The sequence below is a fragment of the Macrobrachium nipponense genome, chromosome 39, assembly GCF_015104395.2.
Source record: "Macrobrachium nipponense isolate FS-2020 chromosome 39, ASM1510439v2, whole genome shotgun sequence".
Classification (NCBI taxonomy): Eukaryota; Metazoa; Arthropoda; class Malacostraca; order Decapoda; family Palaemonidae; genus Macrobrachium; species Macrobrachium nipponense.
Window position 1 is genome coordinate 8,685,456 of NC_061099.1, and position 72,089 is coordinate 8,757,544.

Below are 72,089 nucleotides of genomic sequence, written 5' to 3' on the forward strand. Positions count from 1 at the left end.
ATTCGAAATTGTCATTCAAATAAGGCTTGAGTGATATAACCTCGTAACAGACGCGTAGTTTAAGAGCACAAGCCTAGCCTAAGCTACCAAACTACAGTTTCTTGCTATGACTAACCTACAAGACATATCGTTTGTGAAAACCCACATTAATGAAGCAAGGATTTTTACTCAAAAAAACAAACATTATTCACCTCGTATAGAGTAATAGAAGCCGTTTCTACGGCTTTGGTCAAGTCGTCCTGATTGGTCTCATGTCCACGTTTATTAATCAAGACAACCAGTAACCTTTAAATAGACCTACTTACTACTAACATCACCATAATGGCATCACTGCACTTGTAGACCACATCGTACAGCACAATTGGAATTTCCAAAACTATGGCACTAGGCCCAGGGAACCAGTTTAATTGGCCCCGACATTAGTGTGGACCAACAAAGCAAATGGTCAGCACCAAACGAGCACCACAATGTACGGGAGCCCTGTCTAAAGACCTCACAGAAGAGTTTGGGATGGTCGTCCTCTGCTGAGAAATCTTTGTATACAAAGGGAAATGAGCAAATAGTTGACTGCACTGTCAAACTATCACACGGAGCCCAGTTCACTTGCTTGTGAATGGGGTCCACTTGCATTCCTTTTACTGTAGCTGTTTCCATGTTCTCTTCTTCCATACGACTTTCCGCCCTCTCTAACAATTGATTCAGAGAGCAACTGTGAGGTTCTCCTCCTGTTACACCTTTCAAACCTTCTTACTGTCAATTTCACCATAGGACCCAGCGCTTGGCCTAAATTCTATATATTCACTTCAAACCCACATAGGAAGGGCAAAAGGGGGAAGAGGAGCAGGAATGACCAAACTTGGAGTTCCCAGAAAGAGGGGGAGGAGGTAGAAGGGCACACTTATACCTTTCCTTGCTCCTGACCATTTTCCAATTGCATAGGGCATTGTCGAGAAAAGTATACACAACAATCCTGGGGACCTGGAGCAAGGTGAAGCAGCATGCATTTCGATACAACAATAGCAACTGAGGGGTCTCCTACAGACAGCCCCAAGCGTGATGTCACATGAGCAGCAGGATTGTCTAAAACTAAGCACTTTGCTAATGCTGTGTACTCCGCAAAGGCAACCCAAAAGATTGTCACAACACCTTCCAGAATTGAGTTGACGTTTATAATTCCTTTCATCTCACACATGCCTTAAGGCATTATCATCTCATATTTGTCAATTTTATGGGTCTTGGCTGCATCGAGTTCTCTCAACTCCCATAAAATTTCCACCATTAGTAGGTCTTGATCTCCATCTAAGCCTATTTTCCCATCCCCAGCCATTCTTACGTCTTTGTCAAGTTATATCATTATTTTTCTGTTATGACTAATTCATCTTTATCCCTTTGCATTCTATGTCCGAACCAATCTTAATCTGTTTTCTAGCTGCTTGGCAGCCCATATCTCCCCCTGTTCCTCATTCATATGATCTTCCCACTACAATCTGGCCATAAATCTTGACATTCTGCAATGGCCATGACACCTTAGTCTACATTCTCTGTTAGTGCCCATGTTTCTGATGCCAATACAAAATATAAGTCTCGGGAAAACAATGCAAAATAAAGCTAATTCTGACCGAGGGTTGTAAACTCGAATATACAACAGCAGCAACGGCAGCCCTCAACAGGTGGCACAGTTGTTCCCAATGACTAGGTGTCAGAGCTGTAGGCCAAAATAAAATTTGGGACGTTAAAGCCGCCACCCTATAATAATAATAAATAATAATAATAAATACTAATAAATAATAATAAATGCTAATAAATAATATTAAATAATAAATACTAATAAAAATAATTAATAATAATAAAAAGACAGATTATCATATAAAAACATCAGAATGATGAAGTAAAACAGAACGAGGAAATTGGACCCGTTTCAGTGAATAGGGATGATACCATGAATTAGGATAAAAGTGATGTTTACATGTATACAATCATTATTTACTGGGATCCTGTTTCACAATTCGAATTCTAAATTTGAGACCTGTTGTACCATGTAATATACTCAATCTCAAGACTTTGCTGTGTCAGATATCTAATATTTCCGAACCACGAGTTTTCTGAACTGGTGGTGGTATATATAGTTCAATTCTGAGATGTGCAGCCTTTACAACAGCGATTTCCGAGTGACTTTCTTTTTTTTATGGTTTTTATGTTACATAAAACCAATGGTTATTCAGCAACGGGACCAACGGCTTTACGTGACCTCCGAACAACGTCGAAGGTGAGCTTCTATCAGAAATACACATCTCTAACCCCTCAATGGAATGGCCGAGAATTGAACTAGAGACCAACGAGGTGGCAGGCCAAGACCAAACCGAGCTAGTCACTGAGGCACTTCCGAGTCACATGAGTTTTATTTTCCTTCCGTTTCAAATTCTATAAAACCTCTTCTATTCTAAATACATTTACTTATACAATTTTTATCAACAACATACTAGTTTGCAATGTTTGAATTATTTAAACACACAATTCGTGGCTAGTTATTTACATCCACCGCCTTCATAGGAAGGCTAATGGATTTCTTGTTAATCTAGCATTTTGAGATCTAAATTGGGTCTTCTCCAGTTTAAGCAATGGAGTCTTTATGGCCCTGCTCTACTCTTCCGGAATGCACTGTTGTTGTTTGTTTGTATGGTGCTTTTATGTTGCATGGAACCAGTGGTTATTCAGCAACGGGACTAACGGAGGAATGCACTTGGCAAAGATAGTTAAATTTCTATTTAAGATTTTGCTTATATGCATTGTTATAGCAGATCCGTTTCAAAATTTAACATGTCCCATTTTGTGTCTGGCTTTGGTGCTACTAATGGTTTCATAACGTCCTCCACCTATTTAATCATTTTACACCCATCGTGTATCTTTCAATTTTTAAGTAAGAGTTTATCTTGGTGGCCAATCAACACTTGACTTTAAATTAACTGCCACATTTTCTTATGGGGTATACCTGTATGCAACTACGTAAAATACACTACCTCCAAGATAATCCTTCCTTATCACTTTTCTAAATTTAGCAGAGATCTTATCATTATGCACTGGTTTGTCTTTTTCTATAACATGGTGACTATTTTTCTCGACTCGCACAGGTTGTTAATTTGAAGTTTCTTTCATCTTCAAATTAGTGTATTTATTTGTTTGTATTGTGTTTTTTTGCATGGAACCAGTGGTTATTCTGCAACGGGGAAATTAGTGTATTTAGTCACCTTACTACTTGTATAGTTCTCATTAATTCTGCCCATATGCTCATATTAAACCACCAAGGGGATTTCGGGTTTAGAACAACAAGTGTGTAACCAATAAAGTCAGTCAGCTGTACAGAGCCTGTGGGAAGTACCTACAGTCAGCCTCCTTTGCAGTGGATGAGTATCAGAGTGATGACTGCTTTACAGATCATTACATGCATGCCATTCAAACTTGTCTACAATAAGGGACGGACATACATAGGTCAACTAACAAAAATATTCCATGTGTTTTACAAAAATATGTTTTGCTGGTATTCAGACAACCCAGCACACACACATCTATTACTTCACCAGTATGCAACCCTCCATTATCTGCTTCCAAACAGGATTATGGAATGATAGCAGCAGTACTTTGAAAACATGGATAAGGCAAACGGACGTGAACTGGACAGTAGAGGAAACCAAGCACACGTACCTAACAGCCGAGGTCAATACAGCCTTACGAAGATGAAAAATTAAAAAGCCCCAGTATCATTCTGAATAAAAAGTGACTTAATCAAAGCAGCAGGAAAGCCTGTCAATCATGAACTTGCTTACTAGAATATTAAATATAAGACCAGAAGAGTGGGAAAAACAAATAGTACATAATGGTAGTATATACTGCAAAGTAAAATGGGATGCAATGCAACATGAATACGTACTGGAAGGATACATATATGACTGTACTTCAGAATACTAAAAATATTAAAATGGATGCTGGAGGAAAGGCCGAGAAAAAGGACTGAAATTAATACTTGTCAATAGGCTTCATACCATAGAGGCCAAAGACAGTGGCAATCTTTACAGTGAAGCAACTACAATAAAAGTACCATGCAAGGAGATTCTACTGGAATCTTGCAAGGACACAAATTAAACAAGAATTACTACGTCAATGAAGTACCATGCAAGGAGATTCTACTGGAATCTTGCAAGGACACAAATTAAACAAGAATTACGACGTCAATGATTTAACATATCAGAAGAGAGTAATACAATTTGGTGTTCACCAAGGACAGCCTTTCGGGGTGTAGAATGGGTGGGTCCTTGGAGCCGCCATGTACAGAAGACGTAGTGGTAAGAGCAGATTTTGAGTTAGAAGTGATGGAAATATTCCCATGCTATGGCATATTTAATAAAAAAAAAAAAAAAAAAAACTTGTCTTCCAATAGGAAAATGAATGACCAAGAGACACTAAAAAAATTCAAGAGGGCAATGGAAGCAAACCCAAATTTATGAAAACTTTAATTTTGGGGAAATGGCGCAGAATCTGCAGTACCACGGAGAACTTAACTACACAGAGCAAGCCAGAGGTACTGGTTGTGTGCACTACATCACACAAAGCCTACAACAAACAATTTATTAAACGAAAAACTATAACCCATATTTTCTTCACTTACCAGTATAGCTATCATAGCTGCTAGGCCAAAAGGCTAGTAGATTTGTGATTTTTATGACATTTGCAAAGAAACTTTCCTGATGTCATTATCTGGATAAGCCAGGCCCAATTTTATTTGGAGAGGTTCAAATTTGGATTCAGTTCTCAAAATCAGTAAATACTTGTCCACCAAGTTTATTATAGCCTGGGCTTATTGTACTGTACACAAATATATATATACTGTAAAGATCTATGTCAATACAACCTTATCAAACTAGTTCACCTGATTTTGCTTTGCAAACCTTGAGTAAGGTCCAATCTTTTTGTTTCAATCTTCCCATCCTGCAGAAGCAGAACAGTGCCAAAATTCCTTTGGTTTCTACAGAGCAAGTTTTAGTAATTCAATTTCAGACTGCTTTTGTCTCAAACAAACAAAACAAAGTGGACTACATTTAAAAAAGTTATCTGTAAGGCCATTGTTATGGTAAAGGAACACCTCAACCGATTCCAAAAAACTGAGTTTACTGGTTCTATAAGTTCACAGAATAGTGAGCTATGATTTTCTCATATGTATCTACATATATTTATACAAAACACAAACCCGAAGATTACAATCATAAAACCATCAGACAACCACCCTAAATAAACAGCCTGAAGAGATACAAACAAACATATGCACATATATATATATATTTGTGATAAATAACCAATGTTAACTAAATAATTAATGGTCTTATAAAATCATGGTCAGTGTACACATCCTAAATAATTAGGATTTACTTCCAGGGACACAGTAAAACTCTCAGATTCCATGTCAAATTCAAAAATACTACACCAAAACAATACAGTACCGCATACAAATCAATACTACTGAATTACTGTACATATTACCCCAACATGGGAGACCAGTCACCATAATAAAACAATGTGTACTAGCTTAAATATATTTGTGAGTGTGAGTTTGTGTGCAAGTTTGTCACATGTAAGTGTTTGTGTGCATATGTTAAGTGTATATATGTTTGTATGTCAATTACAAAAACAACAACATACTCTATATAGTCCATTTGGATAAAGAGCTGATCCATTCATGAGTAATGCAGTTTGTCACAGAAATATTAAAAGAAAGGTGTCCTTGCAAAAATCGCATCAATATGAGAGTTACAGTTTAAGAGAATGCTATAACAAAAATATTTTGAACTGTATTAAAAGTAATTCCTATGAAATGTATATTCAATACTTATGCTCTCTTAAACACTATTCCACATCAAATTCTGATTGAGTAAATTGTGCACCTTACACAGACAACCACTCCTCAGCGACTGAGAACAAATAGCTCCCAATTGCTATATGGTGCAGTTTTATAAATGAACTCACAAATAGAAAATATGCTACTTTTGTAAGTACATTTTGCATGGTTTTCGACATCCAGCGAGTGTCCTTGAACACCTCAAGAACTGCCTACGTCCCTTCAGTTTTCTGGCCCTATCTTGACCCCCTGACAGATCTTCCTGAAATATAAGACGATTTGAGAATGACTGCCTGACATTAGGTTACTGGTGTTCTATTACAAAATAAAAGTTTATTTTTACCACTGTATACTTCCTAACTGTTTCACTTGAGGAACAAAGTTAAAAAAAATGTTATTGTTATAATACAATTAAGTTTGTTCATACTTACCTGGCAGATATATATATAGCTGTATTTTCTGAAGTCCGACAGAATTTAAAAATTCGCGGCACACGCAGTGGGCGGCCAGGTGGTAGTACCCATTCCCGCCGTGGGAGGCGGATATCAGGAACTATTCCCATTTTCTATTCATATTTCATCAGTGCCACTGTCTCCTGAGGGGAGGTGGGTGGGCACTTTAATTATATATATCTGCCAGGTAAGTATGAACAAACTTAATTGTATTATAACAATAACATTTTGTTCATGAAACTTACCTGACAGATATATATATAGCTGAATCCCACCTTCGGATGGTGGGAAGAGACAGAATAGGATTTTTTGGGAAACTAAATTAAGTAGATGATATACATCTTGGTTCCTCACCTGTTAGCATAGCCGACTTCGTGATTACTGTCACCAAAGTCTGCTTCTGCGTTACTAGAGTTGCCAGCGAGGTAGAGACCTGTAATGCTGGTGCGCTCTAGATGATCTGTCAACGGGGGCGTGACCACAATGTGACTAGACCATATGACCATACTTCTGAGGGCACCGAAGCTAAAACCACCACCTGACCTAACCTATCAAAGTTAGTTCCATAACTTCTAGGCTAAAGAAAAGGAACGCGCCTCAAGCGACCAACCCTTCAAAGTTAAAAGCACACCTATCCCTTTTCTATAGGATAGGATTCGTGTTGCTTCCTGCCCCCAATAATATATCTACGGAAATGTATGGTCCTAGCGACTTACAGATCTCAAATGTCGTCTTCACATCCCGTCGGGAGTGTAGCCGAGCGAAACACGGAGAGTTGCTTCGCTAAAGCGTGGCACTCAGGATGTTACTGAGGGTGTCATGCTCTGTTGAAATGCTTCGCGCTGACGCACCATCACCCTCTTGAGCCTTCATCTATTAAGAAAATCTCAAATTTTATGCAAACATAATGAATGAGACCTCTTAAATTAGAACTCCTTGCTATAAAATGCAGGGTTTTCTTGGACATGAACCAGTCTGGTCTTTTACGGAACACGCAGATTGTCGGGAGTGTGAAGCGAACACGAGTTGCTTCGTTAAGCGTGGCACTCAGGATGTTACTGCGTGTCATGTTCTGTTTGAATGCTTCCGAGGCCCGCGCCATCAAATTCTGAGACATTCATAATAAGAAAAAAAAGCTCAAATCCTTTATGCCAACAATGAATGAAAGAACCTCTTAAAGAACGCCTTGGCTATAATGCCAGGGTGTTCTTGGACATGAACCAGTCTGGTCTTTTTACGGAGCACCGCAGATTGTCGTTGACTTGACGTTTCTATAGTTTTATCAAGATAAAACTTGAGAGACCCTACAGGGCACAGGACTCTAATGCCCTTGCCCAATAATTTGTGCCATACCCTTGGTCTCCAAGCCTTCGGGTCAAGGGTTAGACAGGTTTTCGTTCTTATCAAGAACGGAAGGCTTAGAGGACAGACCGCATTATGTCCTTAAAAGCCAAAACCTCTGATGATGGCTAAAACCTCACTAACCCTCCTTGCCGTGGCTAGAGCGGTTAGAATATTAGCCTTTCTGGTCACGTGTATTAAGTTCGCAGAAAGGATAGGTTCGAAATGCTTTTGGCATCAGAAACTCAGACTACGTCTAAGTTCCATGCCGGAACCTTTGATCCAGAGAATTTCAAGATCTCCACAGACCTCAAAGATCGTGAAGCTTTGTTGTTTGACAGAACCGAATCTCTGAGCCTAGAGGCCGTCAACAACATATTTGCATATTCTACAATAGTTAGGACTTCTATCTTATCTCATACTTCATACGGAAAGATAGAACCATAACGAAATTCACATAGGTCGAGGTGGAGGAACAGTCATTTCCCTTCACTATCTCCAGAAACGGCCCCCTCCGATTGAAAACTGAAAATAGGCAGCACTGCTTTGCCTTGGCCAAGAGACTGCCATTAATCTTGAAGATCTTATCGCTTCTCGATAGTCTGAACGCCTTCAGACTCAGAGAGGAGAGATATTAGATACTTCACTAAGTGACGATGTTAGATTACACCGATTCTCTCGGGAAGGGTCTTTGGACAATTCTCTGAATTACCTGACCTCTGTGAATCCAACCTCTTAGAGGCCAACATGTGGCGACTAAAGCTAATCCTCTAGGATCATGAATAAGGGAACAACTTAAGAGGAAGCTCCTTCGTCTTCAATATTACGAAAAACTTAACGAAAGGACGCCCTCAGTCTCTCCTCACTTTCGACATACTTCTAAGTGAGGATTACTCAGACGTCAGTAGTTGTTGCCTTCGATCGAGAAGACCCGCACGGACGTGCACTAGTTTAACGAACCTCTTGAGGATCGTTACGTTCCGTGCCCAAGCCCATAACCAATTCTCTCTTCTCGAGCTATGAGAGAGCTGAGAAATTATCCGAGATGATTTGGGCCACTCGATCCAGACTCACTCTTCGAGGAACTGGAGAGCCGACCAATTTGGCTTCCAATTCTTTCAGACAATGTGCCAGAACATCTGTTCTCTGTTCGGATGTCTGGCACCCTCTCGCTATCACCCGAGGTGATCCTCAAGCCGTTGAGAGAAAATTAGAATTACAAGATCTTTGATGTTATTCCAATTTCTTCGTGAGGAAAATTTGTAGAGGTCTGAATTGCTGTTTATTCAGGGAAACAAGCTTCTCCAGCGAGGAAATGGTCCCCAGCAAACTCATCCATTCCCTCACTCAGCCTGCTTCCTTCCCTAAATAAGGCTGCGCTTTGCATAAGCAGGAGAGCATTATTATAGTGCTATGCCGCGGTAGATTCGTACAGAATGTTCCCGTGCGGTAAACCCGCACCTAACAAGTATAAGAGATATCTTGTTGAAATTTTCTAAGTAAACGGCAGGTATGATCATTCAAGATTACTAGAAATTTCCTCAACCCGATGCTAAAATCCATGATTGTAGGGCAGAGAGACGGTTTATTCAGCCATTCCCGCAAGGGAGAGAGACGTAACCAACCGCGCATGACACCGAGCTGGCCGGTACTGCGTAGATCACAGTAACAGCAGCCTTGATCATCGTCTCGCACTATGTGCCTGAGTTGCCAGCTACTCCTTTTACGAAGGGATAGGTATGAAATTATCGAGCAAAAGGAAACTCTCAAGCAGGCATATTTAAACGAAACAAAATTCGCTAAATACAGAAGCTGAGTTGGTGTTGCCGTTCAATTAGAATACTTCTCGTCTAAGTCGCAATCCGTAGAATAACTAGGATATGCGCCTACCCCTCGGACAATTCAACTGCTTAGTAGAATCATGTCGCGAGGTTAATATACGTAGTATATTTATAGTATTCTGAACAACGATCTCCATCCTAAATTCTTTCCTTCAAGAAAACAAAATAAGGATTGGAGATCGACCACCTTCGATCTCTATCAAAAAGAGTGAAGGAGAAGTCTTCCTCGAAGGAAAGCTTCAATGGTGAACAGAATACTATCTGCCTGAGTTGCCAGCTACTCCCTTTACGAAGGAATAGGTATGATATTATCGAGCAAAAGGAAACTCTCAAGCAGGCCTATTTAAACGAAACAGAATTCGCTAAATACAGAAGCTGAGTTGGTGTTGTCGTAACAATACCTGAAGAGTTGTTCTTACTCCGAAAACTCTTGGAAGGTTGAAGGGAGTGTCAAATAAATACATTAGAACAACAGTTCTTTCGGCTTCTATCCGCAGAGGTAAATACGATATGCGTATATGACTTGACCCATGCGTTAGCAAAATGACGCAAAGATAAACTACGTAAGTATTGTAGTAATTTGAACATCGAATTCTCTACTACATCTTTCCTCGACGAGGAAGAGAGAAAGAAAGGAAAACGACTGTCCACGTTCTAATGAACGAGACTTTTAAAAGAACTCCTTGACTCTTTGCCAAGACTCTTTTCCAATAAAAGGGAGTAATATTCGAATAGAGATCATCAAGAGAGAACCGAGGATCGAAAAAAGACCGTTCAATGTTCTTATGATATTGGACAAAAGACTTCCTGGATAGTCTACAAGTCTTTCTCTTAACCCCGGATGAGCCTCTGAAAATGAATGATTGCTCTTCCGAAATTTATTAATGAGTTTATCCGCTTAAACGATAAAAACGTTAAAATCTATGTCAATGAGAACTACCCCATTTATGAGGGGTCCCCCACTTAAATGACAATGGGGAAAACGTCCTGACTTGACAAAACTATTAGCACTTTGCTAATAGGGGAAAACCCTTTAACATGACCGAAAGTCACCCAGGAATCCGAGTATATAATCTTCCCGATTCTCAAAGAAATCGATATGAAGAGGAAAGAGGGATCGAAGAAAAAATTCGGGTATGTCTCTCCGCTAACTCCGAATCCTTTTAAAAATTTCTGTAAAGAAATGTCCTCAACAGCAAATAAGACGCCTTCAACAAGTCTTTTCTCTCGCAAAGCGTCCTGCCGAGCTTCCACCGAAGCGTCCTGGCGAATGTCCACAAAAGCGTCCTGCTGAGCGTCCTCAAAAGCGTGCTGGAAAGCGTCCTGCTGAGCGTCCTCAAAAAGCGTCCTGCCGAGCGTCCTGCTTAGCGTCCTCAAAAAACGTCCTGCTTAGCTACGAGCGTGTCTGAGCAGAGAACACCAAGTCTTCTGAACGACGTTTCAGAGAGGAACTCGTTGAGCGCCTTGATGCATGCAAGGCCCGCCAAGAGGCGTCCTGGCGAGCGACCTTGCCAACATCTCAATGTTATGACGAACCGCGTTTTGCGTATGACATTGAATATTTTTAAGGGACGTCCTCATGCGAGTCTCCATGGAGAGCCGCACGCTGCTTCTGAAGAGTGTGAACACTAAAGGAAGACGTATGGCTTTCGTCTTCCGCAAGGTGCTTGCCGAGCGTCCTGGAGAATGTCTCTACTTATAGGACGTCGAGCACCTCCAAAAGCTTCCTCACGTCTAAATTGCCCTTCTTATGCCGACCAGAGACATAAGTTGTTTGACTGTGCAAAGCAGCTTGCCGGCCGTCAAACTTATCAGCTTGCTTTTTCGAATTAAAGCGAACGTTACATAACGTATACGGAGCGCCATGAGGAGAGGAGACGAATACTGAGTTGCTCCTCCAAAAGGTGGAATCAAGAATGTCCTTGATTACCAAATTCTTTTGGAATGCTAGCGAGGTTGAAACAGCTCTAACTTCATGAGCGTTCACTCGCAGGAGGCTCAAATCACTCTTCTGGCAAGATGAATGAACCTCCTTAATAATGTATAAGTGATATATACATGAGCGTTCATATACATGAGTGTTCACTCGCAGGAGGCTCAAATCACTCTTCTGGCAAGATGAATGAGCCTCCTTAATAATGTATAAATGATGTATACATGAGCGGTCACTCGCAGGAGGCTCAAATCACTCTTCTGGCAAGATGAATGAGCCTCCTTAATAATGTATAAATGATGTATACATGAGCGTTCACTCGCAGGAGGCTCAAATCACTCTTCTGGCAAGATGAATGAGCCTCCTTAAATGTCCCTTAGGAAAAGAGCCAGTGCATTCTTCTAAAAGGGAAAATGTGGTCTCTTTACTCTTTCATCCTCTCGTGACGAGAGAGAGGAACGTGAAGCGTCCTCTTCTCTAAATAAGCTTCTTTAGGGGGCGCGAGTCCTTCCGAGAACTCCAACCCCTGTGTGGGGAGGACGCCTCGGAGGACGAGAAGCAATACTTCAAGATTCGTGCACGTGCACGATCTTTAGCAGCCTGGGAGGCGTCAACAGGTTCTGCCGAAGGGACGCCAGATCGGTGGGGAGCCCCCGTAACCCTCTTGCGGCTTTCGACATGCCCTCTCCCTGAGTCATGGGAGTCCGACAGAGGTCCAGGCCTAGAGGCATTATGGGGCCGATCTGACGCCCCCTCCACAACACAAGGGGCACTACACTTCACAACACTGATTGGAGAGCGAGCACTTTAGTCTAAGATTACTTGATGTAATCCTCTAGCAGACACTTCTTCTAGGCCCGTAAGCCATACCACAGGGTTAGGCAAAATAAATCTACAGGAGGTTAGAAGGTTCATTATTTCTAACTTCTGTTTACTGTGGAGGAAAACTCCTGATTCTAACACGCTCTAAAATGCGTAAATGAATCCTCCTTCTTCCGTAATCAGTCACACATTACACTAATTACCTTAGCAAAGAAAACATGTAAACGTCATATATACTAAGCGAGTGTCTACCGAAAGTTCCGGTAGCCTCACCTTACCATGCAGACAACAAAGTCTGAAACTAGGCTAACTAGCTTCAGACATCAAATGCAATGAAAAAATTTACGATAGCGTATGCCTAGCCACAAATCCAAGTTAATAATCGAAAGAATAATTAGGATACTTAAGTGGCTAATGAAGTTTTTCAAAATCCTAGGCGGAGGTCTGTAAACAGTTGTTTACCGACCGGCGACAGAAAAAAATATGAATAGAAAATGGGAATAGTTCCTGATATCCGCCTCCCACGGCGGGAATGGGTACTACCACCTGGCCGCCCACTGCGTGCCGCGAATTTTTAAATTCTGTCGGACTTCAGAAAATACAGCTATATATATATCTGTCAGGTAAGTTTCATGAACAAAACTACATATAGGATACAGTTTGATTAACATATACATACAATAATTAATAATCAATTTTAGCCTAAAGCATTTCTTAATTATAAATTCCCTGAAAATTACTCCCACTTGCAACATACACCAACTTGTAAAACTTTACAGATATCCTTAAGAAACACCTCACTGAACTTTATATCTAGTTTAATTCATTTCACTTAATTATATTAAACACAAATGTTAAATAAACTGTAGTATGTAATGTTTGACCTGAACATATCAAATATGAAATTGGAAAACAAAATAAAGTGTGGAGATACTACATACAGTACAAATTTTGGAAGCCTCTTGTAGACAGGTTTTGTTAAAAATGATTGCTGCTTCAGCACTTTTAATCTTGAAGAGTCTTCTCAATTTTTCTGATGACGGCTTTCTCGTTGTAGCTTAGACTGGTGACCAACGCACCAAAGGGCATGGTAAAATTCGGTCGAGTCATTTTGGTTTATTATTGCTTATACAATTCTCTCCCTCTCTCTCCAACGCGACGTTTCATCCTGATCCACAGGACATTATCAAGTGATGACTGCTGAGGGACTGAATTCCAGTGGCGAATCCTTCTCCTTACATCATGATGTTGTGGGCTCTCAAGTACAGTCTAGAGAACCTCTCCGGCAGGTCGAGCTTTCATTGATTGGTTCCTGGGAAGGTGACTCATGCGGCGAGCATTTACGAGTCTTGCAGACCTTCTCAGGTGGGGAATATCACTGGGAACCTCTTGATTGGCTTCTACCTGAGTGATGTCACCCCTGATATTATTCTCATAATGTGCTTCACGTCCAGTGTTGTTTGTACCAGCGCGCACGAAACAAACAACACTGGACGTGAAGCACATTATGAGAATAATACCAGGGGTGACATCACTCAGGTAGAAGCCAATCAAGAGGCTCCCAGTGATTTTCCCACCTGAGAAGGTGTGCAAGACTCGTAAACACTCACAGCATGAGTCATCTTCCTAGGAATCAATGAAAACTCGACCTGCCGGAGAGGTTGTCTAGGCCGTACTCGAGAGCCCGCAACATCATGATATAAGGAGGACTCGCCACTGGAATTCAGTCCCTCAGTAGTCATCACCTGATAATCTCCTGCGGATCAGGATGAAACGTCGTGTTGGAGAGAGAGAGAGAGAGAGAGAGAGAGAATGAGAATTGTATAAGCAATAATAAACCAAAATAACTCAACTGAATTTTACCATGCCCTTTGGTGCGTTGCTCGACAGTCTAAGTAACAACGAGAAAGCCGTCATCAGAAAAATAGAGAAGACTCTCTACAGTACAAATGTTATAAAATGTAACAAAATGTAAATAGCATTAAGAAAATAGCAGTTTCAGGGGATACAGAGGAGAAATACTATTACACTACTGATAAATATGAATTGCTCTAATTACTAAGCAGGGCAAAACTATATCGTGGATACTATACAAGTGTAGCAACAGATATGGAAGAGGTTAGAAGCTACAAGTAGAAATCCTCAGATTATGGATTTGTGTTAAGATGTAGATTCAAAATGACAATGCACAAGTCAAATACCAACAAATTCTAAACTACCTAACCATGAAAAGGGAAACTCTTATGCACAAATGTTACTAACACCCATAAGAAAAACTGTGCTAGTTAATGATTTCACAGCAGCCTATACAACATACAATCACTAGAAAATATTACTTTATACTACTATATTATATGATGGCCAAGAAACTATCTCAAACTTATGTTACATCAACATGCCAAGAACCTATCTAAACCTTTTAAATTGTCAAAACTAAATGACACAAAATAATGAAACACTCACCTTATTCTTATGCATACATATACACTGTGTATGTAATACGTCATTATTTTGAGGCTCGAGACTTGACCGTGGACTGAAAGTATTCGCCATCATTTTGGGTGGCAGCTTTATTGATTGCTCGATGTCGGTCCCTGCTGACACATTCCTCCATGACTTCTCCTGAGCCTTTGATTAGCCTGTAATATGTAACATGCAAATTAAAAACTGTACATAATTCTGCTGTGGAAACAGAATTGTTGTTTGGCAAGGAAATTATGTTTTGTTGGGTGATATGGCTGTCAATCCCATACTCGATGAAGATTTAGACCCATCATTGTACAGTATATTACACAGAGTGCACCTTTAAGTCTGACATGTTCTTTTAAATAATGTCTGTGATGTTCTAGGGTATGTATACAGTTTTTCCCCTAAACTCTGATTTTCAAACTCAAGTTTGTATATTCATCTTAAAAAAAAAAAAAAAAAAAAAAAAAAAAAAAAAAAAAAAAAAAAAAAAAAAAAAAAAAAAAAAAGTGGTGGGTGAAACAGAACTTATTATTTTTTTTAGTTTCTACCAGAAGCAGCCCACACTGTTGGGTGAAAGGTCACCTGCTACTATTCTAGTTTTACTTATCACATTGATCCTTTTAAATATATATAAATAGCATAAATGACATATTCTATAATAATTTGTATTTTTCCTAACATACAAAACCACAACATCACGTTATAGTGACACTTCAGACGTGCATGCGCAGACAGCTATAGTAGACTCACTTTAGGAGCAGCATCAGCAAAAAAAGGTGTCTACAGGACCAGAGACCCCCAATTTTGTTCTCAGTCAACATTGCATTAAGATGTGTTTATTTCACTGCATTTGACTCTCTCCACTTTTAACTCTGTGTTGTTGAGACCAATGTGATTTAGTGCCGAGTGTTTTTTTCATGGTCTTGTGTGTTCACCCTATTATGAAATCTTTAGCGAGATCTATCTCCCATAAATGACCAAGCATTACACGGAAAAGGATGAAATGTGGAAAGTTTTTGTCCGTGTTATCCAATGGCCAATCCTTGCTAGCTCTTCAAAAACAGCCAAGTGAACATGACTGTTGATACCTTTTACTGCTCCTTGAACAAGAACGAGAAAGCTGCCAACTCCTCCAAGCCGATGGGTCCCCTGAAGTTGTGCGTTCATCGTAAGCATTTCCACAGCGGTCAACTGCAGCAGTTGATCTTGACCTCGAACTTCCAGTCAAGGGGAAAACAACCTTACTGTTGTTCAGTCTATTAGAGGAATGAACTCCCTCATTCATTGGAGATACTTCCAATGCTGTATTATTTGAGCTTTTAATTGAAGCGCTGTCGTCCTTTCTCCTCATATTGAACGGCCTTACAGGAGAGATTGGGACCTGATTACCATCTTTTGTATACTGATGAATCCCCACTGTCACTGTTCCATCCACATTCCCATGCCACCCACAATGTCCATCAATTTCTTCGGCCATGATGACGCATTAGAATGATGGCTGTCATTCTTCATTTCAGCGCTAACAACTACTTCTTGAATTTTCTTTTTAATAGCGATGTGACAGTCCTGGCTCGAAGATGAAGAAGAAATTAAGCTTCTCCTCTTGGCATGAAGATCAGCCATGAAGTCAATTATCCTCCAACATTTAACTGGAGCACGCACTGACCCCATCGAAGCTTGCAGAAGAACAAGAAGAAATAGACTTGAGTCTTTTCTTCTAACATGTCTCATCAATTTTCTCTTCTAACGCTTGCAATTTCTCCATAAAAGTGCACGGTACCGAATTCGAAAGCGTAGTTGTTTTTGCCAACACCGAAGATGCGAGGGTGGGAGAAGGCTGTGACATCATGACGGTCGCCATGTTGGATTGTGACGTTACTGATAGTCCAGACTGTGACATCATTGCGCTTGATGGAAAATGCGGTGTCGATACTCAAAGTGAGATCCAAAATGCTGTGGTGTTGGAATCATGTGTGTCTCTACAGATGTTGCAGCATTCGCCCTCATAAAATGGAGACCAAGGGGTGACGGGACACCCATTACGGGAGGCCCTGGAAGGAAGTGCAACGCCATGTAGTGGGTCAACAAGGCATTTCGTCATCCAAAGATGGCGGCATCTCTTTCTCCTATACTGACCCTTCACACAAAACTTCTTTCGTTGTTCCACCGACTAAAAACAACATAGAGAATAAGGATTAGTAATGGTTCATACATTTTCTCTGCACCTACTACACGTTGAGTGTGGATCCATGGACGCCGATATTAAAAATCTTGAACAAGGGCACCCTTTAATACCCAGACATTTCCCGTTTCCAGCAAGATTCCAAAGAAACCTTGGACGGGGAAGTAAAATGATCCATGATATCCTGATACCCGTACAAACCACAGGAATCATACACTGAAACAGAAAGAAAAGAAAAAGCGGGCAAACAAAACCGGCTTTAAAAGGACAGAGCAAATGTGTCCTCTCTTTAAGGCAGTAAGGTAGTAACTGATGATCACGAGATGCTGGAGGCATTGTGGGAGATCCCACAGACCTTGTGATCAAGCACACAAGTGAATAGTTCTTTGCATACACAGTTTTTTATTAATTTTATTTACAGCTTTTCCAGGTGGCACCAGAAGATTTATGCTAATGTTAAGACCGAAGGTTTGTTTCGTATGTGAACAATTTTATTTTATTACAACTGTCCCAGATAACAAATGGAAACAAGGACTATGCAATGGTGGTGGATAATGCTAGATATGAGAGTTCACTGAACTAGTACAGGGGATATTTTATTTTAATCTATTCCTGACTGATATATACTAACCTAACCTAATCCCACTGGACTTAGCTGCTTCAAGAATATAATTCAACCGCTGATCAAGCACTACTAGGTATCATGGGATGAGTAAAATAAGAGGTACATTTGCCAGTAATGTTAATCATACTAACACACCCGAGATTTAAAAAGGGAGACTTTAAACGACAACAAACTTTTTTTTTTATATATACACATATATCAATCTATGACCTAGAATAGTACATCCAATTCCCAAGTCAACAAATTTGTGACAAAACTCATTATATTGCACTGCCAGCATGTGTAATTCAATTAGATACCATGAAGTCTAACCACTTGTAATCAATTAGCAAGTAGTAATTACAGCAACTGGTGTTGAACAACTTACTAATATCTCAAAGCAAATAAAAACCTATATTTAAGGAGCAAGTTGCTGAGTAATGAGAAATCTGAGGTGTTTAAAAAATCATATGACATATTACTGTGTAACAAAAGCTTGGCGAACTTCTAGAAAGGAAAAGGAGCATATTTATAATGCACTAAAGGAGGCATATTATTTTAAAGATTAACTATATCCTTCACCATAAAAAAAAATAGAGTGAAAGAACTACAGATTATTCAAAGGACCTTGACTAACAAACAAAATCACATTAACATTTAAAGCTACAAAACTGCATAACTCACCTGTGTCGACCGGTGTCGGTATCGTAAACACGGCGGAGGACACTTTCTTGCTTTTCCCATTCCTCTTTGGTCATGGGTACATTGGATGTTGGTTGTGTCATTAAATCAATGCTGGGGCCTACAGATGATGACCCATTTTCAACAACGTCTGTGGTTTTCTTGCTCTCTTTCTTTTTTGTATTTCTAGGTTCTTTACTTGTCTCTCTCTTCTTCTCTAACAACTCTATCTTTAGTTTCTCCTCAGGGGTTACTTTCTTTTTGACATGCTTTGTTTCCTTTTTGGTGTACTTCTTCAGTCTCTTCAATTTCTTCCTAAGCTTCTTCACCTTCTTCTTAATGGATTTCTTCTGTTTTTCTTTCTCCTGTTTCTTGAGCTTTTTAAGCTTTTTCCTTAATGCCTTTTCTCTCTTTTTTCTCTTCTTGAGAGCTTTCTTCAATGCTTTTCCCTTAAGCTTTCTCTTTGAAATATCAAGTTCCGAGATTGATGAATCTGTAGATGATGATGATGATGATGACGATGATGAGGAAGAGGATGAAGAAGAGGAAGATGATGATGAGGAAGAGGAAGATGAGGAAGAGGACGACGAAGAAGGTGAAGATGCTACAACTTTCTTTTTTTTTACAATTTTGTGATTAGGCGATGCTGATGAAGATGAGGACGACGATGACGAAGCCCTTCTCTTTTTATTCTTCGGTCGACATCGTGATCGAGTCAGAGCTTCATCTGAGCAAGTGATTGGGTCTTTTTCCATTGTGTCTGAGAAAAGAAAAAGGTCTAGAGGTAATGTATGGATCATGTTTTAATAAAATTTTAAGGTTAACCAAGTTATAAATGGTTATATAAAAATATTATCAAGCTTACTGTATAGACTGGTTCAAAAAGAAAACACAATAATCGAGATGAAACACATAGTAAGTACTTATTTAAAGAATCTTTTTAACCAATTACAACCACCCATGTACAAGTCATACAAGCAGGTGTGCCTCATCTTACACCTAATCCTTGAATCAGCACTTATACGCAGCAAATATAACTGTAACAGACAATAATGTAGATCTTCAAAAATACATCCATAAATTTGAAGAGAAATTTCACTTTCCTCTACCAAATTTGTCGCCGTGTTTTATCCATCCCTAATTAGGTGACACAGAAAGCAAAAGACATTTTAAAAGCTAGTGTGCTATGAAAAACTGCTGCACAGTATTTCATATCAAAGGCAGGTTTGTATGGTGGGAATAAAACTACCTTAAAAATTCTATGACGTGCACCTTTCAGGAGAAGCTAGCAGCTAAACCTGTCACCATACCAGAGGAGCAGGCAGCAAAGGACACCTGGAATACCAGCCAGAAGATGCTTTCCTTTTTCTCCTCCAGCCTTCCTTCGGCTCCCTCTTAAATCGACTCTCAGCTAAGACAGTAAATTCCCTTTTGACCAGGGAAAGGTGGATACCATACAGTTAAATCTTGAGGGGTGAAAAAGTGAGGCCAGTACCATCCATGAGAAACAATCAACCAAAGGAAACTACTATCCTATTCCTAGTAGCAAAGTCCTCTTGTTATCACTGTGCTGCTAGGATACTGCATTTTAGAAAATCAAGGCCTCATAGCATTTCAAAGATGAAAACATTGGAATACACTGCACAAAAAATGCATGGCAATGACACTGTACATCTTAAAGTCTTGCTGTTCATTCTAAAAACCTACATCCGTTCTCCAATTAACGCCATAATCAGATCAAATGATTAAGAGACAAAAGCTGAAGGACACACATACAGAATTGCAAGACCAATAAAATGCTGCAATCGGGGAAATTTTTAAGTCACAAGAAAACGAAAACAAAGGAATATCAGCAAACATTTACAATGAATCTATTGTCATAATACAAAGAACCACTATACATTACACATAAGTGATGATGATGCTTGATCAAAATAGAAACAATAATTTGTATTTACAAACATTTATGAAAAAAGGGCCTAGATTACATAATTACTTGAAAACGCTTAATCTCATCCTCCGAAACCTGTTAATAATGCCAGCTTATACCCTTGATAGGGTTAGAAATGCTGAGTTCCCTCCAACCCCCTTTGTCTGTACTTTCTGCTACTTCCATAGCTACTGATTTTCTGATCAATGTCCCTCACCCATTCTTTTCACTTGCCCAAGTTAGTTATCCTGTCTTTGAAGCCTCAGTCTCTCTATTAATGGGTCATTTCTATATGCAAATTATCTAGCTCTCTCTCTACTTCATGTTGCAGTAACTCTTCCTCCTTACTACTCTCTCAATTCTTGCTCCAGTCCAAGGTATCCCAACGTAACAATATAGCTCTCTTCAAAGACTTACCCATTTATCAAGTTTTGTCTTCCTTATGTTGATTTTCAGTCCTCTCCTCTTCATTCCATTTTTCAACCTTGTATACATTTTTGGCACATCTTCAATTCTGTAGTCATGTGAAACATTTGCATAAAGCAGGCCCCTGGGACACTTTCCTGCACCTCTTTGTAGCTTCTTTCAGTTCTATGACAAACAGCAAAGAGAATAGTACTGGCCCTTGATGGACACTGATATTTATCTTGAATTCCCTTAATAAAACTGTGACAGTCTTCTCTTCAGATCTAACATTATGTTTAGTAACACAGTATTCTAATAAGTCTTTTGGTAAATTAATTTTTTCATAATGCCCATATAATTATAGATCTTGGTACGATTACAATTGTGAGATATAACCTCATTTTCTTTGCACAATACTTCTGTTAAATCCCCCTCGTAACAAGCCAGAGGCTTATGCATGGTGGCGGTGGTGGGGAGGGTATGGGGAGAAATTCCCTTGTGTCAAATAGGGAGTACTTTCTCCCAACAGTAACGATGAGTGGTTTATAGCCTTCCTCAACTTGCCCCCATACCTTTTCCACTGCATAAGGAGACAAACTGCACCTACCACACAGGGAAGACCGTGACTGCAAATGCTAACCCCTACAGAAAGAATAGTCAGTTGGGATCAACAGACACTCGTTCTCATCCTTCACACTTTTCCTTAGGCACAAACATACAGAAAAAGAAAGTTTCAAAACAGCAGGAGTGGAGCAAGACATCAATACTCAACAATAGCCAAAGAAAATGTGCTTAGTGATGGAAAGAAGTGAGGGGGTTTCCCACCACTCACCCATCAACCACCTGTTCCTAACATTGTTAGTAAGTTTTATTGATCAACAGCAGATCAAGCTGAAGAACACTCCTACATAAAAGGTTCTGGTTTGTATTCCCATAGGAACAATTAAAGTTCATGAGGCTTTACTTCGTTAACTAGTAACCTGAAAATACAGGACACAAAGTACCGTTTCCTTTGAAAATAACTAGTCACAAATATCTTCACATATGTAATTCATAATTTCCTAAAAAGGAGCGGTCAATTCTCTCATTTACCACTGGTGTTTAACGGTTTAACCACTTGCTTGTGAACCAAGCTTTACTCTATAAATCTTTGGCAACTGTTAAATTGTGCTCAACAGCATATACACTGTTCTGTACTTTGTTTAGGAAGAGAGGGGGTTGCTACCAGCAGTACCAACAGAATTTATGACACTAAGAGTCCCATATATACATCTCAAGGGGAGGGAATGCCTTGAATTTTTGTGGAATATTTTAAAAATACTGAAAAATACAAAAATCACACACCATGCCAAAATGCATTTAAAATTTAATATGTCAAAACTTTATTCCATTAGAATACAGTAAGCTACACAGGCAAGACCTATGATGGCTGATATCTGACCATTGTGTTATTTTATGTAGACATAATTGTTATTTATGGCTAAATTTCAAAACCAAACACACCATAAACAAAAAAATAAACTTTTCCAGAACAGCAACTGATTTGTAATAAAACTTAAGTCAAAATATTCATTACAATGCAAATTACACGACAGAATTTTTTTTCGGAAGATGCCAGTTTCATGATTTTTACATTTAAGACTATTTTCTCCATTATTTATGGATCAATTTCAATATTAACTATACTGTTGGAAAGAGGAGAGAAAATGTGTTTATCAAAAATACAATTTTTTCTAAGCCACAGTTTCCTGTTCTAGAAATTATAAAACTAATAAAATTCCTCTCCCAAAATTAAGCATACACAAAAAAAATAAATAAATAAATTCATGAACACTGATGTGCAGTCTAATGACAGTTTGCACGAATAATGTTCAGAAAGTTACTGAAGTATTTATAAAAAAAAAAACAGGTTACAATGTTATTTTCTTTACTAAGAACCTACCAAAACAACCAACTATAAATTTTTATATGTCACAGTACAATTAAATCTTGAAACATAGCACCCTCTCCTATCTTCAATTTCTCTTACATGAAGAGTGAATATAATGGACGAAAAACCAATTGTTACAAAAACATACCATATATCAGCGCCCTTACCCATCATTTATAGTCATAATTCACATCAATATTAACTACTACTGACTGCAAAAAGCAAATAAAAAAAATACAAGCCTTCTAGAAGGCTCTTTCATAAAACAATCATATTTCCTTGGATACCAATGAAATTATGTATACCTTGCAAACGCTTGGGAAAACATTGATCACTAGCCTCTTCCAGAGTTTCTCTGGCCGGTGTTGGCATTTTTTTCCCTCCTGAAATATGAACACTACAGTTAGCTATTTCTGCAGAAATTATTCCCTCACAAAAAATGCATAAAATGTACGCAACACCTTGGAAGTTAAAATGAGACAAAAATGGTTACCCTCCCTGATTCACAGTTACATACAATAAAATAAATCTGTTACAGTATTTATGAATTTATAACGAATTTATACTTTATTAATGTAATAATTTAATTTATGAAATTCACTTCTGGCAACTTTTCTCTCATTATAACTACAATATCTGCTACCTCTTTACAAAATGCAAAAATAATTTCCATACCAAAATCTAAGAAGAGGCAAAGTTTAACATTCTGGCTGCTAGTTGTGATCTAATGTCCATGAAGTAAAAACATCAAATAAAATAATTTAAAAAGCTATATTTTCTTAAGTGCAAACCTGTAACTTTATGATAGCCTAGTTGTACTGTCAGTGGCCCCCAAAACATACACAAGTAAAGTCAATTATGACAATGACTTTTCAACTCATTGGACAAGGACATGTGGGCTTCAGAGCTTCTTCCTCTTAAAAACTCCAGTGTTAACTGCTCCTTATAAGAGATAAGAGTTTCTTGAGTAAGTAATGGCTTTGTACTAGAAATACATGTTTTCAATTGTTAAAACTATATTTGTTTTCACACAAACCAATTTCTTTATGGTAGCCTTAGTAGCTATTTGGGTAGCATGGCTTCTTACATACATACTCCCTTAACAATCAAAGCAGGAATATTTGGGAGCCATCAACCTTTGGAGTGGCGATCATGAAAACCAAACATTTTGAAACAAAGTTGTCATGAATCAGACATGAACTTTGATAGTACAGAAGTGGTTTGTGCTCACCTATAATCAAAGTCCACAGGCTACTTTCAGTACTCAACTTTTTTACTGTGTGATAAGAGGTATCACATAAGGTTTATTACTGCTTCACCCACAGCCAGAACTGGCCCAGTGGCAAATACATTTTCAGCCTAGTTAGTAAGATCCCAGAGCTAAAAGCAGAAGAGCAACATCCCCAAGACAACAGAGATTAAGAACTAAACATCCCTTTCTTTTATATCCTAAAAAGATGAATACTGCCCTGATCTCATGACACTAACCCTTAAGGTTTAAAGCTTCTAACTCCTAGATGCATATCCTTCATAAAAGTTGTCTTTTCCATCAGAAAATAAACTCCTAGATGCATATCCTTCATAAAAGTTGTCTTTTCCATCAGAAAATAGTATTCAAGACATCTGATTTATTTATCTCCTTATATAAAAACAATCTTGATCCATTTTCTGTAAAGCTGTCTTCAGACGTTAAATCCTTAAGGCTCTCACATAGCACAAAACCATGATCCTCTTAATTCCCAATCTGCAAAAGTCTGGCAGGAATGAGAAACAATGGAGTAAGTTGCCCGTATCACGGACATGAAAGAGCACACGTATAACATACCATTAATATAAAGAAATCCACGTATGCCTTAAACCCACATAAACACTTAAGACTATTAACCCTCTTACGCCGGAGCCCTAAAAATCAAAACGTCTCCCGTATGCCGGGCCTGGTTTGGAGTGAGCGCGGAAGTGGAAAAAATAATTTTTTCAAAAAATTACAGCGCGCGTACTTTTGAAGATTAAGAGTTCATTTTTGGCTCCTTTTTTTGTCATTGCCTGAAGTTTAGAATGCAACCATCAGAAATGAAAAATAATATCATTATCATATGTAAATAATGCGATATATGGTAGCGAAAAAAAAAATTCATACATAATTGTATTCAAATCATGCTGTGCAGAAAACGGTCAAAGCTAACCAGTTACTTTTTTTTGCGTTGTATTGTACACTAAATTGCGATCATTTTGATATATAATACAATGTAAAACAATAAAAGCAACACCGGAAAAATATTATCACAAAATGATGTACGAATTCGTAACGCGCGGACGCAAAAAAATATTTTTTTCAAAAATTCACCGTAAATCACAATATTGTTCTAGAGACTTCCAATTTGTTTCAAAATTAAGACAAATGATTGAATATTACGATACTGTAAGAGTTTTAGATTAGAATTGCAGATTTCGACCATTTCGGACGAGTTAAATTTGACCGAATGTCGAAATTTTAATATATATATTTTTTCATATGCACATATTTCGAAGATGGAAAAAGCTACAACCTTCAATTATTTTTTATTGTATTTTTCATGAATTTGCGCACATTTTGATATATGAAACTCTATAAAAAGGCTAATATGAAAAGGAGCAAATATTAGGATAATGCCATGTACGTATTTCGGAGACTTGCGGCCGCGAATCGGCGCGCGGAGTGAAGGTAAATATATTTTTCAAAAATTCACCATAAATCACAATATTGTTTTAGAGACTTCAAATTTGTTTCAAAATGAAGAAAAATGACGGAATATTACTAGGCCGTAAGAGTTTTAGCTTACAATGCGTTTTTCAACTATTTCGGTAGAGTCAAATTTGACCGAACGTGGTTTTTTTTCTATTTATCGTGATTTATATGCAAATATTTCGAAAAAAGAGAAAAGCTACAACCTTCAATCATTTTTAGTTGTATTCTACATGAAATGCGCACATTTTCATATATAAAACTTTATGTAACAGCTAATTTTAAATGGTGCAAACATTTCAACAATCGCACAAAAAAATTCTGATTTTTTCGGAAGAGTTACCGCGCGAACGTAATTTTTTTTTCATAAATTCACCATAAATCGAAATATTGTGCTAGAGACTTCCAAGTCGTTGCAAAATGAAGGTAAATGATTGAATATTACTAGAATATAAGAGTTTTAGCTTACAATTGCGTTTTTCGACCATTTCGGTAGAGTCAAAGTTGACCGAAAGTTGAAAATTTTGCACTTAACGTTATTTATATGAAAATATTTCAAAACTGATAAAAGCTACAACCATGGGTTGTTTTTTGTTGTATTGTGCATGAAATTGCGCACATTTCCATATATAAAACTTTATGTAACGGCAAATTTAAAAGGGTGCAAACATTAGGACAATCGCACGAAAAAATTTATCGGAAGAGTTATCGCACGAACGTAAGGAAAAAGTTTTTTCATAAATTCACCATAAATCGAAATATTGTGCTAGAGACGTCCAATTTGTTGCAAAATGAAGGCAAATGATTGAATATTACTATAATATAAGAATTTTAGCTTACAATTGCGTTTCTCGACCTTTTCTGTAGAGTCAAAGTTGACCGAAGGTTGAAATTTTTGCACTTATCGTTATTTATATGAAAATATTTCAAAATTGATAAAAGCTACAATCATGAGTATTTTTTAGTTGTATTGTGCATGAAATTGCGCACATTTTCATATATAATACTTCATGTAAAGGATAATTTAAAATGGTGCAATAATTATGTCAAAGTGACGAAATAATTTCCGAGATGTGTCACTGATACTTTTTAGTGCGATAAGAAAGAAATTCGCGCTTGCGCGCCTGCGTAGCGATTGTAAACAAAACAACGCCTTGATCCGTGAACTCCCAGCATCCCCCCAGGCGCGTGATACAAAAGTTTTCGGCTGGTAGGCCTATAAGTATTTTTCCGCGAATTTTTAAAAAAACTTTTTTGAGCCGACGTATGATACGTCCAATCGGCATACGGGAGACATTTTGACTCGACGTTTAATACGTCCAATCGGCGTAAGAGGGTTAAGTTAATGTAAAAGTGTGATTGGCGTAAGAGGGTTAAGTTAATGTAAAAGTGTAAGTAACTGCTATTCTGAATGAAAACGGCATAGAAAAAACTAATTAAGAACTGGTAACCTAACAATACCAACACCAACATCAAGAACAAAATAATGAACAGAAGGATTAACCTGAAGGTAAACAACACGACCACAATACTTACCATCCTTGAATGAATTAATATACAACAAGCACCTAAAACACTACAGAATTTCTAATAAACTCCTTCACCAGAAAAAGGGGATGAAAGAAAATTTAAAAAAAAAATGGTAAAAGATATAGGCTAAATACAATAAGAAAAGTCTGGGCACACCATATCACAGTTTTGATTTGTAAGGTAGAAGGCAGACTCATAGCATGACTGATTTTCATCAAAAGGGAATTTTGAAGCCTGGATGCACTTACCTGTCAAAGTGGACGTCATTGCAGCACTCCCTGAAGTGTATTCGGGGAGCTGTTGACAACAGGATTAGGCTACTGTAAAGTAATGGGTTTCTTTTAAAACATATCTAAGATTTTATCTATGATTTGGCTAATGACAAAGTAGAGAATTTGCTTAAAAACAGGAATTTCTATTAAACTACTAATCAATAAACCTTAACATTAAAATGACATAATTGTTATTTGTTAATACAAAAACTAAGATTTTGGAAATTTATTTAAAAAAAAATGCTGTATAATAAATCTACTCTGAGTCACTGAGGCAAAGGCTGCACTTCCGAATCATTTAAATATATTTCTTATAATACAAGCTATTGTCTGACCAGAGGTAAAGCAAGTGCCTTGTAATGACAGCAAATTATATGCCAGACAGAAAAATCTAGACCTATCAGATTTGAAAATTGACATTAAGCTTAGACCTTTACCGCATACCTTCATAAATCCAGTCAGTGCATTATGATGAATATTATTTAACATTCTTCTGCCTACAACCCAGAAGACACTGTTCAAATCCTGTTTGAGAACTGAAGTTCAGTTCTCTCATTTAATTGTCGGTTACAGAACTTATTAATGCCAAAAAAATAAAATGATAATCATGTCATATTTATATCCATACAATGCAATATTCATTTAGTTTTGTAAAACTCTTAATCTTCAAGACCTCAGAAGACAGAGAGTGATACAGGTACTATTTCGTGTTTTCTCTCTTTTGACAGGACTGTGTAGCAAGGCCTCACAATAGTGAACACTAAAATGGAGACAAAATCCTGTCTACAGAAGTTGTCGTCTACACAAATACCTCCACATCCCCAAGATAAATATGATATTGTTATTTTACAATAAAGTTTTGTACATACTTACCTGGCAGACATATACTTAGCTTACGTCTCTGACGTCACGACAGAATTCAAAACTCGCGGCTAACGCGACAGGTAGGTCAGGTGATCTACCTTACCCGCCGCTGGGAGGCGGGTGTAAGAACCATCATACCTTTCTTGCCAGATTTTTTCTCTCTTATACCTGTCTCCTGAGGGGAGGCTGGGCGGGCCATCAATCGTATATGTCTGCCAGGTAAGTATGTACAAAACTTTATTGTAAAATAACAATATCATTTTTGTACATGAACTTTCCTGTCAGACATATACTTAGCTGATTGACACCCTTGGTGGAGGGTACAAGACAGAAAATAACAAAGAAAAGGTAAACAACACCTGTTGTAGGATAAACATAACCTTGGTTTCTTAACGCCTGTTTAGGCTGAAGACTTCATAGATACTGTCTATTTAGTCTGCATAGCCATAAGAGCTACAGCGAGGGCGTGACCTACAGCTGAAAAGACTCTTTGGGTCTACTAATGGGACTTGATATCCGCTTACTTAGTAGAATCCAAGTCGGATCATGTCAATGGGGGTTCGCCCTCTTCTATGACAGAACCTGTCCACTACCAACGCAGGGAGCTTCAAACCAAATCCGATCACCTAACCAAACTAATGTTAATAGCATTACGAAACGAAAAAAGATGCCTACCTGCATCATTTTTCATACAACCATATGAACTCAATTACCAAAAAAAAACAAGGGTAAAAAACTACTAAGGATATGTTCCAGCTCCCTGCCCCAGCACCGAATCCGCCGATACGTACGGGCCTAACGCGAAGCACTCGTCATACGTAATACTGACGTCTTTTAGGTAGTGGTTGGCGAATACTGAATTACATCTCCAGAATGTAGTTTTCATCAGATTCTGAAGAGACATATTCTTCTTAAAGGCCAAGGAAGTTGCTATTGCTCTCACTTCATGAGCCTTGACTTTTAAGAGCTTGAAATGTTCTTCATCACAAGATCTAATGTGCTTCTTTCACAACACTTCTAATGAAGAAAGACAGCGCATTTTTCGACAATGGTCTGCTGGGGTCCTTTACAGAGCACCATAGTCTGGTCCTCAATGCCCTTAAGGGTTTTCTTCTTCTGAAGGTAGTATTTTAAACTCCTAACAGGGCAAAGAGTTCTTTCAGGTTCTTCCCCTACTAGGGCAGACAAACCACGAACCTCAAAGCTCCTTGGCCAAGGATTTGAGGGTTCTCATTTTTTGCTAAAAACGAAGGAAGGAAGGAACAAACCACGGAATCTCCTTTGAAACCTACCCTTCCTTCTAGGGCATGAATCTCACTAACCCTTTTAGCAGACGCTAAAGCCATGAGAAAGAGAGCTTTCCTCGTGAGATCTTTGAAGGAGGCTAAATGTGGTGGTTCAAACCTAGCGGACCTCAGGAAGCGAAGAACCACATCCAGATTCCAACTTGGAACTTCGTTCGAACGTTTTCTTGGAAGATTCAAAAGATTCTTAATAGATCATGAAGATCTTTGTCATTCGAAAGATCTAAAATTCCTATGTCTGAACACCGCAGCCAGCATGCTACGGTATCCTTTGATAGTAGATACTGCCAAACCGCATTTTTCTCTGAGGAAAACTAGGAAATCTGCTATTTGAGTCACAGAGGTACTGGAAGAGGAAAAACTTCTTGTTCCTGCACCAACGGCGAAAGACGTCCCACTTCGACTGGTAGACTTTAAGGGTCGAAGGTCTTCTAGCTGAGGCGATAGCCTTAGCAGCTTTTGTCGAAAACCCTTCGCTCTGACAAGACTTTTGACAGTCGAAAGCCAGTCAGATTGAGAGCGGGGAGGTTTCTGTGATACCTGTCGAAGTGGGGTTGTTTGAGCAAATCTTGTCTTTGTGGAAGTGCTCTTGGAAAGTCCACCAACCATTCCAGTACCTCTGTGAACCAATCTTGGGCGGGCCAGAACGGAGCTACTAGCGTCATTCTTGTCCTCTCCGAGATAGCAAATTTCTGAGGGTTTGTCCTAGTACTTTGAAGGGGGGAAAGGCGTAGACGTCTAACCCTGCCCAATCTAGGAGAAACGCATCCACTGAAACTGCTCCTGGGTCTGAGATCGGGGAGCAATAAAGTTCGATTCTTGCGTTCTTTGCTGTTGCAAAGAGATCGATGTGAGGTCTGCCCCATCTTCTCCACAGGTCTTGGCATACTTCTGAGTGGAGGGTCCACTCGGAAGGCAGGAGTTGATTCTTCCTGCTCAGGAGATCGGCCCTGACGTTCCTTTCTCCCTGTACGAATCTGGTGAGAAGACTGATTTTCCTCGTTTGAGACCACAGCAGAAGATCCCTTGCTGTTTTCGTACAGGGAGAAGGAGTGCGTCCCCCCCTGTTTCTTGATGTACGCCAAGGTGTTGTGTTGTCCGAATTGACCTGCACTACTGCATTCGGACCGTGGGGGTTCGAAGGCTTCAATGCCATCCAGACTGCCATCAACTCTTTCTTGTTGATGTGCCAGGACACCTGATCCCCCTTCCAGGTGCCTGACACTTCTCTTGTCCCGAGTGTCGCTCCCCAACCTGCCTCCGATGCGTCGGAAAAACAACACATGGCCGGGGTTCGGCATGTAGAGAGACATTCCTTCCACAAATCGAAGTGGGTCGTTCCACCACCGAAGGTCTCTCTTGATTCCTCTTGAGATCTTGAAGGAGAACTCCAGATCTAGGGAGAGACGCCTCCAGTTCTGGTATAAGAAGAACTGTAGAGGCCTGAGATGCAACCTTCCTAGAGAAACGAATTGCTCCAGTGAGGAGAGTGTCCCCAGCAGACTCATCCCACTCCCTCGCTGTGCATGCATCTTTCTCTAGGAAGGTCGTTATTTTCTCGTTAGCAACGAGCTATCCTCTCTGGCGACGGAAAAGCCCGAAAAGCCAGAGAAGCTATCCGAATCCCCAGATTAGATCCTCTCTTGACTGGGGATTTAATGAGACTTCTGGAAGTTCACCAGAAGTCCCAGCGAACTTGCCAATGTAAGGGTCTTTTGAAGGTCCTCCAGACATCTTTCTTGAGACTCTGCTCTTGATTAGCCAGTCGTCGAGATAAAGCGACACCCTCACTCCCTCCAAATGTAGCCACTGCGCCACGTTCTTCATTAACCCAGTGAAAACTTGGGGTGCAGTTGATAGGCCGAAGCACAAGGCCTTGAATTGGAAGATGTTTCCTCCCATCATGAATCGTAGATACTTCCGTGAAGAAGGATGGATCGGGTACATGAAAGTAAGCGTCCTGAAGGTCTAGAGACACCATCCAGTCCCCTGGACGAAGAGCCGCTAACACTGAGGAAGTTGTCTCCATGGCGAACTTCCTCTTTTCCACAAAGACGTTCAGGGCGCTTACATCCAACACCGGTCTCCATCCTCCTGAGTTCTTCGGAACTAGGAACAGTCTGTTGTAAAGCCCGCAGAGCGGGGATCTTTCACTAGTTCTATAGCCTCCTTCTCTAGCATGAGATCTACTGCTAGAGAAAGGGCTTGATTCATGATGGGGTCCTTGTACTTGGCTACCAACTCCCTCGGAGTTGTCGTCAATGGTGGTCTTGACGAGAAGGGAATGAGGTATCCTTTTCTGACAATCGATAGGGACCAATTGTCCGCCCCTTTGTGGGCCCAGACGTCGGCAAATTTCAGTAGTCTGGCACCCACTGATGTCTGGAGTCCTTGACCGCTATTTCTTCCCTCTGACTGACTTTCGAGAAGGTTTTACCTCTCTTAAAAGGTCTAGTCCCTCTGGTTGCAGAACCTCTGACAGCGGGTCCTCCTCGAAAGGGCTCCTGTCTCAGAGGAGTCTCTTTCTTGGTCTTGGGTTGGAAGACAGAGCGAGGTTTCCTGGCCGCCTGGGCTAACATGTCCTGAGTAGCCTTAGCTGAAAGGGCACTCGAGACATCTTGGATAATTTTCTTTTTGGGGAACAGAAGAGGAGAGAGTTGAGCATACAAGAGCGATGCCCTTTGTGCATGAGACACTGCCTTCGTGAGAAACGAACAGTAGACCGACCGTTTCTTAAGCACTCCAGCTCCAAACAGTGAGGAGACTTCACTCGATCCGTCTCTCACTGCTTTATCCATGCAAGTGAGTACACAGTTAAGATCTTCAGGAGACAGAGCATCTGGGGTCTTGGTCTTATTAGCCAGCACACCTAAAGACCAATCAAGGAAGTTGAAAACTTCCAGGACTCGGAACATTCCCTTCAGTAAGTGGTCAAGTTCGTTCATTCCCCACGTAGTCTTGGCGGACAAGAGGGCGGAACGACGAGCAGCATCCACTAATGAAGAGAAGTCCGAGTCCGCAGACGAAGGGAGAGCGAGGCCTAAAGGTTCTCCCGATTCGTACCAGAATCCCAATCTGCCGGTCAGTTTAGACGGAGGGAAAGAAAAACCGTCTTCCCTTTCTCTTCCTTCGAAAGGAGCCATTCTCCAAAACCTCTCAGCGCATTCTTCATGGAAACAGTAGGTTTCATCCTAACACAAGACGAAACCTTCGACGTCTTCGAAGTGGAGAATAACGAAAGAGGAGAAGGGGGAGCCACAGGAGAAAGGATATCTCCAAACTCTTGCAGGAGTAACTCTGTAAGTTTCTTATAGGAGGAAACTGAGGCGTCTTTTGTTCCTTCTTCTTCGAGGGGTCCTGTTTCCTCCTGAGCCGAAGAGCCTTCCTGATCCTTAGAGGCGCGACTATTCTTAAAGGAGTCTCTAGAGGCAGATAGACGTATACGTCTTGGAGACAATGCTTCGGGCAAGTGTCTACTTGCAACATCCTTCTTGTCTGGAGGAGTGCGTTTCCCAGATCCTTGAAGCCTAATAGGAGTCAGGCGGCAGTCAGGTGCAGAGCGCCTGTTTGAAGAAGAAATTCTATCAGGCTCTTGGCGCCTATCCAAAGAGAGGCGGCTACCAGGCGAACTGTGTCATACGAAAAGCGCCTACCAGGCTCTTGGCGCCTGAAACGAGGCGAGAGAATCTCTAGCGACGAGCGCCTACTAGGTGAGCGCCTACCAGGGAGAAGCGCCTGCTAGGCTCTCGGCGCCTGACTCGAGGCGAGTAAAAGTCAGGGAAGAGCGCCTGCCAGGCGAAACGCGCCTAACAAGCTCTTGACGCCTGTCCAGCGAAAAGCGCCTGTCCGATTTAGGGCGCTTGTCAGCCGAGAGTGGAGGCGAGACGAGGAGCGGCTACGAGGTGAGTAGTGCTACTAGGCTCTTGGCGCCCGTCAAGGGAGCGATCCTGTCTCGAGAAGAGCGTCTGTAGGGAGAGGATCTCCTACGCGCAGTTTGCTCCTTGTCTGAAGGAGAAACTTGTCGTCAGGCGAATGTCGCTTATACGCAGATTTGATCTTGTCCGAAGCAGAGAGCCTCCTGCGAGAATCCGAACGAACAGTTGAGCGCGCCTCTTCCGTCGAAAAGCGAGAGTCAGGAGAGGGAGCTTGGACTTCTTTACAGGAAGCGAGACGTCCTTCCTGCGCCGAGAAGACCCGTAAAGAGAGCCAGCCAGAGCCGAAATCTGCGCCTGAAGGTTAGCTAACACCCTTGCAGGAGAACTCACAAACTCGTGAACAGGAGAAGAGGCTCGATCTCCGCTCGGTGAACGATACTCCTGAGATCTCTTTCGCTTCTTCGCTTCCACCTCAGGCTCTTCCGAAAAAAACTTCAGGGCTGAAGGGCGGGCGCAGGGAGCATTCCAGGCTCTCTTCGAAGGGCGCGAGGCTTCCGAAGAGCTCCATCCTCTTTTAGGAGAAGGCGAAGGCGACGACGAGAAGCACTGGCGCAAAATTTCTCTCTTGGAGTGATCCAAGGTAGCCTGGGAACGATCAACAGGAACTACCGAGGGGACGCCTGACCGTTGGGGATGCTCCCTAACCTTCCTGCGGCTTTCGACTTTCCTCCTCCACTGGGACTGGAGTCTGGAAGAGGTCTAGGCCTGGAAGCATTAGGGCGCCGATCAGACGCACCCTCCACTGCACTGGGTTCACTGCACAAATCACTATTGGAATCACTCTTACCTTCTAGTTGCTTGATTTTCCTCTCCATACTGCGAATGGTGGCTTTCATTGAGGCCACTTCCGAAGGCGTATCTTCGGCTTCGGTGCAGGGAGCAGGAGCTGAAACTGACAAAAGGAGCTACTTCTAAATAGGATTATCTACATCCAACTCGCTAATACGAGATCTACTACTGCTCCTGGAAGAAGCTTTCCTAACTTTATCCTTTTCAAGCTTCCTCAAGTAGGAAGACAAAGACTTCCATTCATCCTCATTCAGCTTTTCACATTCATTACAAGGGTTATTAAAGGTGCATTCATTCCCTCTACACTTCAAACATACCGTGTGAGGGTCTACCGAAGCTTTCGGTAGCCTCACCTTACAATCAGTCATACAACAAACTCTAAACATAGCAGTTTTCTTAGTATCAACATCAGACATCATGAATCCAGAAAAATCCAAGAAAAGTCCAATAACTGTCCACAATCGCGAAAGCCAGGCCAAAAGATCGGGTACTTCACCAAAAGTCCGTAGAAACAATCCAGGGCGAAAACGAGAAAAGAATCCAACTGTCAAGAGGGTACCGCAACATAGTGGTCGACACCGACGACAGAAAAAATCTGACAAGAAAGGTATGATGGTTCTTACACCGCCTCCCAGCGGCGGGTAGGTAGATCACCTGACCTACCTGTCGCGTTAGCCGCGAGTTTTGAATTCTGTCGTGACGTCAGAGACGTAGCTAAGTATATGTCTGACAGGAAAGTTCATGTACAAAAAAGTTTAATTATACTCAGTTAACTGTGATATATGCATTTTACCTATAACTTCATAATTATTAACAAGATAGTTTTGTGAGGCTGCTCTCAGGATTGTGCATTGTACCTAGCCCACCTGGTATGATATTTAAACTCCCTATTGGATGCATGTTCTGAATTGACTGAACAGTACATTAAAAGGCTATAAATTACTTAGAAATTAATTTGTAGGTTTAACCTTTCATAGGAATTATGATAAGCAAAACGGGGATGGGTTTCCTAGTCCTTTGCCCACCCAGGGCAGGTTTCCTCCGGTAGATCACCTTGACGCCTACTCCTGTAGCGAGTGGCGGCGGAAAATTTTGAAATTTCTGTCGGGGACGATCGGAGTCGCTTTAACAGCTTATGGTATATATCTGGACAGGTTAAGTTTTGATTGCTATGAAAATTATGTCTTATTCACTAAGGTCTAGACTTACGGGAAATTATTGTTTAATGCCTTTTGCAGAACTGGGAGTAATTAAAAAAACTCTGTTTGGTCAGGCACAGAAAATCTATGAGACAATTATAACTGGAAGTTGATACTTACAAATAATTTAATTCCTTTTCACTATCAAAATAAAAACAATCACACCTCTGAACAGTTTTCAAAACACCTGAGTAATAAGAACTTTTAATAGTGGTACTAAACTAAAGTAATCCTAATATTAGATGTCAAGCCTCCTAACCAAGTTCTAAATACTGTATGTTGTCAGTTCATATGCCAGACAAAAAAGTATAACAACTCCTTATGAAGGGCTGTGTAGCAAAGCTTGCTAATTTCACTGATTCCATCTTCTGCAGGGTAATATGGCTTCAACTGAACCAAACAGAAACTGCCATAAAAAAAAAAAAAAAAAAAAAAAAAAAAAAAAAACCATTTCCTGGGTAACTAAATACATAGATGTATGCAGTCTTTGGGGCAATTAAGAAGAGAGGTAAGCAAATGACAGATATAAAGTAATTTACCCAGCATCAAAACTGATGAGTCACGTGCACCAACATAAGTGTTATTGGTTATTATTCCATATAAAAGATCACTTGTTCTCAGGGTTATTCTATCTTACTATAATAAAAGTAGAAATGGAGCTTTTGTTAAAAAATATTACATTTACAATTCAACTTGTTTCAGAACTACAAACCTCTCCTTTATTTATGGAATATATATGTACTCACTATTAACCAATTTGCAGGTTAACTACCAAGCACCCACACTATTATTTCTGAAAGCAACCACTGACCAAAAAAATTCTCCATAAAAAAAAAAAATCCTTCAAAATAAAAGAAAAAGCAGCTGCAGTATTGGCAATTGTGACCCCAGTGAAGAGGCTATTGCTGAAGCCATAGGTTTTGCCGAGACTGAGGCTGGATAACTCTTGGCAGTAGCTAAGTGCTCAAGGAATCTCGAAAGAAAAGTCTCCTGGAAGGCCAAATGAAGGGCGCAGTTCCTTCAACACCTCCTTCAGCTCTAGTGGATGCATTGGAGTTGGCACAGCAGAAGCTAGAGAGGCAAGGGCAGACAAAGAGATGATGGGGATTGTGGGTTCACCACTGCATCAGCCAGTGTTCCAACTGAGGAGGAGTAGTCAATAGCCATCTGGTCTGCACGTACCACCTTGGGCTGACCAAGGGGTAAACATGCAAGCACCCATTCCAGTAGCAGCAAGGGTCAGAACCAGTAAGAGTTGGGGATAAGAAGAGGCATATTCTCCTCTGAAGGCATCCACACAATCGTCCTCAACTTCAAACAATTTTGACCTGTACTCCCTTCATTTGCCACGAAACCAAGGCATTCCATATGGTTTAAGGATAGAGTGCACTCCTTACTTCTGCTTGATTTCTACTCTATTCAACCTTCTTAACCCAAGGGATGACGGGATGCCACTTAAGTATGACGGCAATATTATGCATTGGCAACTTCAGTAATGGAACTATTTTCTTGCTCATTTTAAATTATCACCTAATATTATAGTACATGGTTGTAATTGCCTTGTGTTGCAGATTAATAATAAAAATTAAAATATAAGGTACTTTAAACATACTTTAAAAGAATATGTTTTGGAATTTTTTTTTTTTTTTCAAAACCCATATTGTAGTTTTGTAATGTTCATGCAGTATTTTCTGAAACAATTTCAAATTTTTCCATAACAATATTACTCCTTAGCTATTCAAGAAACACCTATAAAAGTAAAAAAAAAAAATATACAGCAGTTATCAATTAGGTGAATGGGTGTATATGTGTGCAAGTTAACCGACATATGCACACTTGAATGGGTGTGTGTATGTTATCTAACATATGCACACTAACTTTTAAACAAATATTACTATCATCATTGTCATTATGATTATCTATCTTCATATCACTATTTGATGAAAATGAATAAGCATTACTATCAAAAGCCATTATCTACAAAATTTACAACATAAAGATTTATAAAAATCTTCAAATGTTGCAACTTCAGGATACAAAAGCCACCCTGGTCCCGCCCGCTGACAGGTTTATAATTCTGCTATCTTTATACCTATCATTAACATAAATCTGGCATCTTTTACGCTCAAGAGTGAGCTGAATGTCTGGTGAGACTGTTGACATCAATCAGACAGAGCTAAGGGGAGGTATTAAATTTATCACACAATTTGAAAATAAAGCGTCGATCGACGCCATCCTGGCACAGCACATAAAGCGTCTATTCTAGTGATGCGCCGTACCTTGTGGGTTAAAAGACGACTACTCAGAAATTCTTACCACAGCTATAAAGTCAAAGTACATGCCAAAGTTATCAGACATTCAAATCAGAAAACGCAAGGAAATGGCTTCAACTACCATCATTGCCTTACTATTCACTTTACTGCAAGTGTTGAAACTAGATGGCCAGGGAAGAATGCCACTGACAGTCATGTGAAAGGGTTGGCCCCACCCCTTCACTCCAATATCACTATTTAACTAACTGAAGCTATTATCAAGCTTCAATGACCAGACCAACATAGATGACGGAAGTTAAGAGGTAGTCCAGTAGGAAGCAGCACCACAAGTTTACTACCTATAACCAAGTTATTTACCATCGTAAGTGTAACATTCATTCCCATGGGGCTGGTAGTAAACACAGTGTTGAGAGTAGCTGTGATATCAAGTGAAAATCTAACCATTAGGTACCTAGAAAAATGAAAAATTTCCCCACGGGGGCACCCCATAGCTAGGTGTTGGATACCTCAAGGGATGTTGACTTGTGTAGAGCCTATTGGATTAACCAAACATTTCCAATGTAATTGTCTTGCTTTTGCATTTCACTGCTCCCCTTCCTGGTCCCCCAGAAACTTGACTAGGCGTGTGAATTTCCTTGGAAGTATCATGAAAAACCTGAAAACCGACATAGCCTATGCAATATGCGACAATTTTTTTAATAAATTTTCCAACAGTATGGGACCAACATTTAAATGTATAGCCTATACTATAAATACCTAGTACAGGCAGTCCCCGGTTATCAGCGGACTCGGTTAATGGTGATCCGGTTTTAAGGGGCTTGTCCATCGCCATAAAATCGGCAATTTATGGCACCATAAGTGGCCGAGTTGCAGTTACTGGTGCCATAAGGTGCTGATTACAGAGTTGTGGCACCATAGCATACCTAACAGAGGCGCCATTAACCTAACCCCGCCACCACAAGCAGCATAAATTGCTCTTTTCTTATCAGCAAACACCCCCCCCCCCCAAAATAACTGGGGACTGCCTTTATTGAAATACCTAGGTAGTACAATCCCCCCCAACATCATTCCTGCTAAATATAGATTTATGTCTGGTTTCTAATGAAATTTAACCAACAATTCATCACAATCTCGTAATCTGAGTCTTTACTATAAAAGCACAATCACATTAGTAAGCAGCACCAGCTTCGGCCTACCTAGGCCAGGTAGTCGTCCGTGAACAGAAACTGCAAGACAATAAAGGGGCACCTGGCCTTTTCCAAGTCTTTAAATCAAGCTAATAGCTATAACCTGACTTACCAATAATTTATACCCAGCCCGGGCTAGAATGGGGTACGGTCAGCGGGGGTCCAAATTAAGGTCAAGCCAGACAATGGCCATTGGCTAAGTGCGACTGCCTCGACACGCTAAGCCACCTAAGTCTCCCTTTCCCCGACTACCCTCCTTTCCCAAGGGCATTCCCGTCACATGACAGGAAAGGAAATAAAAGGGAGGAGTAAGGGCATAAAGGAAACCCGTCCAAGATATATATCCTGTCAAGATCTGACAGGAGATTTACGGGAATTCCACAGCTGGTTGTAAATGCCGCATTGAATGGTGGTCAGGATCGCACGCCTTGGAACTGTCATTGTAATATCTCATTCCAGTCACACAAAATGGGAATAAAGTCTCCACTAAGGAGATCTGGACCGGTTGTATGAATGGCAGACTCACCTGTCGTTGTTCGGATGATGTTTTTCACGTTTTACGTCGAAATCTACCCATGGACTCAGATGCCAACTTGTGACGTGCATGTGTAGCCGTGTTCTTGAAAACTGAACTCGAGGACCTGCCTATAATCTTGAAGGAAAGATCGCGTCATGGTTCTCCAATTTAAGGGGGAAAAAACGTCAAATATTGTAATTTTATGCATATTTAAATTCAGCTTTATATATAGGATGTATTTGTCACATAATAGCATCAAAAGTATATTATTCGAGGGCTTCATTGAGTATCCGATTATAATCTTCAAGGAAAATTACGCCATAGTCCCGTAAATTGATAAAAAAAACATTCAATTTGCATCTTCTTACATATATTTAATTCAGGATTTCTATAATAAAGGTATTTCTCAAATAACAGCATCAAAAGTATGTTATTCTGTTTCATGAATAAAAAGTAGGCCTACAACAAGTGCAAATCCCAATGGCAATGGTCGAGCGCTTTTTACCCACCAACTTGACTATACTATACAATATGCTGCATGTATGTGTTTAATTGGTTAGAGACACATTTATGTTAGATTGGCGTTATGTATTTATATGTACACATTGATGAAACAATATCCTAAAATCTCAGCGGCATAGGATATACGAACTTTCGTAAACCATTTATAGGCCTAGCTTTCCACTTACGGATTCAGCTGTCAAGATAATGTACGATTGAACACGTTTTTCTCTGTATTTTTCCCGGTTATGATATACAATCTCTTGTATCCACTAGATTACAGAATCAATCAGCTCTAGTCTAGTGAATAATAGCTCTTTGAAAATGTCAAAATGCTGCAAGAGATATAATTTACATATTATTGCTTCAGCGATATTGATGTTTACTTGAAACACACGAGAGAGAGAGAGAGAGAGAGAGAGAGAGAGAGAGAGAGAGAGAGAGAGAGAGAGAGAGAGAGAGTGACGTCACTAACTGTAAATTTCGGCGTCTTAAATAGCAAAGGCAATGAATATACCTAAAATTAAAACCGAGTTTGACTTTAAGGTGTTCAATAATGAATTTCCTATCGGTATGAACTTAAAACCTCTGCGAATTACAGCTTTAGTATTAATTAAACGGAATAATCAGAATACGATACAGATTTGCTTTCAAGAATTCACCGGCGTGAAGCATCATTGCCGCTGTTTATTTTGTGATGAGCGGTTTCTGGGAAAATGTCAGACGGCAATTACGGAAGACCAGTACGCGAGAATAGATTTAAGGCACTGTGAGGATTATGGAATAACATAATAAATAAACAAACTATATTATTTCAATGAGTCCCTTCAAGACTTTAGCCATGAGATCCGTTTGTCAATAATTAGCAGTGAAGCTCATCAGCTGTTAATATATGTTTTAAATTTTAAGAAATTTAATGATCCCTCACTTGTAATATTATGACATTATTATAATGATTAATGACAGTTATGCAAACTACACCACTGCTAATGGTAGGAACGGGTTCTTATATAGTAATTAAGCATAAAGCTCCCTCAGTTGACACCGTGCATGAGTCTTCGTGGTCTAGGCTGTGACTAGATGTAAACCCTTTTTCATATGATTATAACACGCATTTAAAAGACTTGTCTCTGAAAAGACAGCACTATATTAATTTTAAACCAAGTGATAATGAAATTTAACGTAACTGTGGCGTGTTTTTAATATAAAAATTAGTTTAATTAGCCTATTACAAGACTATACAAAAACACAAGAGGAGCATTAGGTGAGCGATAGTGTGGGCGCTCAGCGGGATTTGACTATTTATCTTTATTTGCCTCCATAAAAGATTTGTGCCATATGATTGCTGCAGGTTGAAGTTGCAGCAATTACTGGTGTTTGCAACAACTGGAGTAATTCAATAATGACTTGAATGAGTTGTATTTCGTCATCCACCGAGCCAAGCAATTGAAGGAATTTAAGGGGGTCCCGAGAATCAGATCTCGACGGTAGGCCTAATAAAGCCTAAACTGGTTTCCGACCTAAACTGGTAAACAAAATATTAAGGTTCTCCTGCATTTTTTTACTTACCTATCGATTCCACAAGGGTATGGCGTCGCCATGTCAAAAGGCTAGTTAAGAAATAGTGGTGAAGGTGCACCATCTTACGGATATTAGATTCGGGATTAAACAAAGGAAATCGGAGACTTAACATACTGAAAATGTAGCTAGGGCGCCTTGCTGACTCACGTGTTCGTCAAACCCAACAAAGAGGCAGATGGACAGGTGTCGTAAATGTCATATAGAAACGGGGAATAGGCACAATGAATGAAGGTGGTGATAGAAATAAGCAAAAGGAAACTTGAAGAAAATGGGGTAATACATAGTTTTCAGCCTCAGACTGTGAATGTATACTGAAGATTTACTGTTTTCCTTTTCATTTTCATCTTCAGATCTTGGATGAACTCATGTTTCTCTTTCTCTGAATGTTTAGAGTGAGAGGCATAGCAAAGGAAGGCTCTTAATTCGCATACAGTAAATTATTAAAAGAGTTTTCAGTTGCAAATGTACACCCAGATATATACGGATGCCTATGTATAGAAAGGCGTCCCGTTGGATGTTATAACCTGCGATGTTATACGCAAGTATCTGTTTGTCTACTTCCCATTCTCGTCAGAGTGACATCGATGCAGAGAGAGTTTCTAAGTTTCGTTAGTATCTTCTTTGAGTATAGAGGTGAAGACTTCAAACTCATGATTGTCAAACTTAACATATATTTGTGAAACTACATCTCTTGAGTAGAGGAAGAGTGGTTCAGAGAACTTGTCTCGATGAGTGGAAGTAGAGATCTAAGTTACAAAGTATTCACAAAAGATAGGAGAGCAAAGCTTAGCTCAGCATACATAACATACAGACAGATGAACATGTGATTAGGAAGTCACGTAGTTGTCTCTGTGGGCTATAGGTCACCATGTTCTCAGGCTAAGGCACTGTGACCTGTTTTACAAGACAATGCTTTTGATTACTACAGGCAAATGCAAACCAGGGCGCCGCTGATTCAATACATCCAGCCTAGCTTGCGTCCTGTTTATTAACTCTTATCACACTCCTTGTTCTCGCCAGTGAGCCCTTGGGTCATGGGCTTATTTACATATATGGAATATATATGTATATTAAATGTGATCATTACATTAATTGCTCGGCCATCTACAAACCAAACACTGAACATTAAAGCTTAATTTGTATATGACTCATAGGAGTATGAAAGAGAAATTAATATGAATATATAGTTAGTCCTACTATGAGATTCAGGGTCTCTGTAACACGGTTTTTTGGACTTTGCTCCTTGTCAAAGCATCGGATGTAGCTGAAAGTTGACATATGTATATTTTACAACCACACACAAATTTTGTCAGCATCATCAATAACCTAAACCCGATAGTTTTGATTTTTATAGAGTAAAAATGATCTAGCTGACGCCATGGCCAATGATTACGAGCCAAGAGTCGAAAAACATTCATTACGTAAGCAAGGTAAACACACCTTTTGACTAAATGTTGCCCCGCCCATCCACCAGACAGAAATGCCATTGGCTCTGAAACCCAAAGACTTTATGAATGGCGGAACGATACATAGATGTGGGTGGGGTATCAATGCTAGTGTAGTAATACTACTGTAGCAGTAGTGCCGCAACAGTATAGCAGTAATATACATGAATTAAACGTTTAGACCAACTGCTGGGATCCTTGAGGATCATTTAGCACTTCTTACAACTACTCGAGAAATTAGTTTTTATAGCCAGAAGTTAAATTTTCTAATCCAACAATGCCCATGGTAGCCTTCAGTGTTATCCTGAATTATAACGAGGCGAAAGTGGGTGGAGCCCCATGAAGTCACCATTCTGACGATAATTATTGGTGAAGGTTTAAAGTCAATATACGGTACCGGCTATTTTTTTTTCAGTAAATAGGTAGATAGCCAATAAACAAAAATTGCTTGACATTGGATATAGCAGTTATCAAATCAAGCTTGTCTACTATGTTTTTGGTAATTACCAACTATTCCCTACATCTTGTCAATCTGATTGTGACCTATAAAGTAGACTGTAATTTCTTTGGAAACTTATTTTGGGAGCTAGACTAATAATCGAAGTGTTTTTGTATTTATTAACATATTTTGTTGGTTTGTTCATTATGACAATTATCAGTGAGGAGGTTCCAGAGTTCATAAAGGTGTACTGCTTTGCTTGTATTTAAATTTGTATGTCATTGTTGCCAGAGGTTTAGCCTTCGTTACGTATAGCCAATCATCCATCGAGAAAGAGGGAAGAAATGATGCCATAAGTTACGTAACGAGTGCGTTCGAAACCTTTTCTCTGAGTAAGTTGGTTCGGCCCCGTTCTTCAAAAAAGGTCCACCTTTTTACATTAATTATTAAAAGTACCAAATTTATTCAACCTACGTAGTGCAGAATACACTCAAAATTTATGTGTTGATATAATATGTATTCTAAATAAGCGTTATATTTATGAAATACATAGATAAAAAGTTATTGCGAAAAAACCGTGTTACAGAGGCCCTGAATCTCATAGTAGTTACCAGCAAGTGGTTAAGGAATGATTTTCAACTGATTATATGTAAAAAAAAAATAAGATATATAGAAATACTCATAAGTAAAAGAATAATGCATGGAAAATACAGATCCATGTATAAGACAAATGCATATGATATCATACTAATATTAAAGATAACATGTCATACATAATGATAGTTATATACTGTTAGTCATGAGAATACATATTCAACAGAAAGTACTGACGTACTGCTGATGATTGCATGACATAAGAATTACATTCTAAAAAGCATATATGGTTAAATGGTACCAAAAATGTGATAAGATAAAAGGTAACTGATTAAGAATAGGTGCTACCTGATTAGCATATTCTTATAGTATAAGTTTTATAATGCAATTATAATTGTGGTAATACAATTAATTCACCTCAGAACCTGTGTATCATGTTATGAAATGTATGTTTTCTGTGTTCAGATTCCCAAATTTAAAGATAACATGTCTTAAGTGATCCACACTTTTCATTTTGAAGTACGTAAGACAGAGAGAGTGAAAGCTCATAAGCCTTTTGAAGAGGGTTGTTGTCACACTTTGAGAATGTCTTAGCTAAGCTGATTTCTTTATCGGCACAAACACGCGTAAGACCTCCCAGGCCGCACTGTTATTCAACCCCTTGAAAATAGATGAGTTAAGCTAATTTTTTATCGTCCAGATCGGGCCTGTAACGGAACAAGGGGCCTTGTTCTTTCTGCTCAATACCCCTATAGAGATGACGTAATATGTTTTCGTCTCGGACGTTTACACTGACATACACCCATTCCCTTATACGCATAGTTACGCATATAAAACATTCATTTGCTTTTGAGACGTAGCGGCGTGTGTTAGAGAGTTTAACATTGCTCTCTCTCTCTCTCGCTCGCTCGGTTGCGAGGCTGTTTCAGTAACTTAACGTAACGAGCTGGTCACTCATTTCTTAGTAAAATATGTGTTGTTTGTGGAATCTGAACATAGTATTATTTCTGTTAGTTTTGTGAAGGCGCCCACGAAAATAGTGAAGAGGTTGAAATTGTAACAGGCCTTTTGATTGGAGTTGCAACTGTGTATAAGGTATTTTTACAAATGTTTTGAAGTGCACTTCGAGGTTTTTATCATTTTTTTTTAACACATTTATCTTTTGCTTTGTTCTTTTGACATATCCAAATTTTATATGCTTAATGTTTGTACTGTCAATGCTTTAATTGTTTTCGTATTATGCATTATGTTTTTGCATTGTCTTTATTTTGTTTAATTAGTTTGAATAATATTCTATTATAAAATTGTTTGAATCTAACACTTGCAAATTAATTTTTATTTAATGAAATATCATTTCAAATTTAATTATTGCTTTATGATTTAATTTAATTAATTTTCTTGATAAACTTTGATTTAATTTTGCTTAATAACTAATTCAAGAATTAATTAAACTTTTGTTTTCAAGTAATAACAATTTCTCTGAGATTGTGAATTTCACTTATAAATTTTGAATTTAGAAATAAATTTTTTGTATTTAAAATTTATACGAGTATTTTATTACAACTCCAGTATTAAGCATTGCATTTTATTTTTGTTTAGGTAGAAACATAGAGTGATAATTGTGACGTTTCCCACAAATAAAACAGAATCAGGGAAATACTTAGATTTGAATTTGCAGGAGTGATGCCCTTTAATTAAGATTACCTCACACCTATTTTAATGAACTTAGACTGATTGTTTTCTTGACTGTTCAGTTAAGAAAAAGGGATCACTCTTACCTTTAGAATATTCAGTCGTTTAGTATTTGTGATGAAGGGTCAGGTGTCTGTCTGTAGTGAGGTAAGTAATAACCAGGTACTTGAACAAACTGTGCCCTAGGTACAAAGGGTGTCCCAGACCCAGGAATAAAAGGGTCTCTTGTACTAGCAAGTACAAATGGTAAGTGTAGTAACCAGATACTTGGCAATTTGGGTTAACAAATATTAATGGTGTCCAGACACAGATCTTTGACTACTTCGTGCACCAAGTATTAATGGTATCCAGACCCAGATACTCTAGGCCACTTCGTCACAAGTATTAATGGTGCCCAGAGACCCGGGATATTTGGCACTTTATGTACCAAGTATCAATGATCCCCAGAAACCAGGGAGGAAAACAAATCACATTATCACTCTAGCTTATACTGGTGGTGTTAGGAATATATTTTGTTAGAAGAGTGACCATATATTTGTTTTTGCATTTTATTAAAAGAATTGTATTTGAGAAAAATGGCTCCATTCGATACTCAGGAATTTTTAGCAGCCCCTTCCATCCAAGTGTTGTCTGAAACTACTCTGACTAAGGCACAGTGGAGTGCTCTAGCAGTAGTATGTGGTTGTCATGTGTTTAGTAGCATGATAAAAGCACAAATCAAATGCATTGTCATGCAAGCATTGATAGACTCTGGTAGAATAACTGATGATGATGAGTTAGAACTGGCTCAAGAGTTGTTGAATGTAGCACAGGCTGATCTTATAAATAAGCAAGTAGAAAAGAAAGAGAAAAGTGATGCAGAGTTAGAACTCAGATGCATAGAAGCAGAAGAAAGTTTGATTAAGCTGAAAATGCAGGCTGAAAGAGAGAGAATAGACAGGGAAAAACAAGAAAGAAGAGAAAGAGAAGAAGAAAAAGCAGCAGAAGATGAAAGGCAAAGGATAAAAGAGGAAAGAGAAATTGCAAGACATGAAAGGGAGATGGAATTGATAAGAGCTAGATCCACATTACCTGCAACACCGTCTAACCCTAACCATGGTAATCAAGACCCTGCATTTGATGTAGTAAGAGTGCAGAAGGTAATTCCTAAGTTTACTGAAGAGGCTCCAGATGAGTTCTTTGATCACTTTGAGAAAGTGGCTTCAGGTATGGGATGGCCAGAAGATAAATGGTCAGTTTTGCTACAAAGTGTCTTGATTGGTAAAGGGAGAAGCGCTTATTTAGCCTTAACAGCTGATCAGTGTAAAGACTATAAGGTGCTCAAACATAATGTGCTACAAGTATACCAGTTGACCCCAGAGTACTACAATGAAAGATTCAGAAGTTTAAGAAAGGATGAAAAAGTAACTTTCTTGGATTACGCTTATAAAGTGAGAAGGTGTTTTAAAAGATGGTTGGAGGCAGCTAAAGTTACAACTTTTGAAGAGTTAGAAGAGTTAGTTGTTTTAGAGCAATATTTTAAAGGTATTCCTGAGCATATAAGAGCCTATTTGAGAGAGAGAGAGGTTAAAAAACTTGACAAAGCTGCTACACTGAGTGAAGACTACAATATAATTAGTAGCAGGCATAATCATAATGTCAAGTACCAGAATCAACCACGCCCAGGTTTTAAGTCTCATCCAGGTTTCAGGAACAATTTTATAAATGGGAAACCTACAAGTAATAATACTCCTCAGCAAGCTAATGTGAGATCCTCATCTAATTTTGCAAGACAGTTGCAAAAGCCTAATGTTGTCTGCTTCAAGTGTGGAAGAGCAGGGCACTTCAGTCAGGAGTGTTATTGGAATTATCAGCAGTCCAAGCCTGTTGGTCAAATAGTAAGAGGTGACCATGTCAAACAGACTGTTAAGAACAATGTGGGGAGGAATCCGACTACAGGGAAGACTGAAACTAAACAAGCTGAGTGTTTAGGAACCAGTGAGTGGCTGAGCAGTTTGGAGGCCTTTAAGCCATATATCTATGAGGGTACACTGGAAACTCAAGAAGAGAGTGTGCAGGTACCCGTCAAGATTTTACATGATACAGGGAGCAACCATAGTGTGGTGTTATGTGGTGCTCACCCAATGTTGGAGAAGAATCTCACTGGAGATTCAGTTATTTTGAAGGGTATAGGAGGAGAGGAAGTAACTCCTATATGCCGCTTACACCTGTCCTGTGAATTGGTGACAGGGAGTGTTGATTTTGCTGTAAAGGACTCACTGGCTGTGGAAGGTGTACATGTTCTGTTGGGAAATGAAGTTGGTGGTGTTCCATTTGTTCCTTGTCCTGTAGTGACAGACAAACCGTTGAGGATTAGTCCTACGGTAGAGTTAGAGAAGAATAACCCCCACTTGTTCCCTAGTTGTGTAACTACCAGAAGTATGAGGAGAATTTCGACTGTTGGTGAAGAAACTGAGGATTTGCACGCCCAAGACGGATCAAGTGAAGGATCTTTGAACTTAGAACAATTGTTCCAGGGGAGTGATGCCTCCCATGGAGCTGACCGAGAAAGGATTTCCCAAGAAAATGAAGAACCTGTTGTTCCTGAAGAGACTCCGATTAGTCAAGGGGTTCCTGAAGATAGTGAAACTGCAGTAGCTGAGGTACCAGATATTGATAGTTCAACTATTGAAGTTGGACAGGTAACAAGAGAGAAGCTAATGGACTTGCAGAAGAAGGATACATCGTTAGCTGATTTGTTCTTCAGAGTTGTTGATCGGGAAGAGATGCAACAAACTCCTACCTGTTATTATCTGAAGGAAGGTTTGCTGATGAGGAAGTATAAACCTTCGGATATACCCGGAAATGCTGAATAGGGTGAATATCATCAGATTTTGATTCCATGGTCATTGAGAAAGCAAGTGGTAGAAGTAGCTCATGAATCTTGACATATGGGAATCAGGAAGACTGTGGAGAAGATCATGAGATATTTTATCTGGCCTGGACTTCATAAAGATGCTAGCAGGTTCTGTCGAGAGTGTCTTACCTGCCAGATAGCTGGAAAACCTAATGAGACCATTCAGAAAGCCCCCCTTTAACAAGGTGATTATAGATATGGTTGGACCGCTTCCGAAGACGAAGAAAGGAAATGAATATCTGTTGACATTAATGTGTCCTGTTACCAGATATCCTGAAGGGATCCCTGTTAGAAACATATCTGCCAAGATAGTTGCTGAGAAACTATTGGAGTTTTTCTCAAAGTTTGGTATACCAGAAATTGTACAAAGTGATAGAGGAACGAACTTTACTTCCAAGTTATTCCATGATGTGATGAACTTATTAGGGGTAAAACAACAGTTATCAACTGCTTATCATCCAGAAACTCAAGGTGCCTTGGAAAGGTTCCACCAGACATTGAAAAGTATGCTGACAAAGTATTGTTCTGAGTCAGGAAGAGAATGGGATGTTGGTTTACCCTTAATGTTATTTGAAGTTAGGAATGCTTATGAAGAAAGCATGGGATGTTCACCCAATGAGATGATTTTTGGAAGAGAAGTGAGAGGACCTTTGAAGATTCTTGCCGAAAATTGGGTAGAAAATAAAGAGGAAATCCAAGGAGAGTATGTGAAGAACTTAAGGAAAAGGTTGGAAGAGATTAGAAAATTCTCTTTAGAAAATCTGAAAATGAGTCAAGAGAAAATGAAAAGGAACTATGACAGAAAGATTAAGCTAAGAAGTTTTAGTGTTGGTCAACAAGTGTTAGTGTTTCTGCCAGTCAAGAGATTTCCCCTTACAAATAAATTTCAAGGTCCCTACAGGATAATTGAGAAGTTAAGTGATAGAACTTATGTGATTGAAACACCAGAAAGAAGAAAACGACGGAGGAAGATACATGTGAACCTTTTGAAACCTTACTTCTCAGAAACTAGAACTGAAACTGTGTCAATAATACAAAAACCTTCATCTACAGAAGACGATGACGGCTATGAATTGGGAGCTGAAAGCAGATGAATAATTCTTCAATTTTGAAAAATTTGGAGGATAAACTGAAACATCTTAATGTTGAACAAGGTGAGGAATTCAGTGAAGTGATTAGAAGCTTCACAGAGATTTTTGCAGATGTACCCAGACGTACTAATCTGACCAAACATGAAATCAAGATCAAAGAAGATGGAAAATCGTTCAAGCAAAGAGCTTATCGCTTATCACCTTATCATCGAGATGTTCTGAAGAAAGAAGTTCAGTATTTGCTGCAACATGGATTAGCAGAACCCAGTTCAAGTCACTTCAGTTCTCCATGTGTATTAGTGAAGAAACCTGATGGCTCCTTTAGGATGTGTACTGATTATAGGAAACTGAATTCCATAAGTATGGCTGACAATTATCCCTTGCCTCTTATAGATCAGTTACTTGATAATATTGGGCAAGCCAAGTTTGTTTCCAAGATAGACTTATTGAAGGGATATTATCAGATACCCTTAGATGAAAATGCGAAGTTGCTGTCAGCTTTTATTACTCCTTTTGGATTGTATCAGTATACTGTATTGCCATTTGGTCTGATGAATGCACCAGCCACATTTCAGCGAGTGATGGATCAACTGCTAGGATCTATAGAAGGAGTAGGTGTATACCTTGATGACATAGTCATTTACTCTACAACGTGGGAAGAAAATCTGCAGATCCTGAAGAAAGTTTTCAAGAAACTACAAGAGGCAGGACTAACAGTCAACCTAGAAAAGAGTGAGTTTGGGAAGGCGACTGTTCAGTACCTTGGGTTTGAAGTTGGAAAAGGCCTTCTTGCTCCGGTGAATGCTAATGTGGAAGGTATCCGTAAGGCTACCCCCCCTACTACTAGGAAGCAACTACAAAGATTTTTGGGCATGGCTGGATTCTATCGTCATTTCTGTCCAAATTTCTCAGCCATAGTAGTTCCCTTGACAGACTTAACTAGTCCCAAAGCTAAGTTTGTTTGGACTCCAGAATGTCAAGAATCCTTTGAGAAGGTAAAAGCCATTTTAACTTCAAGACCAGTGCTTCAAGCTCCAGACTTTAATAAGAAATTTGTGATACAAGTTGATGCCTCTGATTGTGGAATTGGAGCTGTTCTGCTTCAAGAAGATGAAAATAACCTTCTACACCCTGTGTGTTTCCTGTCTTCGAAACTGAAAAAGCATCAGAAAAACTATGCAACTATTGAAAAGGAAACTCTAGCCTTAATCACAGCATTGAAAAAGTTTGAAGTGTATGTGAACAGACCTAAGAATGAAGAAGTTTTAGTGTTGTCTGATCACAATCCCCTGTCATTCATACAGCGGATGAAAAACCATAATCAAAGACTGACCAAGTGGTCTTTGTGCTTGCAACAGTATAATATAAAGGTTGAGCACATATCTGGTAAGAACAATGTAGTTGCCGATTATTTATCCCGTTGTGAATCGTTGGATTCAACCCCGGAATAACTAATCTTCTGGGGGAGGAATCTTATAGTATAAGTTTTATAATGCAATTATAATTGTGGTAATACGATTAATTCACCTCAGAACCTGTGTATCATGTTATGAAATGTATGTTTTCTGTGTTCAGATTCCCAAATTTAAAGATAACATGTCTTAAGTGGTCCACACTTTTCATTTTGAAGTACGTAAGACAGAGAGAGTGAAAGCTCATAAGCCTTTTGAAGAGGGTTGTTGTCACACTTTGAGAATGTCTTAGCTAAGCTGATTTCTTTATCGGCGCAAACACGCGTAAGACCTCCCAGGCCGCACTGTTATTCAACCCCTTGAAAATAGATGAGTTAAGCTAATTTTTTATCGTCCAGATCGGGCCTGTAACGGAACAAGGGGCCTTGTTCTTTCTGCTCAATACCCCTATAGAGATGACGTAATATGTTTTCGTCTCGGACGTTTACACTGAAATACACCCATTCCCTTATACGCATAGTTACGCATATAAAACATTCATTCGCTTTTGAGATGTAGCGGCGTGCGTTAGAGAGTTTAACATTGCTCTCTCTCTCTCAAAATCTCTCTCTCTCTCGCTCGCTCGGTTGCGAGGCTGTTTCAGTAACTTAACGTAACGAGCTGGTCACTCATTTCTTAGTAAAATATGTGTTGTTTGTGGAATCTGTACATAGTATTATTTCTGTTAGTTTTGTGAAGGCGCCCACGAAAATAGTGAAGAGGTTGAAATTGTAACAGGCCTTTTGATTGGAGTTGCAACTGTGTATAAGGTATTTTTACAAATGTTTTGAAGTGCACTTCGAGGTTTTTATAATTTTTTTTAACACATTTATCTTTTGCTTTGTTCTTTTGACATATCCAAATTTTATATGCTTAATGTTTGTACTGTCAATGCTTTAATTGTTTTCTTATTATGCATTATATTTTTTCATTGTCTTTATTTTGTTTAATTAGTTTGAATAATATTCTATTATAAAATTGTTTGAATCTAACACTTGCAAATTAATTTTTATTTAATGAAATATCATTTCAAATTTAATTATTGCTTTATGATTTAATTTAATTAATTTTCTTGATAAACTTTGATTTAATTTTGCTTAATAACTAATTCAAGAATTAATTAAACTTTTGTTTTCAAGTAATAACAATTTCCCTGAGATTGTGAATTTCACTTATAAATTTTGAATTTAGAAATAAATTTTTTGTATTTAAAATTTATATGAGTATTTTATTACAACTCCAGTATTAAGCATTGCATTTTATTTTTGTTTAGGTAGAAACATAGAGTGATAATTGTGACGTTTCCCACAAATAAAACAGAATCAGGGAAATACTTAGATTTGAATTTGCAGGAGTGATGCCCTTTAATTAAGATTACCTCACACCTGTTTTAATGAAGTTAGACTGATTGTTTTCTTGACTGTTCAGTTAAGAAAAAGGGATCACTCTTACCTTTAGAATATTCAGTCATTTAGTATTTGTGATGAAAGGTCAGGTGTCTGTCTGTAGTGAGGTAAGTAATAACCAGGTACTTGAACAAACTGTGCCCTAGGTACAAAGGGTGTCCCAGACCCAGGAATAAAAGGGTCTCTTGTACTAGCAAGTACAAATGATAAGTGAAGTAACCAGATACTTGGCAATTTGGGTTAACAAATGTTAATGGTGTCCAGACACAGATCTTTGACTACTTCGTGCACCAAGTATTAATGGTATCCAGACCCAGATACTCTAGGTCACTTCGTCACAATATACATGTATAAAAGGATTCAAGTAAGATAATAGGTAACTGTTTAAGAATAGTTGCTACCTGATTAATATTATATACTATATATATATATATATATAGTTAATATATATATATATACTATATATATCGTATATGTATATAATGTTTCAAATAAATTCAGATAAGTGTGCACATCATATAGATTCCTGGTGCGTACACGCACAGACATATTGATTCGTAGAACTTTAATTGATTTTATTAGGTGCGCTACCAGATATATCGAATGATAAATGATAATTAAGCTTCTCATACTTTACATATGGAATGCAATGTCTCGGAGTTTCCTGTTACACATTTAGCCAGCGTTCAAACCACTTTTCACACAAAACACAATTCCAAACAACTTTCCTCCGAGTCAAATGAAATGGCCAATTTCAAGTGGCTCTAAAGTTAAACGCCTTAAGGGCAACAGGAAAATTGTCTGAGCGGGGTACGACGTTCTGTTGATGATCCATCCGTGTTCCCCTCAACCTAGGCCGAGCAAAGATGTTAGCGATGACTAAAACCACCACCAACACGCATGTCACAGCCAGCAGTGTGTAGAACCGTAGATCCTCGTCGACATGGTAAGCCCTTGAAGTGTGGTCCATACTAGCCAGTTTTGATAGTTGATGAGCCACTTTCGCAGTGTATGGAAGGGGTAAAGCTGGGATGATAGTACTTGACCACGAAAAATTCGCAAAGTAAGCTCGTTGTTGTCTGATGGTGCTAACTCCACGGACCGTGTAGTTGGTTGTTGTTCCACTGCAGCCGTCTGCGGCGATGAACATCCGTGAAGAGGCCGTTGATCCGTCCGGGCATGCAACGTGAAATCCTTCCCTGTCATATCGTATCCACGATCCGTTGTTCAGCCTGTAAGCAAACTTATACTCGTCAAAGGGGTAAAGTTGTTTCAGACATCTTTCGCGTGTATGGGAGAGAGAGCCATTTAGCACTAGACCTAACTTGCATGAATCCCCTGATATATGGTGGAATTCAAAGGAGTCAGCTGTACATACTTTATTACCCATGGCATCTGGACAGTGAGTGAACCTCTAGGTCCCTGATAACCGTAAATGTTACCTTATTAGGGGAAATCAATACGTGTCCCATCAGATTAGATATTACAGGTAATGAGTTATTCGTCATGAAAGTTGGGAACGGTACAATTTTGTAAGATTGCCAGGCATCAGAAGAATCAAAAGGAATGGTAATCATGATCCTGTAATTCTCAACACTTACTGATATTAAGCTATAATAAAATTGTATCTTATGCGCCTCTAACAAAGGAACATAACCCAGTTTCTCTCGTCCGTTCTCTAAAGTTAATGTTAAATCTTTGATAGGCAGAACACCCTTTGATAGGCAGAACACCCTTCGTAGCTAGCGTGATAGCTTCCGCATAGTCTTTTGATTTTTCAATAAAATGTGAAATTTTTGTACGGATATGGTCTACCTTAGAACTGTAATACGCTAATGTTGCCAGCAAGTGTTGCATCTCCATCATCTGATTGATATTACTAGAATGTTCGTTCACCAAAGTCATAAGTTGATTAATTGATGATAATTGTTTACGAAGTTCGGAAAAAACTAAATCGTTTTCATGTTGCAAAAATTCAGTTCTCTTATTCTGATCATTAATTTTAAGACGATTTGAAATTCCTAAACCTAAACTTGCAACAGACTCGAAGACGTTGAGCGCAGCAAATATAAACGGGTTACGTCTTTCTAGGCTACTGTGCCTCACAGTCCACATAAGCAGATCACGAGCCAGACATTCTGCTTCAGCAGTTTTGTTTTGCAAGTCGAATGATAACATTTCTGCAACACTTAAGAGTCTGTGCTAGTGAAATCTCTGGATTAAAAGGAAAATGACATTGATGTAACTGATTCAATGATTTGGCAAATCGCGACAAGTCGCTTTTTAGGTTAATGACATCATCTTCTGGCAGGAAAATCGCTCGCAAATCAACTTCTAGAACTATATTGCTTGCTGTAATGAAAACGTCCTCTGTTCTTTCAATTATAGAGCCATGTGTAAAATGTATATTTTTTGTTTTAGCTCTCTTCCCACACGACAAGGATGTCTGAACGAACAGTACCACTCCGAACAATATAGCTTCATGTTGGAAACCTGCAATTAGTGAAATATATGTAATTACTCATCTTTGAATTATCTACTTTTATACAAAACAGAAAAAAATGTTTTCATACAAATATTATATATACATACTTTTATCATGCAAGTTTCATAGATACTTTTTATTAGTTATGTTTCATATATAGGCATACATAAATTTCTCTCTCTTTCTTTCTACCCGTTTTCTTAACTGCGAACATGAGCCAACGGTATTATTCTCACATCAGTAGGTTGGGATATATTTTGAACTTTAAATCTGTTGGCCGTTAATATTTCTAAAATGCTAAACAGGCCTTCAAACTTAGGTGTTAATTTGTAGTTCAATCCCTTGCGTACATATACTTGTATGTAGACTTGGTCGCCGACGGTATATGTTTTAGTTGGCTTAGCAATTTTATCATGATTTCTTTTCATTATGATTTGTGATTCTTCTAAATTCTTACAAAGTATATTATATCGGCTTACACTTGCTTCCATAACATCCCATAAGGGATTTGATAAATGGGTTGTAGGTGTAAATACATGGAAAGGTGTCCTAGCTGGGGTGCCGTACAGTGCCTCGTGCGGTGACATTTTGATAGATACATGATATGAATTGTTAAGAGTACTTAGAACCGCAGGTATGGCAATATCCCAGGGGTCCATTCCCTCTAGTGTAACTCATAATACGTTTAACACCTTCCTATTTACCCTCTCAACTAATCCATTAGACTCTTGGTGGTAGATCATGGTATTGATTTTCTTAATGCAAAGGAATTCACACAACGAGTTAAGGAAATGATTATTGAATTCTCCACCCGAGTCAGAGATTATCATGTGTGGAATTCCATGTTTACAAATGTAGCACTCGTAAAATTTCCTAGCGCATTCAATTGCGGTTTTAGTTTTTAGTGCTATCAATTCTGTATATCGAATCAAGGCATCTATTATCACTAAGAGGTGCTTATTTCCCCAGTTTGACTCGTAAAATCCTGTTAATAAATTTAAGTGTACTCTTTCAAAGGGTTGGTTGGGCACGGGATAGGTACCCAAGCTGACAGGTGTCTTAGTGTGCCCTTTGTTTTCCTGACAAGTGCGACAATTAGCTATGTGTTTTTTTTATATCTGTAAGCATCGTATGCCAATAAAATAATGATTTGGCTTTCTGTGACATGATAGAGAACCCTGGATGACCATGTAATGGATTGGAATGCAACCAGTTTAAGACGATTGGTATAAAAGAGACTGGAACCACTACCTGGTCGTTAGTCACCTGCGGGGTGTTGCGGGTTTTCCTTGTCACGGACCTACACAGAATATTATCCTTAATTATATAATTCTGCTGTGTATACTTCACATATTCCTTTTCCTTAGGATTCCCGTTCAAAGCATCTATTATTTTCTTTAACTACTGATCTTTTCTTTGTTCAGTCTGTACTAGTTCAGTGCTCCAACCCGGATCTTCCTGTTCAGATACAGTTTTAACAATAGGCACGGATGTTGATATATCTACTAGTTCAGCTAATGGCTTCGTACAAGATGGCGCAGGGTTGCGTGATAATGCGTCAGCAATGATATTTGCTTTCCCAGGTAGATATCCTATCCTTGCACCAAAGTCTTGAATGATCATATGCCACCTAGTTTTTTTGGGACTGTGACTAAAGCCTTTAAAGAAGTCGGTGAGGGGCTTATGGTCAGTGAGAACCTTGACGGGATAGCCATATATTATGAACTTGAAATGCAATAGTGAGTTAACAATAGCTAGCCCTTCCTTATCTATTACTGCATATTTACTTTCAGAAGGTCTCAGTTTACGTGAATAAAAAGCTATAGGGAAGAACTGTTTGTCATATTACTGAAGCAGTACCCCTCCTACCCCTTGGTCTGAGGCGTCAGTTGCAATAAAGAATTCCTTACTGAAGTCAGGAAATTTTAAGATAGGTGAACTGCATAATTCCTCTTTCAAGGCATTGAATGCCTGTTGATGCTTTTCAGACCATATAAAATCTACGCCCTTTTGCATAAGATCGGTTAGAGGAGCGGCTATAATTGAGTAATTGCGTATAAAACGGCGGTAATACCCACTACAGCCTAAAAATTGCTGTATCCCCTTGACATTAATAGGTATCGGAAAGTTATGAATAGCCGACACCTTATCATGGACTACCTTAAGACCTTGACTAGAAACCGTAAAACCTAAATAGACTAGTTCTGTTTTGAAAAATTCACACTTCGTTATCTTTACTCTTAAATTATGCTGCCTTAGTCTCTGTAGCACTAGCTCTAGTTTACGTAAATATTCTTCTAAGGTATTAAAAAGATTACAAGGTCGTCCATATAGGCATGTAGGGTATCCCCTAACAAGTCTCCGAACACTATATTAATCATTCTGGTGAATGTAATTAGGGCGCAACATAAACCTAAAGGCATACGTAAAAGTTCATAATGTCCCCTGGCTGTGGTGAAGGCGGTGTATGGGATACTCTCTTTTTCTAAAGGTATCTGGTGAAAGCCTTTAAGTAAGTCCAAACTGGTGAAATATTTGTTCTGTCCTAACAAGGATAAAATATCGTTCGTACATGGCACTGGGAATCGATCGGGAATCGTTTCCTCATTTAAGTGACGGAAATCTGCGCAGATATGCCAGGTTCGATCTTTTTTCGGTACAACGATTAAGGGGAAATTATACGGGCTGTTCGATTTCCTAATGACTCCTTCTTCTAACATTTTACCTACTTCATCATTGATCTCATTCTGGAATTTCATAGGGAGTCGGTACAAAGGTACATAGATGACTTTATGCTTGTCTTTTAACCGTATTTGGTGTTCAATGACATCCGTTTTTCCCAAGGATCACTCGGTAGTGGAGAAAACATCATGATAATTAGTTAAAAGATCAAAAAATTTCTGCTGAATCTCCTCTTCTTGAATGTCTTTATTGATTTTACTTTTAATAGATTGTAAGAGGGATTCATCCACAACTGATTGAGTGTGATTAATTTCAGCAACGGTAAGAATGCGATATTTATAAACTTCCACATCCACAATGTGTTGATTTTTGTGGATCACTAAAGTGGTATTCAAATGATTGCAGACTTCAATGTTAACTTGTTGCTGAGAATCAACAGTGTATAGTGCTTGAGTTATGGACAATCCGTTAATTTTCAGAGTGTCGGAAAGGATTAACATTTCAGATCCCGGCAAAGTCTTCTTTACACGCACTAATATATTCGAAGGTACGTTCGGCTCGAGAGTTTACGCACAAGCTGCTATTATGGGTGTGCGAGAATTCTGTTGAGTCGCTTGAACAATGTCATGATTCATGAGACAAGTGATTGGTTCCTCAATGTATGTTACTGTTTGATTGGTTGTGTCTTTTTTGTCCAAAACTGATTTTAAGGTGTTAGAAGACTTATAGAATTTTCGTTTGATATACACGCCGTGTTTGGCAGGGGCTAAGGTAATGTTTTGAATGCCCATAGACGGGTATCCTATAATTACAGCTGGATACATATCAATGTTTTGTACAACGATAAAGGTATCGGTAAACATGCGCTTAACTACCTTGTACTGAATATGAGTTACTCCTACTACACTTAATTCATTATTTCCAATACCCAAGAGCCTCACTCCGGACTTCTCGACTGGGACAGGTGATGAGTCCGCAGATCCATGATATTACGTGGACTACCGGAATAAAAAAACAGTGTGAAGGGTCGGTGCTCTAAATTTACGGCATGCAATGTAGGACGTAATTCATCTTTACTGATGATAGCATGTATATGTTGGAAGTCTACGGGGACCTGCACTGATTTTTTTTATTCGTTCGTGTGGTTCATAGGAAAATTCTGTCTCGCATTGATCTTGTAGATGATTAAATTTGTTATTTTATTCAAAAGATGTTGATACGAATGACCCAACATCATTCTCTCCCCCGCTGGAGTTAATTACGTGGTATTTGCTCTGCTTTGCACACTCGGAAAATTTGACTGACTCTGTGAGTTTTGGTTAGACGGCCCCGGAACAGAATTCCCTGAAGCACGATTTGTTTGTTTGTGATTTTGAACAGCGTTACTGTTTGCCTGTTTCTTCTTATAGTAATGAGGATTCTTCTTCTTATTATCATTGGCAACGGTTTGCGTGTTTTTGGCATTCTGTTGTTGGTTACGTGAGAAGCAACGATTGTAAGAATGACTGGAGCTGTTATGAATTGAGCAATAACACATTCGGCAGTCTGCAATCATATGCCCTGTACGCTTACAATTGAAACAAGTTACCCCTGCTGCGTTATTATTGACTATATTTACTTGCTGTGGTTTACTTTCATTCTTTGCAAAAACTTGAGTAAGCAAGGGGTCCAGATCAGTGCACTTAGACATATGTTTCTTGATTTGTTTATATATGTCTAGTTCCGTACTGTCGGGCGCTAGCTTCTTGTCAAAGCATCGTACCAAAGCTTCGGGCAACATAACTGTTATGCAGGTTAAATATGTGAGCCTGATAAAATCTTTCACTGCTATATTCCTTCCCGTAACCCAATTGGAATTACGCAAACTATCCTGATATTCATTCAGCCAGTCAGCGATTAGTGCCGCCCTCTCTACAACGTTAAGCTGAGTCATAGAGGCCAGATTAAGGATGTTCCTCAAAGCTAAAACTACGTCCAAGGCTTATTCACCGCCATATATGGCACGTAATCTAATTTTAAATTCATCCCATGTATCCGCCTCTTGGAAAGAGACACCCCTCGGGTTCGAACCTGCATCTCCTTTAGCAAAGTCAATGAAACTTTTAGCTTCCTGTAATTGTACAGATGGATCAGTGATGCATTTTGCTTTTAAATGAGCATCTACTGACGAGATCCACGATTCGACACTTTGAGGCAAGAACCCGTTGACCCGGCCTTGAAAGGGAGCAATTGCAGACCTTGCACTTACCAAAGTAACAAAAGGGTTTTGGTTGCTCGGTTTAGGAGTACTAGTTGCAGTGGTGGCCATTGAGGCTTTTGCTTTTTTCTTATCACTTCGATTCCTAGCGATCCTATCGAAATATCTATATGAATACACTCGTCCACTGCGTAAACGCATATGCAATATAAGATAAGAAAAATGTGTTACAGATAATAACAGAGTCCCCCAAAATGATAAGATTAAAAACAGATAATATGATAAAGATATTTCCAGAGAACTTCTGGAAGAAAAAAAAAATTAGCAACAAAGATAAAAAAGGCCTGCAGGGCGAGCATCCGTAGTTGAAGATAGATTCCTGCAATTAAGGAAGATTAAGAATAACGTATAACTCACCCCCAGGAATAATGGACGATTGATCTTGTGTATGGAGAACATTCAAGTCACACACCAAAATGAATAAAGAATTGCACTTAGCTGCGATACTTAAGAGGAAGATCGTAGTGTTTTGATGACGTCACGGCCTCGCTTTTTCCCGTCCTGCTCCGCGGTTGACCAATATCTCAACTCGCCTTCTGATCATGCGTTGTTTGTTTGTTGAATGATTTGGTTCCTGTTGCCGCAGACACGTCCAGTTTGTTTCTTGAAGATGTGTGATGAAAGACGTTCACTAAACGATGCTATAGCCTCTTGAATGCATCTCGATGCAGTACATTTCTTAGTGTTCGTAGGATGTTTATGTCGCCTCCAAGTTGCTTGAAGATCCTCTTTCCTCTGTTGACTTCTGATATATTACATTTTCTATGATTCGTTAAGCTTCGGTTGACGTAGAGACGTCGTGCTGCCACCAGTATATATGGATACGCCTATGTATAGAAAGGCGTCCCGTTGGATGTTATAACCTGCGATGTTATACGCAAGTATCTGTTTGTCTACTTCCCATTCTCGTCAGAGTGACATCGATGCAGAGAGAGTTTCTAAGTTTCGTTAGTATCTTCTTTGAGTATAGAGGTGAAGACTTCAAACTCATGATTGTCAAACTTGACATATATTTGTGAAACTACATCTCTTGAGTAGAGAAAAAGTGGTTCAGAGAACTTGTCTCGATGATTGGAAGTAGAGATCTCAGTTACAAAGTATTCACAAAAGATAGGAGAGCAAAGCTTAGCTCAGTATACATAACATACAGACAGATGAACATGTGACTAGGAAGTCACATAGTTGTCTCTGTTGGTTATAGGTCAACATGTTCTCAGGCTAAGGCACTGTGACCTGTTTTACAAGACAATGCTTTTGATTACTACAGGCAAATGCAAACCAGGGCGTCACTGATGCAATACGTCCAGCCTAGCTTGCGTCTTATCACACTCCTTGTTCTCGCCAGTGACCCCTTGGGTCATGGGCTTATTTACATATATGGAATATATATGTATATTAAATGTGATCATTACAGATATACTTTTATTTACCTAAAACTTACATATAGCGTAACTATCTAAAGCCCGGGACGCAGTGTTACCATACGCAAACACCACAGGTGGGTGGACAGATGGAAAAAAAACAGAGTATAGTAAGTATCATTTCAAAAAATGTGCTTTGTGTGGATATGAGTTGGGAGACTAGTATCATTTTTTTTAAATTGTCCTTTGTATAGATTTGAGTTGGGAGACTAGTATCATTAAAAAAAAGGAAAAAAAAACAGATTGTACACTTGGCAACAATGAAACAGCGACCTCTTCCAAAATTATTCGTGTGATATGGACAAAAATCTGGCAACTTTACTACTGCGTCCCATGTTTCAGTGATGTTATTGTTTCATCTCTCTCTCTCTCTCTCTCTCTCACACACACACAAAATAGGTAAATTAAACAAATAGGATAGATGATTATTCATTCTAATTATGAGTGCAAATATTGAACCAAAAATTTACTTATTGCACCTCTTACAACCTTTTAAAAATTAAGGTCTCGTCTCTGTAAACTTAAATAATCTTCTCTCTCTCTCTCTGTAATTGACATGATCTCCCTTTTTATCTATTACTTTCCCCAATCGCCTTGGCACAGATCCGACTAGACTTCCAAAAATGTCTTCATAGCGTGTAGGCCTACATAATTCCCATACCAATTTAGCATGCTTGATCAAACCAATTTTATTCTTGGCCTTACTTGCATCCCAGTGGCTAACCATTTTTGACCATAGATTTTCTAATTGATTTAAATCTGGCGATTTAGCAGGCCATTTAATTCTTATAATTTCAGGATGATTATTTAACCAATTCTCTTATTAATCTTGAATTATGGATGGGGCAGTTATCCATAACAAGATATATAGGTTCCGGTTCTGGGAGCAGCTGCGCTATTCAGTCTTTCTTGTATTTCAATAAGTTCCCCTGGCCCACTACCTGCCATCCAACCCCAAAGTGCTACTGCTGTTCTCCCCACTTCGTCTTGTTGGCTGAATGTTTTCTCGGTCATATCTGTTAGATAAGAACAACACAAATAAGTAATTATATATAAAACCAAGTTAGGCCTATAGATAATTATTGCTACTTTGATTAGGCCTAGCTTTGTGTAGATATATATAACCAAGTTAGGCCTATACATAATTATAGCTACTTTGAATAGGCTCAACTTTTTACACACACACACACACACACACACACATATATGTATATATATATATATATATATATATATATATATATATATATATATATATATATATATATATATATATATATATCATATATATATATATATATATATATATATATATATATATATATATATATAAAGTTAGGTAATCAAAGTAGTAATAATCATATATAGGGCTGGTCATATATATATATATATATATATATATATATATATATCTAAGGTAGGCCTAATCAAAGGAGCACTAATTATATGTAAGCCTAACTTGGTTTATATGTATATTTTCCCTCGTGGCATATATCTTTATTTATGGATTTTATCACGTTCCTAACTTTCATGATTCAGTTATATATACATATATATATATATATATATATATATATATATGTATATGTATATATATATATATATATATATATATATATATATATATATATATTTACACACACATCTACATGTGTGTGAGTATTATCCCAGAGGTTATGTCTATTTTCATGATGCAGTATTATAAAAAAAAAAATTTGTAATACATATATGATCAAAATGATCCAACATTATGTCTTACCTAGCGTTGCGTTGGCGCCAACACTGAAGACTGCCTTGTTCATCTGAGGAGAAGGTTTTTTCGTCAATGAAGATGACCTTTTTCCAGAATTCATCACCCAAAGGATACTATTATTCCAATGCAAATGAGTCTTTCTTGGTGGTGACTTTCTGTCATAACGGGTTTCTTGGCTGGTTTGAATTGGTGAATATCAGCTTCATGCAATCTTCTTTGGTTCGAAACTTGAAGACCCACTTCCCTCTTTATTACTGTTGTATTAGATAATGGATGACAACGAGCGAAATCTACTATCAAGCCATCTTGCTCCTTGCTAGCGTGACGCGATCGCCCTGGTCGCACTCTCTTTGGTTCACATTACCACAATCATTTTCCCCTCACTTGTCCATCGATAAACAAATGTTTTGTGAATGTTCAGTTGTCGAGCTATATACGCTTTCGGGACGTAGCTTTGTGTATATTTATGATAGAATTACACAATGCTAGAGAATATTGTGTTCGTTTACTATGAGCCATAAAAACTGTAAAAGAGTAGACGTAATCTCGGGTCGACAGATGATTGGGTTGCTATTCTTGCATCCTATTTTCTTTGTTGATGTAACAAGTGCACAGTCAATCAAGGTAAAAACTATGACAACAATGAATGTTTTTTATTTGGAATAGTAGACTATAAAAAAAATATATGAAAATTATGCATCAAAAATTATTGAAATCCATCGATAATTAAAAAAAAAAAGCTTATAAGAGTGAAATATAAAATTTATGAAGTGCCTTTTAATTTACGATAGTTTCTAATTTGTTCACCTTCCTAACCGAACAAAAAATTTCATAATGTTTCATATTTTTTCTCGATTTTCTGTATGTATATAGAAAGAATTTTTGGTGAAAGAACAATAAATCAACATGTATATGCTTAATAAAGATACTGCAAAGAGAAAATTGGAAATACTTATAGCATGTAATGAAAAATAATTAACAGCTTCTTGAGCGAAACTTTTCGGACGAGGTCGTGTTTTCATTGTTGCCGAGCGTACTTTGTGTAGATATGAGTTGGGAAACTAGTATCATTTTAAACATTTATGATATGGCTTCTCAGAAAATAAATTCTAAAAAAAAATCTTAAAATGGAACGATAAAATACAGCAAATTATCAAAGAAAATAGCAATATAACATTCTGAAAAATATTCAAGGAAGTGACATGCTCATTTTCAAGAAATTTTATTTGGCAAAGTATACAAAAGGACAAAGTTTACAATCCACTTTCATGGCCTTAATTCTACTGGTTCTAATAAATCAAATCAAATATTGGTGAATCACTTTTATATACTTCGACTTCCAGGCAGTGAAGTATATGAATTTGAACAAATTAACATCATTGGAACAATAACAACTCAATGTCAAAGGCACCTAAATATATCTAATTAGTAAAAAATAAACAATAAAACCAATAAGATTTCCAAGTAGAATTCCATAATGAACGCAATCTAAGTTTTATTACATTAATCAGTTTCACTTTGCCACCTCATTCATAAATAATGCTGCTACAGAAATGTATATCATTCAACACTGATGATAACTACCGCTTATAATCTCCTGACTTTAACGCCACACAGGCAAGTAATGTTTTCTAGATTTTTGGAGAGAAAAAGCAATAGTTCATATCAGATACCAATCACAATACAAAAGACATGAAAGATATTCAAAAACATGAGGTAGTGTATGAAGGCAAATGTCTATATAGTTGGGCTATTTCTGCAGTTATTGTTATCTAAACATTTTCAGTCTGGTTTTGTCACCATTAGTACTATTGTTAGTGTGGTGGCTGTGATGAATATTTTCTCTCTGTTTGTTTATATCTGTGCTAATTCTCTTCAAATTGCAATAAATGTAGTTTTTATCAGCATTTAATATGTTAATTGCCATTCGTTTCTTACAAAGTAAAACAACAGTTTTACTCTCAACTATGATTTCTATGGCAACTTAAAAGGAAAAATAAGGAGAGTGATACGAGTGTGTATGAGATATGTTTTGTAAATAAATCCAACCAAGTCAAGCATAAGCCTTTCAACTTTTCAGGCCCCTTTAGGCCCAAACTGGTACTTTCACAAACGAATTCTCCATCTGCCATCTGTGTAAATGTGTACATAAAGCTCACTGAATAACACTAGAACGCAACAAACATGAAAATAAAATTGGTTATTTATGTGGGATTGGCATACCCATATTTGTTCTCACGTTTGCTATCTGAACATTGCCCCAACTTACATTATTTACAAAATTCTCATGTGCATCTTTCCCTCCATTAAGACAGAATGTTGACAACTCTAATCCACCACTTTCTCAGCTTAAGCAACCCTTTCGTGCTTATCTAGATTACTGACAGTTTTTTTTTTTTATCTTTAAATGTTGTCTATGGTGACCTGTTTTATATTCAACACCACTCATTTTCATTATGATCATGAGGTATGCAGAATGGTAGCCTGAGTTAGGCTGGTCACCGACTTCTCTCCTTGTTTTATTTCTATCTTCCTAGAATTCTTAGATAGGCTAGAACACATTAGCTTGACAACAATACTGAAATAAAATTTAGAATGATAATTGAATGACTAAATATATACATCACGCCCTTTGAATATCTCTTTCCTGCACGTAATGGATGGCCCATTAAACCATAATTTGTGGTAGGTAAGGCTGAAGTAAACAGAATGTCTGGCACTCAAAGATTAAGGAATAATAACACGTCCCTTTTACAGGTTACAGAGCTGGATTCTGTTCTGATCACGTTCTGGCACATAATGTACTACTTTCTTCCTTAAGTGACCAAATCATTACAAAAACAATAATTTTTCATATACTCGTCAGTTATACAATGACTCTGATTATCGTAGCTGTTGATGCGTAAAATATCTGCTGATAGCTCAAATTTTCCTTCATAGAGTCTGAATGAGGCTTCCATCTCTGCTTCGCCTGAAAACAAAACAAAATGTTAAATACTAATCCAAGACAACGAAAAAAAAAATCAAGAAACCCCAGTTTAACATGGGCGAGAAAGATAGTTGTAGTTATTTCTACTTTAAATTCAAATTTTTAAAAATTACACAAAAGAATAATGTGAACCTACTTGGTTCAGTGATGAATGTGACAACATACGATGTCGCCAGGGTATCTCGTTGTTTGGGTAACGTTTCGTTTCTAGGGTACCCTAACTGACCACTAACGATCTGGAAAGGACAGAAGTATACCTGTAACTGCAAAGTATGTAATTTGTTGAATGCATTTTGGCATAAATTCAGGCTATCAAAATCTACATACTACTGTTAATGTTACCACTTTAATCAACTCCTGCTTATAACACTGAACAAAACAATAATACTAATATATAAGGCATATATTATGTGAGACATGCATCCCCTATCTAAATCTGCAAACACTGAACCAAGAATAGTGGTACTTGTCTATTATTATTATTATTATTATTATTATTATTATTATTATTATTATTATTATTATTATTATTATTATTATTATTATTATTATTTTGTAACCTAACCTGATCACTCAGCAAACATCTCGTATGTCAGTGAACCCAAATACATAAAGCAAAATAAATGCTAAGGTCAGATATATCTAAGAGATGAGATGCATATGACGGGAACAAAATAAAGAATGAAGAAAACTTACATTTCATCACCTAAAGTTAACTCCCTTTACAATTAGTATACAGCATCTGCCCATGACAAATTGACGGCAATATTCCTCACTGGTAAAAAAGTAAATATCTCGTCATTGGAAACCCAGGCACTGCATGACCCATCATCTTTGAAGGCTTTCAAATAATTCTAAGGTTACAGAAAGGAAAAAAATTATCTGCTGCACACAAATAGCATTGTTTTGTTTTGTTTTTTTCATCTTAGTACTCACTAATGAAAAACTAATTCTTTGATAAAAGAAAATAATCATAAGTCCAGATACAGCAACATGTTTACTATACAGAAGCACACTATCATACAAATTCTTATGTGGGACATAATGTATCGTAGTAATGTACCATATGGCTTTCATTCTAAGATGACAATACAGTGGTACCTCGAGATATGAAAGGCTCAACTTACGAAAAACTCGAGATACGAAAGCAAATACGAAAAATTTAATGGCTCTACATACGAAAAGTTTTCAAGATACAAAAGGTTTCTGTAAAGTCTGAGATTCGCCCTAACCACCAATAACAATTTTGAAACTCGCACGCCGCCAACTGAGTAGACTCGCCACCATCCTCCTGCCCTCCCATTGGTTCCTGATGCTAGTCACCACCATGAGATCCTTCTCTCCTATTGGTCAGCATCCCTCCCATGATGCCTCGGCCACTCGGTAGCAGCATCGTTATTGTACGCATGCGGTATTCGTTCGGTCTAACAGTTTCGTTTAGTAACATAAATTTGTTAGTGATTTCGTTGCAGTATACGTACTTTATCGTGTTGTGTGAAAACTTTATTCTACTTATACATAAATTACGTACAGTATATACGTTGTCATGGGTCCCAAGAAAGTTGAAATTCACGGAAAGAAGCGAATACTCTCTTTGGAGACAAAGATGGAGATTATCAAGAAGTATGAAGCTGGTATGCGTTTGAGTGTGATCGCCAAAGAGTACGGCCGAAATCCGTCGACAATAGGCACCATCCTTAAGCAGAAGGATGTCATCAAAGCAGCTACACCTTCCAAGGGCATCACTATTTTGTCCAGCAAGAGGACCCACGTGCACGATGAGATGGAACGGCTGCTTCTTGTCTGGATAAAAGACAAAGAAATCGCTGGCGATACGATAACGGAGATGGCAATCTCCCACAAGGCCAGCGCTATTTTCGGCGATTTGATTGCCCAGGCGGAAGACGATGGAGGGGAAGGGACTTCAACGCCAACCCCAGAGTTCAAGGCTTCGCATGGATGGTTCGAGAAATTTCGTAAACGGACTGGCATCCATTCAGTGGTGCGCCATGGGGAGGCTGCCAGCTCGGACACGAAAGCAGCCGAAGCCTTTAAAAAGACCTTCGACGAGATGATGACCAAGGAAGGCTACAGTTCTCAGCAAGTCTTTAACTGTGATGAGACTGGCCTTTTTTGGAAAAAAATGCCTTATCAGACGTACATCACGGAGGAAGAGAAGAAGCTACCCGGGCATAAGCCTATGAAAGAAAGGCTTATGCTCGCACTTTGTTCCAACGCCAGTGGGGATTGCAAGGTGAAGCCCCTACTGGTGTATCATTCCGAGACTCCTCGCGCCTTCAAGGCCCACAAAGTGCTTAAGGAGAAGCTTCCAGTGATGTGGAGGGCTAATGCAAAAGCCTGGGTAACGAGGCTTTTGTTCACCGAGTGGGTAAATCTGTGTTTCGGCCCGACAGTGAAGAAATTCTTGGAAGAGAAGCGCCTCCCCCTGAAATGTCTGCTGGTGTTGGACAATGCCCCTCCCCACCCTCCTGGCCTCGAGGAAGATATCCTAGCATAGTATTCTTTCATCAAGATTCTTTATCTTCCGCCTAATACCACCCATCTCCTCCAGCCCATGGACCAGCAAGTGATATCGAACTTTAAGAAGCTGTACACAAAACATCTTTTCAAGAGATGTTTCGACATCACCGATACCACAAACCTTACCTTGCGTGAATTTTGGAAGGAGCATTTCGACATCGTCATATGCATCCAACTCATTGACCAAGCTTGGTAGGAGGTTTCGAGGCGAACCTTTAATTCCTCGTGGAGGAAACTCTGGCCTGATGCTGTATCCGCCCGAGACTTCGAGGGATTCGACGTGGGCGAAGCTGGTGCTGCAGATTCAGAAACAGTTGACGATCCTGAAACTGTTCTGCAACCAGATCTTGACGAGATCGTTGCACTCGGCAAGTTCATGGGGCTGGTCGTCGACGAGGACGACATCAACGACCTTCTCGAGGAGCACCTAGAGGAGCTTACGACGGATGACCTGAAGGAGTTGGAGGCCACGCAACATAACGTCGCTCAAGAGGAGTTCTCTAGCAGCGGCGAGGAGGAGGAGGGCGACCCTATGACAACGGCAGAAATTAAGGATGTTCTAGCCGCTTTTCATAAAGTGCAATCGTTTATAGAAAAAAGACACCCCGAAAAGGCTCACACAGGTCGTATGCTTGCGCAGTTTGATGACGTTTGCCTGAGTCGTTTCAGGAACATTGTGAAAAGTAGGCAGAACCAATCTTCCTTGGATAGTTATTTTTTAAAGAGGCCTTTAGCATTAGTAGGAGTAAGCAAAAAGGAAGAACCAAGTGATAAAAAACAGAAAGTTGAAAGTGGTGATGAAGTTGAAATTTTGTAAAAGAAATAAAAAAAAAAAAAAAAAAACTTGCATAAAGTATAAAAAAGTAAAAAAAAAAAATTTAAAAATAAAAAAAAGAATTTTTTTTTTTTTAATTTTAGTTTTTTGTAAAGTTAAGTGTTACAGTTTTGTTAATGTGTTTTGTAAATTTTAGTCTAGTTTTCCTTACATTTTTTTATGTGTTTCGTAAAGTTAAGTGTATGTACGTACGTATCTGCCGTTTGTCCTCCTCCTCTGCCGCCACTTTCGGAGATAGCCTCACTCGAAAGGTAAGCTTCCACATTTTACTACATATGTACAGTATTTCTTGTAAACCATGTACACTAATACACTTTATTTACAGGTAATTAGCATTACGTTATTAAGTTAGGTATTGAATGGTCCAATTTGTTGTAGTATTTCATTGTTTATAGGTCAATTTAGCTTTATTATGAAATTTACTGGGGTGTTTTTGAAGGGCTTGGAACGGATTAGCCATTTTACATGTAAAATGTGGTCCAAGATACGAAAACCTCATGATACGAAGGGCGCCTCGGAACAGATTAATTTCGTATCTTGAGGTACCACTGTACTAGGATTTCATTTCTGTAACTGAGAGGCTATATAAAGAGATAAATAAGGATAAATAATAAGAAATAACATTTTAATTTCAATTAAATCCCTTCAGTATATTCATCAGTGCCATATGCAGCCTATTTTTCTATAAAAAAGAATTATCACTACTTTCTAGATAAATCTTTAGTGCATAACATCATTTATCCAATCATTCCAAATAGATCCTTGCCATCTTCCATAAGCTTTTGCATTTCATAATACCTTGTTGAATGCTTCCTTCTCATTCTATTAAGTGACGTTTATCCTGACCTTTTTACTCATCTTTCACTATGCATCCTATATATACATTTATAGACTTGAGGGTCCTTTACTTTTGGCATATTTCAATATTTATTGCTTCCCCTCCAGCAATCAAGTTCTGCTTTTACTTTCACAGCCTGGTGGTACTCTTCATTCTGTTCTAAAAAGTATATTTCATTATACCGTTTAAATATTTCTGACAAATTTCTTGGGCAGCGAAGCATATCTTCAACAAGGTGATAATCTTACCCGCTTTAATTTCAGTTGGGCACAGTCTGGGAATGACCTAAGTTTAGCGTTGAGTACATCAACTGCTTTGTTTGCTGCTTCCTGTACCTTTGGGTCACTCGTATCGACCTCTTTTGTATGTATGCAAGCACAAAACTTATCCGGTATGCCTGCTTCTGCACATGTCCTGTTCTCAGACACTTCCAGAAACAAACTCTGTCCGTGGTTCGCCAAAGGTGAGCGGTAAGACCTGTTGGGAAGAGTACTGATGAAAATTACTGAATGATTCTAATCTTCATGATGGTACGGTATAATCAACACTGATGACTGCTTTTTAAGGATGACTCAGAACATTTTCTTCAATTGAGTGCCACTGCTTCTATTCCAACCTTTCAATGCATACAAACTTGTTAGTAGTAAGGCACACAAAAAATCACGAGGGTTCCAGATCACTACACAGTGTAACAATAATAACAAAAGGTCTAAGATCACTAACAACATATACTAGAACCAATTTTTCTACAAATATATTTTCATAAACTTAGATTTTCTATGTTAAGAGTCAAGTGTCAATGATTTTTGTTACCAAAAAAATTCTTACCTTTCTATTGGACTGATGTAAGCCTTGTTGACGATATCGTGAAGAGTTGCATGAAGGTCAAATGATGACGTCAGTCTCTTTGTATTAGTCTTCAGGTTCCTCATGGCTTCGGGATACTTGTCCCCAAACCATTCCGGGAATCCAAACATGACAAATGGCAGTCTCAGTTCTAACATACCTGCGTATGTGCTTGTGATCTTCCCAAATCTAACTCCATGGTCGCTTATGAAAAGCAGCACCGTGTGATTCAGGTAGCCTCTATCACTAAGCTTCTCTAGATAGTCACGAGTAGGGATGTCTGCCATTGAGTTCTCTTGTACAGATCCATGTGTAACTGAGGCCGACCAGTAATACCCAAAATAAGGAATATCCTTCAAGGACTCAGCAATCTCTAAGGAATAATCTTGGATTACGGAAATACTTGACCGACCCCCCTGGCAATAATTAGCACCCTGTCTCTTTCCATAAGTACTTCCAATCAGTTTTTCTGAGGCATAAAAGTAATGTCTGTTGTAGTAGTCAGTTGGCAGTTTACAAAACCCATGTTTTCTGTAATGGAAGCTTCCCATCCAGGGGCCATCTTCCCCAAAAGCAGTAGGATACCCAATGGCAGAGAAGTTCTTCCATATCAGCGGGCAGTCATCGAATCTGGTTTTACTCTCCTTGGGTGTGCAGCTCGACTGCACTTCTTCATAATACATTCCTATTAAGATTCCCGAGAGGTTTACATCGGTATTCATGGCAATTTTGTTGAAGCCTTCCATTTCAATCAAGCGGAGTTTGTTTTTCACAAAGTCGTAAGTTGCGGGCATGTGCCGCTGGAGGTTGGCTCGAGAAACAGAGTCTAAACCCATCAAAATCACGCTAAGATCTTCATTCTGGCGCCTGTGGTTCTTAGCCTTTAATGAAAAAAGGGAAATGTAAATATATATACAGTGATTCCCCACATTCGCGTGGGATGTGTACCAGACCTCCCAGCGAATAGTTAGAACCCATGAATAGTTAGAACCAGCGAATAGCTAGAACCCACAAATAGTTGGAACTCCCAAAAAACTCTTAAAATGACCCATTTCTTAGTTAAATCTTGAGAAAAAATGACTAAAAATTTGTATACCTAGTTTTTTAATAGTTTTATCACAAAAAATGCATTTTATGATGAAATTGATAACAAAAAACAGGAATTTGTGGATATTTCTCATAGAAAAATACCACAAATAGGCAATTTCAAGTGAATAATGGGGGGATATGTTCCAGAGAGAAATCCGTGACTGCCTGAGTCCGCAAATCCAGAGCACGTA

The 72,089-nt window shown here is 38.7% G+C and overlaps 2 protein-coding genes across 8 annotated transcripts in view; both read right to left on the reverse strand.

Moving 5' to 3' along the window:
* Nucleotides 1–4,490: 4,490 nt before the first annotated feature.
* LOC135210098 (ADP-ribosylation factor-like protein 6-interacting protein 4) lies at nucleotides 4,491–39,220 on the reverse strand. Of its 5 annotated transcripts, none has more exons than XM_064242899.1 (6): nucleotides 39,076–39,209; nucleotides 26,975–27,046; nucleotides 22,780–22,857; nucleotides 18,213–18,969; nucleotides 14,737–14,912; nucleotides 4,491–6,146 (listed from the first exon to the last, which is right to left on the reverse strand). In XM_064242899.1, exons 2-5 carry the CDS (start codon nucleotides 26,991–26,993, stop codon nucleotides 14,780–14,782), a joined length of 987 nt encoding a protein of 328 aa, XP_064098969.1. In that variant the 5' UTR covers nucleotides 26,994–27,046; nucleotides 39,076–39,209; the 3' UTR covers nucleotides 4,491–6,146; nucleotides 14,737–14,779. The 5 variants fall into 5 exon arrangements, with proteins under 5 accessions (XP_064098969.1, XP_064098970.1, XP_064098971.1 ...); XM_064242900.1 differs by lacking the exon at nucleotides 39,076–39,209 and adding an exon at nucleotides 38,662–38,680; XM_064242901.1 differs by lacking the exon at nucleotides 26,975–27,046 and having other exon boundaries at nucleotides 39,076–39,214.
* Nucleotides 39,221–63,966: 24,746 nt separating this feature from the next.
* LOC135210099 (uncharacterized) overlaps nucleotides 63,967–72,089 on the reverse strand; it is a 29,857-nt gene continuing 21,734 nt past the window's right edge. The window contains exons 6-9 of one of the 3 annotated variants that reach the window (XM_064242905.1): nucleotides 70,792–71,690; nucleotides 70,212–70,440; nucleotides 65,886–65,985; nucleotides 63,967–65,731 (exon numbers count right to left, since the gene is read on the reverse strand). In XM_064242905.1, coding sequence (XP_064098975.1) covers nucleotides 65,577–65,731; nucleotides 65,886–65,985; nucleotides 70,212–70,440; nucleotides 70,792–71,690 — 1,383 coding nt within the window. In that variant the 3' untranslated portion in view covers nucleotides 63,967–65,576. Of the gene's footprint in view, nucleotides 65,732–65,885; nucleotides 65,986–66,445; nucleotides 66,604–70,211; nucleotides 70,456–70,791; nucleotides 71,691–72,089 lie in introns of those variants that run through there. The other 2 variants (XM_064242904.1, XM_064242906.1) reach the window with 2 other exon arrangements.

Bases quoted from the DNA above. Each gene is read 5' to 3' on its own strand.
- LOC135210098 (XM_064242899.1), bottom strand. The intron at 18,970-22,779 runs GTATACATAATT...TTCTTTTCTCAG, and splicing joins TTTTCCCAAGCGTTTGCAAG to ACACAATGGAAAAAGACCCA. The intron at 14,913-18,212 runs GTGAGTTATGCA...TACATATTACAG, and splicing joins ACCGACACCGGTCGACACAG to GCTAATCAAAGGCTCAGGAG.